General features: G+C 43.7%; 1 protein-coding gene across 1 annotated transcript; it reads left to right on the forward strand.

Annotated features, from left to right (window-relative positions):
• The first annotated feature begins 2,650 nt into the window (after positions 1 to 2,650).
• On the forward strand, positions 2,651 to 47,847 carry AP1S3 (adaptor related protein complex 1 subunit sigma 3). The gene is made up of 5 exons (XM_081142179.1): positions 2,651 to 2,784; positions 31,817 to 31,995; positions 33,699 to 33,807; positions 40,993 to 41,130; positions 45,597 to 47,847. The coding sequence occupies exons 1-5, from the start codon at positions 2,671 to 2,673 to the stop codon at positions 45,630 to 45,632; spliced, it is 576 nt and encodes a 191-aa protein (XP_080998305.1). The 5' UTR covers positions 2,651 to 2,670; the 3' UTR covers positions 45,633 to 47,847.
• Positions 47,848 to 72,089: the final 24,242 nt, after the last annotated feature.

The following is a 72,089-nucleotide window of genomic DNA, read 5'->3' on the forward strand; positions in this document are numbered from 1 at the left end:
CAAATAAACGCGTATTGCCTTTCACTTTGGCCTTTTAGTTTTAGGTTAACACTGAGACAGCAGGTTTTGAATACTAAGGCCTCATCAGAATTGGACCAGGGAACCCCCTCTTCGCAGTGAAACATCTGGAGTTACAGGGCCTGCGGGAGGGGCCCTCCGTGGGATTGGCCTCCTTAGACCTCATGCAGAGCCTGGAGTTTGAAAGGGAGCAAAGATGAGATAGGGGAGTCAAGACTCAAAAATGTGCTGAGATGGGCGAATGTTCTGAATAAACATTGCTCAACACCAGTGCTCTGTCCTGAGGGGTCTGCCAGGTGTGAGGCGCCGAGGGAATCAGCTTGAGCCCTGGGGCCTCGGTGCCAGGCTTAGCTCTGCCTCCGGTTGCTGTCTGCCTGCTTTGGCCTCACTGCCCGAGTCTCAGGCTCTTATCTGTACAGTGTTGAAAAAAATCAACAAAATTAAAAGGCAGTCTATAAAATGGGAGAAAGTATTTGCAAACCACGGATTGAATTACAGGTCATCTTGACGGCCAGGTAAGATAACCTATGTGAAGTGTCCAGCCCTGAGAGCTATTTGGGGCGTGACTTGAGAATCTGGAGGGAAGAGCTTCAGGGGGAGAAGCCCAGGAGAGCCTCTGTCCACGGCCTATCTCAGCAAGGTCGTGAGGGAAGGCAAGGAATACTAATAGTCTTTAAGTTATTAAAGTCTTAAAAGTTATTTAAGTTAAACTCCCCTCATTCTCCATCTAACTTTCCCTAACATGGACCACGCAGTCAGGGAACTTTGTCCTGCTTTAATTTTTACTTAATTGTCATGGCAAGAGCACTGAGGCTTCTTCAGCTTCAAAACTCACCTTTAGTCTTCCCATCACTTTCCACCAGCAAACAAAACCCTTAAAGCAGAGGCTCTAGGTACTTTACATAGATCAGCAAGGTGTGTGGGGTAGGGCTGAGCCCTGCCTTGAAATTAGGTAGAAAGAGGAGATCCAGATATAGCGAGGCCAAAAGGTCCGAGATGGTGAGAAAATGGACCCTGGGGGGAGAATTAGGAGTTTAGAAAGCAGCTCTCCTGAGTTTGCAGTCAGTGTGGACCATCTGTCAGGAGGCAAACTCACTCCATCACTGGGGGTTTGTTAAATAATTCTCTTTCAGAGCCAGCCCTCTGGCAGATGCCACACACCAGAAGCGGAGGCCATCAGGTGTGTAGCAACAGAAAATCGGGGACAGGGAGGCAGTGAGCTTTTTGAGAACTTTGAGGTTGGAGGCTGTTGCTGTCTTGGGGGCTTTTAGTGTATATGATGCCCTAATGTAGGAAAGACCCATTGCTTTCTGGCTCCCTCTGGCCTCTTGAAGCTCCTCTCACTTAATTCTAGCCACAGAGGCCTTGTTTGGGGTCTTTTGAAAAGGACAGCTAACTCTTTTTCTGTTTTTATTTTTTCCTGAGCACTGGCTTTTCATCTCCAGGCCTCACGTCACCTCCTTAGCTGGCAGCCTTCCCTGAACCCCCAGCGAAATAAATGTGGCTTCCCCTGTGCGGATCCCAGCAACCGGCACACGTCGTCTTTGTAATCTTCTCACCTTCTTAGCACGGCTCTTACTTTGTAATTACTTATTTACTTGTTGATTAGTTGTCCTATAAAAGACTCTCAGCCTCAGAAGAAAGAGGGTGGTTTGCTCCCCGCTGGCAGCCCCAGCTTCTCCTGCAGGGCTTGGCACGGGGTGCGCCGCGGCAGGTGCGGCCTCGGTGCGCTTGAGGACGGAGCGCCCTCACTTCCAGGTCACCCGAGAGGGCACACAGCCCGCGGAAGGCGCCCAGCAGACCCTGGGAAGAACTGTCACCAGTTTTGGCTTCCAGGGACCACCCAAGCAAAGGTTCACCACCTTGAAGGGCGTGGACCTCTTTAGGTATTTGATAAAACCAATCGACCCCCCCAAAAGAACATAAACGTGCACTGAGAGCTCTTCCAATTTGGGGGCTTGGGACTCCTAACGCCCCAGGTAAAAACTCTAGACTCAAGAAAAATCTAGGGGGGAGGAGAGAGACTGGAGACTCAGCGCCGGTTTTAGGAGACGCCTCTTAAAACCGGATGTTTAAAATGACCTGTATATTTTTTATTGCAGTTATATATATATAATATATAATGTATAATATATAACACACACATACATACATATATATATACACACACACACACACACACACACATATATATATATATGTGTATATATATATATATATATATGTATATATGCGGGCAAGAAGCCGATTCCAGCGCGGGCCCGCGCTCCCTGGACGCGCGCTTCGGGCGGCGCGCCGGCAGCTTCCGCAGGGGCGCGGGGACATCTCTCCGCGGGGTCTGACGCACGTTTGTCGAATGAATGAAGGAAGGACACTTTCGCGCGGCAGAATCAGGAAGGCCGCCCCCACCGGGGCTCCCCGCGCGGGGCTTTCCAGGGAGGACCCGGGGGCCCCTAGCCCCGCGCGGGCAGGCGAGGCGCGCAGCAGCCGAGCGCGCAGGTGGGTTGGCACCTGGGGCGCCAGCGCGGCGCGGGGCGGGGCGAGCTGCCCCCGGGGGGGCGGGGCGGGCGGGGCGCGGGAAGGGGGGCCCGGGGGAGGAGCCTGCAAACTTTCCGTCCGAGGCATTGTGGGAAACAGCGCGGTCCGCGGCGGATGCCTCACCTGTCAGGCGCGCCGGCCCCGCGCTCGCCCTCCCTCGCCCTCGCGCGCGCCGCGCTCGCCACTCCGCGCTCCGCGGGCCGGGGCGGCGGCGGCCGGGTCATCATGGTGAGTGCGGGCGATCGCGCGGCGGCGCGGCCCCGGGAGTGCGCGCTCCCGGGAGGCACCTGCGGAGCCCGGCCGGGCGCGCGGCTCCGCGGGGCGCTGCCCGGTCCCTCGGCCGCGGGGACGGTGCGGACGCGCCGGGGCACCGGGGACGCCAGCCCCGGACTCTCGCGGCCACCGGGCGCCGCTGCTTCATTCATTCGAGCAACGCTTGCCGAGCGCTCAGTCTGTGCCAGGCGTGGGGCTGAGCGCTGGGGATACCGGGGGGGGGGGACCCGGTGGAGACTTTGCAATCTGGGGTTCACGTTCTAGGAGGGAGGTGTGGCTGGAGGGAGACGCGTAATGCACCAGGAACATACAGACAGCCTCTGAGAGTAAGTGCTCCGCTGTCTCGGCACAGCGGCGTCCAGGCGTGGAGAGGTAGTCAGCGGCGGGGGCGCGCGGGAAAGGCCTCTTCCAGGAGGTGGTGACACCTGAGCTGTGGGGGGTCCTGGAGGAGCCCAATGGGTGGTGGGAGCAGGGGGAGCAAAGGCCAGAGAGAAGAAACCCTTGCTTGTAGCAAGAAAGGTGGGCCGGCCAAATGAGGCAGGGCCATAAACCAACTGAGGAGTTTGGTTTTTATTCCAACTGACTGGGGGATCCGTAGGAGCGTTTTCGCAGGGAAACTGAGCTTATCCCTTCTATACTTTTAAAAGATTTTTTTTGGATGTTGGTGGAGAGTAGACTGGGGTGTGTGTGTGTGTGTGTGTGTGTGTGTGTGTGTGGAGAGGTGTCAAAGTGAAAACAGGAAGGCCAGTTGCAGAGCTGCAGGTGTGACAAATCCCAGGGTCTGCACTGGGGTGGAAGCAACAGCTCCAGGCGCCTCTTGCTCTTGCCTCAGAGAGTTTTGAGAGTGCAGTGGCCTCAACTGCACTAGACTCACTTCCCCAGGTGAACTCACTTCCCAAATCCGAGGAGGAACAAAAGGGACCTACACGCCCCTGGTGCTCTCTGCTCAAGTGGCCCACTGCCGGCAGGACTGGAGGGCCATGTGGGTCCAGAAAGCTGGTGGACAAGGAGAGCAATGGAGAGCTGAGCCCCCGGACAGGAAGACCATAGTCCAGTTCCTAGGAGAGGTTCGGCTGCACAGACTAGAGACGCCGTTGTTGTCTGTTGAGGGTTCCTTGTAAATACAGCGTGATGCGAAAGGAGGCTGTAAATAATGGAGCAGCTCTCTTGGCTTGCTCAGGTTTCCCAAGGAACAGGGTGACAGTGAGCAGTGCAGGCCGCCAGCATCATTTGCCTAAGGGAGGGTGGAATGAGGCCCTGGAGTTTGAGTTGCAAAAGACTGCTTCCATCCCAGGGTCCATGCTCTAGACAGCACCTGCTGTGGAGATTTAATTTTTCTTGCTGGTGTCATATGATCAGTCGGTCAGAAATGTGCGAAGTTTCCCTGGCATTCCACCAGATTTTGCCTAACAGGAAATATTCACGTTCTAGAGCACTTGTGATAGGCCAAGAGGGATGAATAAACCTTTGCATTCAGGATCTCGATCCTCGCAACAACCAGATGAGGGTAACTATTATGCCCTTTTCCTTTTACCTGCTCTCACCTGTTCTAGCAGTGTGTCCTTGGATAAGCCCTTGGCCTCTCTGTGACAGCTTGCTCATGGAGATAATAATTGTTCCAAACTCATAAGGCAAGGATTCCCAAAGAGCGATCTGGGTACCCTTAGCAGTCCCTGAGACTTTTCAGAGAGCCACAAGGCCAAACTTTTTTCATGATAACATGATATTATCTGCCCTGTTCATGTTCATTCCCATGTGACTGTACATGGAGTTTTCTTGAGGCAAATATGACTGTGACCTGAGGTAGTGCAACGGATTGAGTGCAGAAGCAGCTAGGGGAGTTCCTGCTGTCTTCTCCCGAGCCAGAAATGTAACATATGTAACATATGGCTACAACCTACATAAACAAACATTTGGGGGGCTGTCTATTTTTAAGAGTGTAAAGGAATCAGATACAGGTTCTGTGAGTTAACGCAGATGAAAGTGCATAGAGCAGCTTTGCCTACTGTAAGTGCTCCGTGACTGATGTCTCTTGTTACTGCCACGTGGTAGGGAAGAAGGGGTGGCCTTCCCTGTTGCCCTGCAGCCGGGGCCACTTTGTAACCCCCTGTCTTTGTCCCGCTCCACTCCTGACTCTTGCCAACTCTTACTCTGGGAAACCAGAGGTGCTCATAGCATCCCACCTGGAATGTACACACAGGAAGTGGTTCTGGATTCCATTGTGCCAGTGACCCAGGTTCCTAGCACAGAGATTTCATACCTCATGCACCTTGGAGCTGTGTTTATATTTGAATCATATTGTATGAATCAGCTTCATACTTCTGCACCCTGCCTTTGTTTGAGAAATCTCTGCCTTGGTCAACAAAACAATGCTAGGGTTATTGTGTTTCAGGAGCTCAGAGCCCAGTGCACTTAAACACCTTACTGGGGAGAATTTGCTATTGAACGGTTGAAATGGCAGTGGAAGGATTTGTTCATTTGCTTCTTTATTTCTTCCCCCCGTAAGAAGATAGCAGTGAGGATTTACAGGGTAGAGCTTAAAAGGCTTTGGGGATACTGTTAATAAAAATGCAATATGACTTTGCTTTATGCAGGCCACATGCTTCTGAAAAGTTGAGGTGACTTTTAAAACCACATTGTGAACTAAAAGGGTGAACTACCGTGGAAAGAAACTTAAATGGAAAGCCCGTTTGAAATATTAGTAATCATCTTCTTGTGTTGCAGATCCAGTTCTCATAATGTATGTTATTTATCTAAACTGAGAGAGCCGGATGCTGAAGACCTCAAAGGTTACTTGGTCTGATTTGAAATCTTCTTTGGAGAGAGACCTTCCCAGGCTGAGCTGTGAAGCCATTTCTTGACCAGAATCTATGTTAGCTCGAAGCAGCATGAGCACCCCCTTCTCCTAACTCAGATAATTCCATTTCCCATGTTCATTGCAGTCTCTTTATATTACATAGACAGGAAAGGTGAAAAGGAATTGAGGGGGGGAGACCCCAGCTGTGAACCTGTAGATCCTGCCACGACCGCCCTCCCCACCCAGCACATTGAGATTGTTGTCTGAGGCATAGGTGAATGGTAATCAGTGTGTAGTTATTGGGGCAATTTAAACTCCAGTCTGAGGGTGAAGCAGTCTGTTACTGTAATGGGCGCTTTCCTCCCCTTATGGCCCGGGTCTGGGCTGCTGGCCAGCGGTTGGTTCGAGGGACAGGAGGTTGGGAATCGGGAGGGAAGTGACCCTTTGTGGTGCTCCGTTGTCCCAAGAGGGTTCACCCACTTCCCTTCCCACAGATGTCCCAATAACACCAGGGAAACTTGTGTTTGCCTCTCGCCGGAACTGTTACTTCCGAGTTCCCATTACTCTTTTTTGTGACAAATGCTGACAATAGCTTACAGTTTTTATGTGGTGTTTTACTAGCAACAGCTGGAAGGGAATGGTCAGCAGGCTGCGTGCTTGCCACACTGTATCGTCAACGCCTGTCCCTTCAGGTCCCATGAATAATTTCACTGTGGACAGACATAATAGATAAAGTTACCCCTCCCGTCTCACACAGACAAAGAAAATCCCTTTACGAGTTCCCCAAGATATGCATTTCTTGATAGCTCCATGAATCCTTCCTTCATTTAAAAAATTATAGCTGGCATACAATATTATTACTATTTTCAGGTGTACAACATAGTGTTTTGACACTTATATGCCTTGCTCAGTGATTACCACGGCCGGCCTGGTAGCCACCTGTCCCGGTACAAAGTTATGATATTGTTGGCTCTGTTTCCTGGGCTCTACGTTTCATCCTCGTGGCTTATTTATTTTATACCTGGACGTGTGTGCCTCTTAATCCCCTTCACCTTTTTCACCCTGTCCCCACCCCTTCTTCTCTGGTGGCCATCAGTTTGTTCTCTGTATCTATGAGATTCAGACAAAACAGAACAGAAACAAACCCCTTCCAATTTTCGGTGGTTGTTACTACAGCCAGAGATTGTCCCAGAGATCCGAGGCCTCGCTAAGGTTGCTTCCTCCCTGGCGCCTATCCTTGCCCCTGACCGTCTCCCTTCCTGGCACATCTTACACTTCTGATGGCATTCTTTGTTCCCCTGAAGTGTCCTAGCCATTTACCCAGGAGAAACTCCACAATCGTCACGTAGAGCCCCCGGGTCCTGGGCCGTGATGGAACAGGACGCGGGTGCCAGAGGCAGATGCCCCTCGCATTCTCAGTGTTGTACTGAACCGTCTCACCAGCACCCTAAGAAAACGCTTGTTGCGTGGCTGCTAATAGCCGAATAAATTAAGAATTTATACCGCAAACTGTTTAAGTTAGAAACGAAATGCCATTGACCCTTATGAGGAAGGTGGGCTCCAAAAAGTCTCCGATAAAGCCCCAGGCCTGAAAACTTCCCCACAGATGGGTCTGGGCCCTGGATAGCTCTCTCTAAAGAGTTTCCGAAACGACCCGGGGGAGATAATGCCATCGCTCATTAGCCGCTCAGGGCCATGGGGTGTAGGCCGAGTACATTCTGTCAAGGGTAAACACATTCAGGGTTCTCTGTTGAATGTCCTGTTTGGAGCTTGTCTAGCAGGCCTGTGGGGCTGATAAGAAATGATGGGCATGCAGTGAGCTTCAGTGCATGCTGAAATGCTCCCGGGTCCTTCCTTCTACCCCACCCGGGCCTGTTGGGAGGGGAACCAGGCTCATGGTCTGCAAACTGAGGTGCTCATGCCCTTTTTATACACATCCTTGCCACAGGTGTGGAGGGGACCTCAGGGGATGAACACTACTCATCCAGATCATTTTTAGATTAAAAAGTATGTATTTTTTATATTAAAACATGAATATATTTGGGTCCAAGATGTAAAATTCACATACACTTTAAAGATAAAAGCCTGCTTGGCCGTGCGTAGCTCAGTGGTTGAGCATCGACCTATGGTCCAGGAGATCAGATCTCGGTTGGATTCCTGGTCAGGGCACATGCCCAGGTTGCAGGCTCGATCCCCAGTAGGAGGTGTGCAGGAGGCAGCTGATCAGTGACTCATCATTGATGTTTCTCTCTCCCTCTCCCTTCCTCTCTCTGAAATCAATAAAGATATATTAAAAAAAAAAAAAAAGATAAAAGCCTAAGAAATAGCTTGTTTATGGCCAGTGGCTCAAGGCCAACAAGGCTTGGTCTCACAAGGCTACCTGCCTTTGCTGCTGTTACAGTTGTTTGGGTAGGAAAATTTAAGACAGTTCAAGTTCTACGGCAGGGGCCAGAACAATTTTTCTGCCGAGGGCTGGACTGTGAATGCTTTGGGCTTTGTGGGCTCTGTAGTCTCTGTCACCATTCACTCAACTCTTCTATTGTAGAGTGAGAGACATGGACAAAGGTGCAATGAGTGTGGATGCATTGTAATAAAACTTTATTTACCCAAACAAGGGAGGGCCAAGCAAGGGAGGGTCAGAATTGGCCTACAGGCTATAGTGTGTTGGCCCGTGTTCTAAGGCAACTTCCATGTACTCACTCATATGTATGTTGGACAAATACCTCGGACCCCTGCCCCGTGCTAGGCAGTGTTCCAGGCATGATCAGTTATGGGATTTGTGGCGCCCAATGCAAAATGAAAACGTAGGGGCCCTTGTTCGAAGTTTACTGAGAATTTACAGGCGATGACAGCAGAGCCATAAACCAGGTGTGGTGCTCTCTGAACCCAGGGCTCAGTGTCCACAGAAACCAGCCCTGGGTCTGGGCCCCAGAGACTGTGTCAGCGAGCCAGGAGCTCCGCTCTCTCCTGGATCTCCCGTTCTCGGCGGCAAGTTCTGTAAACTTTCTCAATATTTTGTATCAAGCACACAGAAGAGGATTATACTCTAACGCTAGGCTAATCCTCATTTCACTTTTACTTTATGGAAATTGTGACATTTCTGAGGTGGCGGTGTGGGGACCTTTTGAGGCCGGTGGACCCAGGAACAGTGCTGGCCTTGAGGGTACCTCAGGCGCTGACACCCCCTACCCTGCTTGGCCTGAGCTTGGCCATTCCTCCAGGGGGCTCGGCCTTTGCACGGTCACTTCCTGAACTGGTTCCGACTGGACACGGCTTTCAGAGCATCTCCCTGCACTTAGTCTCAGATTAATGGTCCTGCCGCAGGCATGCCTTGTTCCATGTCCCCAAGGAGCCCTGGGCCAGGACACCACGGCTCCCCAGCCCCTCCCACGCCTGCCTGTTCTTCCAGGTGTGGCGTAGCTTGTCCGCTTAGATCCTGCACATTCTTCCCCCATTTGTGTAAAATAAACACACAGATGCGCCTGTATATAAACTGAAAGCTTCCAGGAGGAACTCAAGAGGCAGCGATTGTCTCTGGGAAGGGCTGTAAGCATCTGGGGTGGCAAAACGGTCACTTTTTACCATCTGTCTATTATTAGACGCTTCAGTATTTTCTATTTGAATGTAATACCTTTTTTCAAAATTTGTTTTATTGTTGACAGTATTACAGATGGCCCCTGTTTCTCTCCCCTTCTTTGACCCCTTCCCCAAGGCCCCACCCCACCCCAGGCCCTCACTACTATTGTCTGTGTCCACGAGTTATGCACATATGCATATAAATTCTTTGGTTAATCCCTTCCCACCTTCTCCACCCCCTGCTCTCTGAGATTCCCCGGTCTGTCCCATGTCTCTGGACCTATTTGTTTGTCAGTTTATCTTTTAAATTATGTAACAATGACTTTATAAATATGTCATTTTTATTACTTCTCGAGCAAAACTGTTTTGTTTTTAACCTATGTTTTATAATTTCTTAAGCTTGGATGTGTTTGGAGTTGGGATGGTGGCAGAGGGAGTCCCCTTAAAATACACACACACGCACAGGACTTCTCTTTCTTTCTCGCTAACTTGGGCTTGGGCTCTTGGCTAGAGTTCAGAACTCCTCATTGTATTTTGTATTTTACTTTCATAAGAGAACGGAGAATAGCTGAGGGGAAAATATATGAGCCATCTTTCTCACTTCAGTGACTGAAACTTTTGGTAACAGAGGTAGAATAATATTTCTAGTTGCTTCCCAGGACTGAATCAGTAAAGCACAGAAATGTTTGTAGGTGATCTGGGTGGGCCTCCCTGCGTTTAGTGAATAGCTGAACATTCCAGCAAGTTGGGAACTCACATCCCTAAAATCCTCAGAAAAGACCCTTCAGATCTGGTACCAGATGCAGAATATCACTGAATTATTCTGCCCTCAGTTTCAGTGTCTGCTGCTTTCCTTGTTTTCCTTGAAAAAAGAAAAAAATCAGGGTAACAGTTTTTGATCCTGCAGCTGAAGCTATGAGGCCTGAAAAAAAATTAATGTTTCTTTGAAGCGAAGTGTAAAGATTTTATCAGGTGACAGGACATGCTGTCAGAAGACGCCTCTCCGTCCTGTGACACACGGAGCATTCGGCACAGGTTTTCACGAAGCCCATGCCTATCTCATCTAAAGGCGGGCATGGGACCCGGTGTGATGTGGAGGTGGGGCGACATGTGGCGAGGCGGACACCCCAGGCCCCGTGTGTAAGCTCCGTGACTTTGGGCACATGGCTCACACCTCTCCTAATCTGGCCACTTCCTCTGGTTACCTGGGGATTGAACGAGAGAATCCAGTTCAAGACTTTTGCACGGGGCCCTGAAATTCATTCCATAATGTGAGCTAGGCTATTTTCAAAGAAATAGGAAAAAGCTAAATAGGAAACACTTAAAAATGGTTCATAAGGTTTAATTTTTTTTCCTGAGGAATTCATTCCAATAGATGAAATAAAGAAACAAAATATCATAGAGTGCAAATACCAGGAAGGTGGGAGAGAGGACTATCCTAAGATCACATTTTTTCCAAATGTGATTCAAAACTCCATGTATGTCTAGAACGTTTTTCTTTTATCTCTTAAACAAGCATGTGCCTTCAGTTTCTTTACTAAGAAGTCGAGTCCTCAATTCTAAGTGTGAGTCCTACCTTTCAAAGTCCATTTGGCCTCATGGTTTTAATACCTTAAGAATTCAGATAATCTAGCCTATATCAGCAATCTTTTGGCCTCATGGTTTTACTACCTTAAGCATTCAGATAATGGAGTCTACATCAGCAATCTTGGGGAGGTTTGACCATATAACAAGGCAGGTCAGATTGAACCTGAACTTTGAAAGAATCTGATGGATGTGCCACCTCCCCCTCCTAACAAATTCTGTTCTTAACTGTAGGTATCATTATCAAGGCATAAAGGCCCTGGGGTCTGATTTTTAATGAGCTCGGTGTGGGCCGCAGTAGGAAGCAAATGAACACATTTCAGTGGTCATTAGCATGCAGGGTGTGAGCTTAGCATATTTAAGCCTCTTGAACAAAGTTGTTCCTGATCACACACAGAAATTCACATTAAGATCAAACACCCATCACTTTGAAAAATGAATTGGATCCCAAGTTATTAATGTTTGATTCAACTTCAAAGTCATGTTGAAAATGGCCTGGGACTTTTGCCCCCTATTTCCTGTATCTTTATTTTCCTCGAAAGATTTGAAACAGAACCAAAGGCCAGTCTGCCTCTCAAAAGACTCCAGGAGAAAAAATCTAATTAGAGGCATAGTTAACTATAAGACAAAATTAGCCAAGCAAGAGGTAGTGTTGATACAATCTAAGTGGATTAGTCTGTCCAGAGGAAATGTTAAATGGAGACACAGTGCATGAGTCGCTTTTCAGGTGGTCGTTTTTTCTACTTGCTAATCCTTGTGTTCTTAACTGGGGAGGCTATTAGAAAAGAAAAACCCACAAGTCTGAGATCTGTTTCCTGATGACAAGAAACAGTGCTGTTGGGAAGAAATTTCTCACATGCATAGCAAGCCGAGCACGGACGGGGGTGGGTAATGAAGCTCTGAGGCACGTTGTTTGGATTCTGGAATTGCTGCAGGGAACCCGTGCAGGAGGCCGTGGGAGGGGTTCAGGCCACCCTGCCTCCAGCTTTTCAGAAGAGAGCGTGGGTGCGTGTGTCAGGACAAGTGTGTGAGTGGGAGGGGTTAATCCGTAGACATACAGAAAGGTGGCTTGGAGGGAATGCACGTCCCGGAGGAGCACAGAAAAGTGGCTTGGAGGGAATGCATGTCCCGGGAGCCTCCTGAGCCTACCACCAGGACCCTCCCTTCTCTCCACCCCATGGTTTCTGAGATAACTTGTCCCCTTAGCAGCCAAGGCTCGATGTTGCTGAAGCGACAGGTGTACTTAGGGATGTGAGTGTGTGTGTATTTTGTCTCTGAGTGGATTAGTTTCCCTTCTTTATCTCTGGAAAACCATCTGCTGTTATCTCCCTCCACTACCCTGTATGTCTGCCCTTGAGCTTTCTCCCCCCAAAACATGAACATCTGTTTTGAGAGGGGAAGCTTATTTTGAAAAGCAGCCTAAGGCAAACATTACTAGAAAGACAGAGGAACATGGTGCTTGGAAGGATTGCTGGACTAGAAGGTGAGGGGATTCAGGTCCTTCACCCCACTATGTCGTGACCTTCACCAGGCCACCTAACTTTCCAGGACAGGTCCTCAGCTGTCACGCCAGGAGAGCTTGGGCCCGAGATACAATCTTAAAACTTCTTTTTGGCTCTCACGCCCTGTTATCAGCATCAAGAAAATCATGTGCCTCTCCAGTCATAACATACGTTAGTATCAGAGTGAGAAGCAGGGCCGACCTGGGGCTCAACGGTCAATCCACGTGTCCCTGTGTGACTGCGGATCAGGAGCTGGGCTCGCCCTGGGTGTAGCTCGCAGGTGGGGCCCTCACGTCCGAAGCTGGCACGAAGGGCCATGGCCACACCAGCAGAGAGCTCGTGTGACTGTGTGCGGAGCGTGGCTTTGCTCGCTCGTCTGCTTGTGCATGTGTCTGGGCACTGACTGTATTAAGGGCAGTTTTGGCTCCAATCAGGCTGAGCGCAGGCGTAGCACAGCACTGTAACCCTGCTGTGGGCACGCATTTGCCGAATGCCTGCTGGGATCCGCACCCGGGACCGGAGGGTATTAAGAGACATAAAGGAAGCAGAAGTGACTGTGCTTCTTCCTGTCTGCGGGGAGGGAAAAGGTATAAAGAGGGTGGCAGGTGCTCCCCCTCCAACTGTGGGCCTCTCGTGGACGTTGAGAATGAAGATGCAGCCAGGAAGGGTTAGGGTGCATGGGGGGGGGGGTCTGAAAGGCTGTTACACACCTGGCTGGGTGCGGGGCATCTTTCCCGCACGGGGAGGAGGGAGCTGGGGCTAGAGATGGGTTCTAGAAAGACACGTTTCAGGGTCAGCAAGTGGATTAGTGTGGCTGCACAGGGGAGCGAGTTCAGAAAATGCGATCTCTCTCTCTCTCTCTCTCTCACACACACACACACTCCCCAGAAATGTTGTTCCTGAGAAAGGGGAGTCATTTGGTGGGGAACGCTGACTGACAGAGGAGATCGTGTCCCTGTCATCTGTCGGGCCCGCTGGGACAGACACCCGAACTAAACCTCTGTTCTGTTGGTTTTTCCGGATGACAGGAGCAGAATGCACACGTGGAGATGGGATTGACGTGAAGTTTCAAAGTGAAATTTATAGTTTTATGTTAGTTTTCTTTTATATCAGATAAGTTAAACAATCACATCCGTATCTCAGCAGAACTTGAACCTGTCTTTGCTTATGGTCACTTTTTTTTACACCTTTTTTTTTTATTGAGATGAGCCTACTGATCATGAGCTTGGGACAATATCAAATTGCTGTAAAATTTTCTTTTTTCTTTATGGCGATTATTAGTTTCAGTTATATAGTGTAATGATTCAATGTGTGTATATACTGTGGTGTGAGCACCACAATAAGTCTAGTTAACATTCATGGTCATTTTCTAAGAAAATTCAGGCAATAAATAGTTCTTTGCTAAGCAGCTTAATGCCATTGCCTATTAAAATTCAAACCATTAAACTTATTTAAGAATCAAACATTTAAAAACATAATGGACCAAATGCAAAAACTTCAGTTAAGGTTTCTTGTGTAAAGCATTAGGAAAAAGGCGTTTATCCCATCTCAGTTGCAAGATAAATAATTTTCCATCTGAGAAAAAAACATTTTTAAAGCTGACTTCCTTTGAAATCATGGACTTGTCTGGTTAACTGATGTTTATCCATATTTATTAGTAAAATCAATATTGAAAGTGCCTCAGATCATAACAGAAAGAAATGAGCAACTAGCTTAGCAAAGATTGTGCTGATAAAATTTGCATTGTTGCAATCTCTGCTCCCCATAAGTCAGCAGCAGGGCCAAACACCGATATTTTAAAGACCACACTAAACCTTTCTAACAAGAGTTACATTAAGACTTAAAAACAAAACAAACAAACAAATAACGGCTTCTAAACCCCATATTCGTGCGTTCGTTTTTAGAGCCAGTGAATATAATCGTATTTTATCAGTAGGAGTTCAAAGAACAGAATACTTAAGGTAACTAACTTTGTATAATCATTATATTTTTAGCAAGTATTTACAACATGAGTGCTTCTATAATATACCTCTAATTTACAGCTATATTCTGTATGAGAGGCTTAACTATGGAAACTAAAAATTTTGGACTTTGATCAAAAGTGACCAAAAAAGACACACAAATCTTGTTTGTTAACTGTGAAATATGATAAGCACAGAGTAGGGCTTCCTTTTCTTTACAATGCATCTTTTTTCTTCTTCCAAGTTTTGTTGAGAAATAATTGACCAAAACACCTCGGGCTGATATTTTTATTTGTAGCACCTTTGAAAGATTTATAATTAAATATCAGCATTATTACCAACTGCCATAAGTGTTTATAGGTGATGATGACTACAGTTTATTCTGTAACTACACATTGCTACCATTAGGTTAGATTTCTGAATTTTAAAATAACTATTTAAAATGTTGGGCAAGGGAAAGAAGTGAGAAAGTAGAGTGTACTTTTCTTACATTGCCTGTTTCTCTACGGGATGAGGTAAAGAACAGTAATTGCCAGCAAAAGTGACCCCAAAATATCTGTTCCATTTTCCCTTAAAAAATGCATACTATTTGGCAGGTCTAATGAAAGAAAAAAGAAGTGTTCAAAATGGAAGACATGAAGTCCATCTTCAGCCCTGTCCACACATGGCTGATTGCTCTGTGCTAGGCATGGTCTGGGGCTGGCTCCCCTTGCAAGGAGCTGGAGGCCACCAGGCAGGGAAAAGATGCCCTCCGGCCAATGCACGTTTATTTCACTGCCCACCCTTAAGCATATCACATTTTAAGAGCAGGGAAAGGCCCAAAAAGGAAATCGTGTAGAGATTTGCAGGAGGTCAGGTTCACAATCAACTGTTTAGCCCTAGAGTTACTTTCATGGCAATTAGAATAGTATTAAACTATTTTCCCATGACTGAAGCTTAAATCCATGACAGTTAAATAATTTCATTTTCAAAGTAGCCAATGGTTCTTAGAGTTTTCTAGGATAAAGACCCCTTTGGGAATCTGCTAGGTTTTCTGGATCTTCTCCCTAAAGCAATGCTTAGAAATCCAAACTTTGGCATATACTTTCCGGAAGCCTACCAACACCCCTTTCTCTTCCAGGTTATCCTTAGGCCTTGGGCATTTCTTGAAAAACTGTAGAATTCTACCTGAATTCAACACCTAGCCCTGCCATCTATAGCTTGATGACACTGGGAATGTCTTCTAAATGCCAATAACGTTTTTTTTAAATCTTCAGTATTGGTACATCACCTAGATATGTGAATTAAACACGCTCAGCATTGTGCCTGCTAACTCTAGGTAAACTGTTAAGAGCAGATGTTCATAGGAGCCAGACAAAACACCTTTTCCCCTAGAGATGTGTTTACAAATTCTTCCAAATTGTCTTTTTCTTCAAAGATGCTAAGCAACCACTTTTGTTAATACCTCTTTCTTCAGATAGGCCACTGTAGGGTAGATCCTGGAGACATTTCTTGGTTGTCATTGTAGCCATATCATACTGTGACCATGTCATGGTCATGTTGATTGGTCCGTGTCTTTTACAGAGGGCTAATGTCACTGCTTGTGGGCTATTTTAATTCCCAAGTTGTGGGGATTACCTGTAGTCTTTTGTGAACAGCCTGCAGTATTGTTGACTCTATGTGTCTGTTTAACTCAGATTCAAAAGATTCATGTAGTGTAACCATCAGTCCCTTCTGCACTGTGTGCATATGAAGGCTGCCTTTGATTGGTGGGAAGACCTCAGGCTGTAGAGTCAGACAGGTCTGTGTTGGAATCCCTCTCTGCCATTTCCTAGCCTTTGAGCTCAGTCACTGACATGGGTGTTCTGGGACATCTCCATGGCCTCATGTGAATGTCCACTATCTGTTCCTTGCTGGTGGTTATGATCATGATGCCTGTGGCTACTCACATTTCCTGCTTCTCTTAGCAATATTGTGTCTTCACGGCCTGGAACACTGGCTTTGCTCAGAAAGGGCCATCTGATCTCTTGATATATTTTTGACAAGTGGCCAGTTGAAGTAGTTTTTTCCAAAAGCTTGAGAATGGAAGGAGTACTCACGCACTATCTTTCATAGATGTTTATCATTGAATATATTACATTACATTCCTACTTTAACCAATGAACCTAACTGATGACAAAATTCATTCTGGTAGTTCTGTGTGTTCCATGGAAAGTGGAGTAATGTATACATAAGAATGATTTATGTGCTTGCATTATGCTGTGAAATTTAAAAAAATTTAAATTTCTTAGGAAACTAGAACCCATTGCCTTCGTTTTTCTTACAAGGTTCACATGTTACGTTGGTTTTACATATTGTGTATCATGCATTTTAGGTCGGTTAGTACCACAGTCCATAGGCATCTGAAGTTGGTTTATAAACTTAGGAGGGAAAATTATTATTATCTGAGAGGTGGGTCAGACCCTAAAGAATCATTACTTGGGGCTGTCTAGAATTAATTAACTCAGTCCTTCTGCTTTCCTTGGATTGCATCCAAAATCAACCCTGCATGGTTTCTCTCAGAATTAGCTCCTCCAAACTCGTCCTCCCAAAGGAAATGTGTCACGTACACTGAGCCCATAACTAAAATTTACCAAGCAAGGAGAACCAATGACAGTCCTTAGTTTTATAGCAAAAGATAGTCAAAGGTTTTCCAGTGAGATTTATAGGACATTGATATTTACTTTCAGAATCAATGCTGTTGTTTTACTGACTCTATCCACCAGGAAACTAACGTCAAAAACTAAATTACATTCATTTGAAGTGAAGATTGGGTTTTTGTTATTATTGGCAGCCAGAGATCTCCTGTACAGCCTTGGAATGCTTGCATTTTGCTTTGGTCAAAAGACAACCGTATTTGAGATCCAGGTCCCCAGACTCTGGTCCTGACTCAACAGCTTACCAGCCATGTGTCTGTCTGTGGGCAAGTGGTGTTTTCTCTAGAACTGAGTTTTTATTATACCCACGATTCTACTTGGTTTTAGCATTCTGGGAACTCTCTGGTCTATCATATTGGGGTTTTTAGTGGGTACACAGATTTAAAACGTCGCTCTCCACTCTAGATCCGTATAGCTCTTTTCTAATTTCTAAACCAAAAAACGCCCCCCAAAAATACTGGCTTTGAGTGACATGCAGGAAACCCAGTGAACTAGTTAATAGTCCAGACTTGGGAAGAGTCAGGTCAAAGGTGTGAAGGCATCTTGATGTCCGACCGTGTTCTGTCACATCATTCTCAAGAATCACGCAGAGAAGCGCTGCTGTGGAAGCTGCTGGTGAGCTCTGGAAGCTGATGGATCAGTTGGTGACTCACTGTGGGGTTCTGCAGCTGGGGTTACTGCCGCTGTCCTGGCGCTCGGGTCACGCCTGGGAGGATCGTAAAGACGTCAGGAGATGGGCGGCAAGGGCTGGGACCCCCATTCTCAACCCCTTGGCTTGGAAATGAAAACTTCAGTTTTTCCAGGGGGAAAGTGCCATGGCTACCCCCAAAGAATGGTGTTAAGGAAGCTCCTACATTTGTACTTACCTACAGTTTCAGGTGCCTCAGAAGCTTGCTGTCTGCTTATTGTAAATTGGGAATTCTCTGGACTCAGGTGCGTTACACCCACAGCCCAGCCTCCTTCTGTGAGGTCAGAATATTCCCTTCGATTGCTACTTGTTTCCTGATTGCTTTTCTTCTCTGTCTTATTTTCTGGGAGGGGTGATGTCGAATGTATTGGAAGAACAGATGTTTGGTAGCCAGTTGAAAGGTTAAATGTTAATTTCCTCATTTTGAGTTCAGTTAAATGTTTAGTCCTCGTGGCAATTACTTCGTGATTGTTGGTCTCATCAATAAGTGGGCTAAGGGAGGTTTTCTTGGACGATGCTATGATGATGGATCCTTGCTGCTTCTTTTTTTACTATAACATTTATTGAAAAAATTTTCATAGTGTTCCCACGTCGCTCTTAATGTGTCGTCTTAGACTTATCCATCAAAGATTGACACCGAATATACTTGTATGCTAGTAGTATATCAACAGTTCCCAGAAGAGATTAATTTATCTTCTTTCCTACAAGCAAAGTTCTGCCATTAAAACGTGAGGCAATGATGGATTTAAAGATAATTTGAAACCCGTCAACATTATTCTAAACATTAATCTCCTCGATTCTCACAGTTCTCTTGTAAGTTAACGAAATAATTACATTTTACACATTTTCTTTTTTATATTATGAAACTGCCATTGGGTAAACCACTGCTTCGTCTTCTTCACGCAAGTGCTGATTTGCCACAGTAAGTCATTCACTCATTCACAGTGAATCGAGTGCCAGGCACTGTTCAGGAAGCTTGGGATACGTCAATGACCAGAAGGCAAAATCATTGCTTCATGGAGCATACATTGTAGAATGTGGAATAATGACAATTAAATAATAAATAAGTAAAACAGCAAGCCGTAAGTACTGTGAAAATAGTGGAGTGGGTCAGAGGATGAGGCGTGTGGCAGGGTAGTGATGGTGGTGCGTGTTACATGGGGGGCCCGGCTAGGCCCTGCTGGGAAGTGGATTTGTGAACAGACTCAATGGCGGTGAGGGAGTGGCCCATGCAGATATCTGGGGGAAGAGAGTGCTGAGCTGAGGACACAGCTGGTGCAAAGGCCCTGAGGTAGGGTGTGCCAGTGAGGCTGGGATGGGGTGAGTGAGGGCAGGAGTGGATGGTGTCAGAGGTAGAGAGGCGCCCTTTGAGTGAGGCCTTGCGGGTCGTGGTAAGGACTTGGCCCTTCCCTGGGGAGAAGATTTTGAGCAGGGATGACCTGCTCTAATGTACAGTAAACCTGGCTGCCTTATTAAAAACAACAGTAAGGGAGCAATGGATGAAGCAATTGTTCTGACCTTCCTCATGAGGTCTCCTAAAACTTCAGCAGCCTGGCCAAATTGAAGGAAAATTAAAATTAAAATTTATAAAGACAGTTAGTTGCATTGTTCTCTAGTGCATCAGTCTAGTGCAATTCAAGGTGATTTGCCATCACAGTATCAAAATTTAGGGGTCCGTTTAGGGTTTGCCTTAATGAAAAGATGAGGCATTTAAAGTTGGAAATTCTACATCTTTCAGCTTTCTGATGTAAAATGATTGTAAAAGAGCCCTTCCCCGTGTGGTGTCTATGGGGGATTCCCCCTGCTGCGTAGCATTAGACTAAACTCCCATGACTTAGGCTAGGATTGGAAACTTAGCCGGCGGAAGGGCGCTACACCGGGCAGAGCAGAAGCAGCACTCCCAGGCCAGGCTCCCCTGGCCCTCAGGGGTCATGCTGGCTCCCAGGTGACACCGGCAGAGCAAGGTGGGCTTTCAGACCCCTTGAAGCTCAGTCCAGCTATGTCACCTCCTGTGTTCTGGGGTCTTACTTTGCCACTGGGAGGAATTTGTGTTACCTATTTTCTCACCTCTGATTAAGAAAATGCTTACAAATACTGGGCTCTTTCTCGACCTCGTTCCAACATTGACAAAGCTGTATTTTCTTGGGCGGGGTGTGTTGGGGCACGGGGTGGGGGGTGCGACGGAGTCCCTGCTCCAGTGTCCCTGAGTAATGGCTCTGCCTCCAGCTGTCCAGCAAAAGGTCTGAAAAACATTGTAACTGAATTATGTATACTACTTGGGTAGCCAGAAAGCCTAGATTTCCCCTCCTGTGGTGGAGTATTCTCTATTTCCCTGGCAATCTTTACAATTTATAAAGCTATGATAATACACGATTATTATAGAAAATTTGAGAAAAACCCACCAGCAACGTCAATAAAGAGGAAAATAAAAACCTCCTAAAATGATGCTTCGAGAGAACCAATGCAGTGTTGTTTATACTATTACTTTTTTCTTCTAATGTAATAAAAAGTCGACACAAACGAGACCTCAAATTATTGGGGCTCAAAAAAGAATGTTTACAACCTTAATCACGTACATATAGAGAATTCACATGTACTCTCAATACCAAAAGTATAAAGTGGCCTTCTGAAAGTGAAAAGGGTAAAAGGCAGAACCTAAAGTGCTACCAGGTGATACGTAGTTAAAATGCTGTAAAACAGAGCTAGATGACATACAGTGACTTCAGAAGGATCAGATAAATCGTATAAAATATACAGCTAAAATGATATAAAATTAACCTTTCCTTCGTCTCAAATACTGACACATGACCATGAGTTTCGCAGGCATGCATTTCACAGTTACTGGCATGATTCCCACGAGGGGTTTGGCGGCATCAGTAACGAAAGCCTGTGGTCATTCGCTCGGTTGGAACCTGTCTGGTTTCTTTTTAACTTGGCAGGCATGCCTGCCAGAGAGTTATGCAGTTTCTCTAATGTTTGTGTTCAAGTCTGCCTTTATTTTTATTTTTCTAGGAGTTGAGAGTTTCATGTGCTCTGTCCCTCCCTGTCCCTCCCTGTCCCTCTCTCTCCCCCTTTCTCTCCCTCTTGCTCCCTCTCCCTCCCCCTCTCTCTCTCTCTGATTTGGAAAACTTTCATTTAGTACAGTCCCAACTCCTGTGTAACATGTGATTCTGTACTTGATCAATAAATGTTAGAAACAGAGGTTTCTGATATACTCCCTCTAGCGAAGGCACAGAAAGTATTCAAATGTCACCTCGGAATCATTATTTGCAAAAGTCCTGAAAAAAACGAAAACTAAATTACGTGTGCTACTTGGGTAAAATGAATAAAGCAGAAGGAGAGGGGAGGGGAACCTCAACTCACTGAAACCTCAAAGCAAAACAAGCTGCAGATCAGCCGGTAGGAAACCAAGATACATTTTTTATAAGAAGTTAGATATAGTTCTGAACCACAGCGAGGTATTAGCCTATATTTGTTCACTTAGAATGGCGTTGGATACATATCTAGAGTATCTCGTGAATCGTTCACCTCCCAGAATAAACCTTGAGGCTGAATTATTTTGTTTTGACATCAGAAGCATAGCACTGTGAAGCTTTCCCTGCAGTCTTCAGAAATACCTCCGGAAGCTGCCCATAAACCAAAATAAAGCGCAGGAGAGGCCGTTGCCTTCATCTCGGTCCCCTGACAGGCTTTCAAGGCTCCTGCTCCCTGCTGACCTCTTCTTGGCTGAGCAGTTCGGTGGCAGGTTCTTTCTGAGGTTGTTTCTTGCAGAATGTTTCTCACAGGTTCTCTCCATTTGACTAAATCTGTATCCGTAGGAGTTTCAAGCCTGTATCATTTCAGCTGTTAGTTTAAGGTGGTTTTCAACTAATTAGAACTGTACTGCCCATGTTGCAAAGTTAAGTCTTTTCTTAAAGTTTCATATTCAAGATGGAAATACCAACACAATATGCAGATTTCACTATTAATATCCTGACTTTAAAAACTCCCCCTCCTTTCATTTGATTCAGGAGATCCTGGTATTTTTTTTTATGCTCCCATAATTTGGAGTCAGTGACCTGGAAAAGTGGAAGAAAGGAAATTCGGGCCTTGGCAAGCACGGGTGTCCACTTGCGTGTGCATTGTGGAGTTAATTAGCTGTTACACCCCCGCGTAGGCAGTGTGGCTCTGCAGCCACTAATGTGGAGGGTTTGGGACATGTGCTCAGCCACTGCCTGATGGCTCTTCTGTCACATCGGAGCCATGGGATGGGCCTAAATTTAGGAGCGTGAACCCAGACATCAATTGGGAGGTTCTCCATGTCCAGCTCTACCTAGTTGTAATCACAGCTTTTTATTATTATTATTAATTATTATTATTATTATCACTATGACCATTAAAGGCCCATTGTTCGTCCTGTGGGAAAGAGCGACGCAGGGTAGGGTGGATCACGATTCAACATTCTACCTGAGTTTGAATAAAGACATTGACATCCAAATGTGGACCGAACAGCACGGATGTGGAAAGGTCAGGAAAACTGTACGCCTTCCCTTTCGGAGCCGAGCCTTCCATCTTTGTGGCTCCTCTCTCTTGTTGTGGTGACCTCAGATTCGCCACATTGCCCTCTAAAGTCAGGCTTGCGATTTTTACCAAGAGGTCACGAGCGGCCTGCCATCCTGGGACTTTTAAGAACAGTTATCTTTGAGAAGACACATGGCCCGACCCATCGCCTTCACCCTCGCGCTCGGTGCCATGCTGCTAGGGTGAGACCAAGTCATTGTCGCATGAAGTGAAAAGCCCTCACGTGTGGAATTCAGAGCAGTAACATCATTGACACTGGAAGTGCACTGTAAAACCGGGGCGTTATAAACCTTACTAACTGCATCCGAGTTTTCCCTTCTGTTTGGCTCCTTTTGACTCATCTTGGATATACATTTAAAAGTTAACTGGCTGCATTTGACTTGGAAGTGAATTTACCCCCAATGTGAGGATAGATCTTGGAGCTGGGGTGGATTGTCTTCACCGAGCGCCAATGATTTACAAGAAGAAAAACCAGTCTTTTCAAACACAAAAAAATGTGTTTGCTTGCGTTTGATAACATCGCTGCAGTTTCAAGTTGCTTTAAATGGGGTTCACGCAGTCACAGGAAAAGGTTGGTCTGTACTCTCAGCAGTACAGATATTTTGATTGATGGGAATATTCAGATTTTAAGACAATTGGACAATTACATAGATTATAGTAATGGGAAGACCATCCTTCTGTGGTTCTAGCATGTTCTGGTTTATATACCCATGAATGTGGCATGCTTATTTACTGTTGTTTCACCCACGTATTGTTTGTTCAGGAATATTCCTGAACTATAAGTTAGCAGTAAGATTTATTTTTTTGAGAAATGTGGATAGTGGAGTGGAATCAAAACTTCAGGGAAAATGCTCCTTATTGAAACCATTGATGAAACTGAATAATTTACTTCACACTGAAGTAGAATATGTCTTGGAGTAAATGCAGGAAAAGTACCCCATTAAAATGGCTTGCCTTTGCTCGTTTGGGATTTGTGAGGTTATTTGTTAAAATTGCTTAGGAGTCACTATGTCTTTAATACAGTCCACATATTGCCTAAGAATATAATTTAGAATTACGACGATTATTTTTTAATGGTAGGATCCATTACCAGGAATCCAGGAGGCAACAGACCATTAGTAATGTTACATTGCATTCTATGAGAAAATACTTTTATATGTCCTTATGTTGAAAAACCATCAAGTGTTTAAAACAACCTAGCAAATAATCACTATCAGTTTTTCTTACACTTAAAATAACATTAACTGGGACCTTTTATATAAACGTTGCTGATGACATGATTCATTATTGGAAAATACTGTGGTTGCCCCCAGTCTACACAGTATTACATATATTTTTCTGGGATATTTTGAAATGCTCTCTTTTAGTGAATTCCAAATGTAGACGAGCAACACAGGACACAACCTTTCTCGGCAAGCTGGACAGATTTGCTTTAGGGAGGTCATGGGGCGGGTAAGATGTTTGACTCCCCATGAGAAGCAGTGTCGGGTGGTGGACTGGGGGCTGGAGCCTGCATCCGATTTCACACACACCCCCCATGTGGTCTCAATGAGCCTCTGTGCCTCAGTGTTCTCATTTAAGAATAGGGGACCGAGCAGATGATTTAGGAGCGCCCTTCCAGCTTCACCAAGCCTCCACTGCAGGACAGACTCTACGTTCCAGAGGACCTCAAAGCTTGACCTGATAAAGTATTCAAGGCTATTGCCACCACCATGACTGTCCCCTTTCCTTTGGTTTATCTCCTAATCCTCCTGAGTTCGTCGGCTCAGAAAATTTGCCACCACACTTGGGAATTACCTTGGCCCTCTTCTCCTTCTCACACCCACAGCTCACCAAGTCCCATTGGTTCTGCTACTGAAATAGCTTAGAATCCTTCCACGTCTCTCTGTCCTCGTTGCTACATGCTGGTGGAAGCCACTGTGATCATCATTTACATGTGTCACTTCCTCCTTATGCTCCTTCGTTCCCATCACCCTGAGACCAAAGTCCAAACTCCTCACTGTAGTTTACAAGACCATCCTCATATTTGTGTCTGCCGTGTCTCTCCCCTCCCTCTCTCCGGCCAACTAGCCATATATACTGTTCCCAGTTCTTGGAAGACACCGTATCCTTTCTCTCCTGACTTCCTTACCTACAGTTCCTTCCACCTAATCTTTCTTACTTAGCCCTGTCCTCTCCTTTCTCTACCCATTTCCTTTTGGTTAATCCTCTTGACCTTTCAGGTCTTGTCTTGAAAGTTACCTCCTTGATATGTTTAGACAAGGTTATTTTATTTTCCCATAGCTGCCTGTGCTACTTCTGCTTGAACACTTGGATATAATACTTGGATATAATACATACTTGGATATAATTCTATGCTTCATTGTCCATCTCCCTCTGTTAGGATGTGTGTCCCATGAGGGTAGGAACTTGCCTGTCCTGTTCTTGATGGTGTCTTCATCTCTCGGCACAGTGCCTGGTACATGGCAGACATGCAGTAAATACTGGCCTAGTGGATACACGAAAGAAATAAGGAAAGAAAGGTCAAACTGGATGCATTTTTCAATAAGAAAGAAAGCCCAGCAGGCAGCAGCTGTACCCTCTCCTTTCTCGCCATACCTCTCCCTACCTCCCACTCCAGGGACTTTCCTACCAATTCAGGCCTGCTGAAGCTATTTTATACTCTCAAAGGAAGTACTGGCTCTTCCTCTCAATAGCATTACAGACCCTTAGTAGAGACACCCAACCAATTTTTTTTTTTTTAAGTTCAAGTTCTTCATTGCTCTTATTTGTATAACAAAAGATAAGGGCCCACATTTGATCTAGTTCAACTACATAGATGACTTCAGATTATTTTTTTCTGCTAGCAAAAAATGGCCAGTCCAATAAACTTTGCTTAAAGCTTTTTTCACCAATCTTGTTGTCGCTGCTGTGATACATTTAGTAGTAGTGACCCAGACTGATTCAATGCTAATGTCATTATTACCTTTAGTTGAATATTTATTTCTTCTATCTTAATCTCTATAAACACAAGCCTTTTGATTCTTTTTGTTCATTTAAAAAATTGGGACAGAAAATCTTGGTATTGGATAGGGCAAGGAAAGCTCCAAGAAATACCTTCTAGCCACTATGGAAAACAGTACAGAGGCTTCTCAAACAATTAAGAGTAGAGTCACCCTATGACCCAGCAAGCCCTCTTCTTGGTATCTATCAGAATAATTTGAAAAGATATACGCACCACCGTGTTCATTGTAGCATTAGTCACAGTGGGCAAGACATGGAAACAACCGAAGTGTCCTTTGCTGGATGATTGGATAAAGAAGATGTGGGACATGTATACGGTGGGACACTACTCAGCCGTAAGAAAAGAGGAAATCCTGCCATTTGCGACAACTTGGATGGATCTTGAGAATATCATGCTGAGCAAAATAAGTCACACAGAAAAAGTCAGGAGTCATGATTTCACTCATATGTGGGATATAGAACTGAAAGCAACAAATGAACAACCAAGAAACACAAACAGACAGCAGTATGGTTGGTGTTTAACGGAAGGAAAAGGCGGGTGGGGAGGGAGTGAAGGGTAAAGGGTGTGAAATATAAGGTGGCAGAAGGTTTCACTTTGGGTGGTGGGCCCGCAATGCAATAGACAGATGATACATCATCGAATTGTACACTTGAAACTTATATACTATAGTCTTGTTAACCAATGTCACTGGTTAATAAATTTAATAATAAATTTAATTTAAATAAAAAAGAAATACCTTCTAGTTGTAAAGATGGTTAAATATCATATTGACTTTAAAAGTGGGTGAAGCCAGCCTAGTTGGTGCCCAAGTCTGTGTCTCTGCTTCTCATCAAGGAGGCGATGTTGCAGAGCCAGTTAGAGTGGGCTCTAGAATCAAAAAACATAACTGGAACTTTCTAGTCGATTGTCCCGGAGCAAGGTACTTAACTGTTTTGGGCTCCAGTTTTCTTATCAGTCAATTGGGAGTAATAGTATTACCTACCTCTTACCTGCTTTAAGGAAGATTAAATGGGGTGCATGTAAAATGCTTAACATGGTGTCGGGAACATTCTCGACACAGGTCAACCATTATAAGTAGGCCTCTGGTGTTAGCATAAGACTTGCCTGCTTATAATTATTTGCATACATGGGAAAAAATGAAGAACAGTAGTAATTTTAGCTTTGCCAGAAAACAAAAAGTGGCATAAGGTGTCAAGTGCAAAGAGCCTTGGGCTGGGAGCCAGAAGATCGTGTTAAGTCTGCCGCTTGCTCACTACACGACCGACCGACCGGGGGTCCAGCCACCAGCTCTCCGCGTCTGCATGTACTTAACTTAAGAGGAGACAGTTTGCCCCAAATCAGCTCTGCTGTCCTTTCTAGTATTAGCATTTTATGAGTCCAGGTATGAGGGGTTATTTCATTTTAAATTCTTCACTGTGGTAGACACTGAATAAATATTGGCTAACTTGGATGGAATCTGCTGACTTTATCTCTGGAATGTTGAGGACCTGGTTTTATGATTTTGAATTGTAAACACAGAAAACAACGATGACAATGTTTGAGATTAAAAAAAAAAAGGCACAAAATTCAAAGCCAGAGGCAAGCTGTGCATTAAGGCTGCTGTAATAAAGTGCCATGAATGGAGTGGCTTAAACAACAGAAATTTGTCCCTTCACAGTTCTGGAGGTTGGATGTCCAAAACCAAGGTTTCCCCAGAGCTGCTTCCTTCCAGGGGCTCTGAGAACCTGGCCCGTGCTCCCCTCCCAGCTTCTGGGGCTTTGCGGGGTCCCCTTCGGCGTTCCTTGGCTGTGTCATCTTCACAGAGTGTTCTTAACGCGTGTGTCTCTATGTTCAAATTCCCCTTTTTAGTAATGATACCTGCCACATTGGATTAGGGGCCCAGCCCACTCTAGTTTGACTTTGTCTTAACATCTGGAATGACCAAGGTCACAGTCTAAGCTCCTGGGGGGAGGGGCTGGCTAGGACTTCAGCACATGAATTTTTAGGGGATGCAGCTCAACCCACAAAAGGCTGCAGATCCTCTCCTGCCAGTATAACTATCCATCTAGCCACCTGTTTATCCCCCTTCCTCCCAATAACCCTACGGTGCATAAGGTGGAAGATAACAGACAGCATCCTGAGGAATTTTCTTTGCAGGAGGCCCTTTAACGTTTTACATAAATGGCCGCTAGCTGATTCTCGTCTTGCACTCTGTGGGTTGCTCAGAACTTTTCCTCCCATCTCATTCTTTTTTCCACTGTACTGTCCCCTTTTCTGCGCTTCCTGACTCTTTCCTCCCCACCGTTCCCCCGCTTTTCCTTCTTGGCCGAGCATCTCACTTGCGATGAGCAAATAGTTCTGCCACCAGATGGTGTGCAAGGATTGGGAAAAGAATCGCAACACACTGGCTGACGAGGCTGCTTTTCAACATTTCATTTCGGGGAAAGGCCGACATGACAAGCCAGACAGGAGAGTGTGAGGTTGTGCAGATTTTACTTCTCCATATAAATGTTCTCTCCCTGTATTGTGGAAACGGAAACCTGAGCTGGGAGTCCTGGGGATAAGAAACCTATAAAATTTGTTGAAATAAGAATTACCAGGAGATTCTGATCTCAACATGAAGCTGAGATGTGGGAGCAAGGTTCTCGGGCCAAAGGTCCACTTCCTCAGACAGAAACCACTAAAAGGGGAAAGCTATTGAGTGCGATAAAGCTGCAGGATGACTTTAGTGACATAAGGGACCTCGGCTGTCATCTAACTCAGCAGCCTCCACTGAGGCCGCTCACAGACCCCCACCACGTACGATATGCTCTGTTCAGCTCGAACAGCATTGTGTTATTATTACTATTATTATTGGTTCCCAATGTTAAAACAATCCCAATAGTTTACATAATCATCCAGATTTCAGGCTTCTTTTGGGGAAAAAATTGTGAAGACCTGGCAATACTGGCTGATATTTTTTTCTTGGCAACACCTTATTATTGCTGAGCTGTGGCTGTCCCTTTAGTTGGAACTTGTGATTTACAGTTTGTCTCTTCCACCCGCCCCCTTGTATTACACTGAACCTTTACCTTCATTTAAAATGTTGCCTGCCTCTGCCTAGCCCACGAAAGGTATTTGACATGTGACCCTGCTGTCCCGTTTCACAGACACAGATGCGAAGCCCAGAGAGGGGAGCTGACAGCAGGCTCAGTGCCACACCCGCCCTGCAGTCCCCACCGGGCCTTGCTGCCTCAGGAGCAGGACCTGGTGGGGAGAGAGCGAGAGGGGCCCGCGGTGGAGTGATGCAGCTCAAGCAGAGTCAGGAGGGCAGGTGAACACTAAAGGAAAACAGTAACTGCCATCACCCAGTTATACAGACACCAGAACCACGCACCCCCATGAGTGAGAAAATGGGGAACCCTAAAGTAAACACCTTACGGGAAACTTGGAGGGAATTAATGAACGCTTGTTCTGAAGACCATCGGTTAGCAGTCAAAAGAAAGAGGAACTTCGGTGACCTCCCTGCAAGTTCAGGCTGCCTGTAAACTCATTCTGGAAGCGTCAGAAAGGGGATGGATGAGACCAGGTGATTAAGGAGACAAGGCGGCTAGAAATCCGGTGGTCTACACCCCAAAGAGTCAGCAGAGAGAGGGCAGGCGAGGAATTAGCAGAAATGATCATGGTTGCTGTGTTCAGATGGGGGAGCCCTAGCAATCATTTTTCTCTAATTTCAAAACGATCTCTAATTTCAGAGCAACCACCTATATTAAGGCCGTGCATTTTAAGAATCTTTTGTTTCCATTGCATGGGCTTCTGCTGGGCAGTGGTGCAGATGCACTTCTCGAGATTGGTTGTGGCTGAGAGGAGGAAGCGGGGAAGGGGAAAACCACGACAGGGACAATGAGGCTAGTGAAGAGGTCACCCTCAACAAGGTAAAACGCAGAAAACAAGTGTCCCAACACAAAGCCAGTCAGTAAGGAAATGTTAACAGACAAACAGCTTTTTATTTCACGTTAATAATTATAGTCAGAGAATGCTGAGTGCCAGGAAGAAGACAGTTCCTGTTCTGGGTCAAAATGAGAATTTTAGGCTGTGTCTAGTTAGGTCAGGTATTGTTCTAGAGGACTCTCTGAGGACAAGGAGTGCTTGGATTAATCTTACATGTTTGGATTTGAGGGACCCTCCTGGGCAGAGAGCTAGACCCCTCAAAAGGGCCGCTGACATAAGTGGTTCCTTCTGGTTCGGGGATGGGAGGTATTGGTGAAGCTGGGTGCCCACTTGAGGCCAGAGCGTTTCGGCCAAACGTAAGCAGTCAAGGCTGCTCAACAAACTGCATTGGATTTTCTGGTTATTTCTGGAGTTGGCATTTCCAGGTATTGCCAGTCTCTCCATTAGCCCTTTCTTCTGGGCAACATTATTGAAAGGAAATGTCCGGTGGTTGTTTTCTGAAGTCGGATGAAGTCTGTTGATGACGGCAACTTGAATTGAACTTGGCTCTCTGTAATTATTGAAGAAAAACCACCCAATTGCCTTTTTATCCCCCTGCTCTCAAGCTAATGCTAATCAAAAATGGTATTTGATTGACCTCTTGAAATATATTCAAATCTTCCTTGAAGGACTAGATTGATAAATTGGGTAAAATTAGTTACTCTTGTGAATCACTGTAATTCATTCTGCAGAGTCTCTCGGGCTGCCCTGTTCAATCTGGAGGAGACGTAAGGGACACCAGACACCAGAATTGAACCTGAGAGGCCCAAGTCTTTCAACACTGTCTTAAGCAATGTGATTATTGAATACACTTGAACCCGCTTGTTGCTTCTCTTGAATTTGGAATGCATTTCTATATTTTGTATGAGCTTTGTGGATACGTGTACTATGTCCCTGATTACCCTTTCTCTTTGAATTTGTTGTCGGAATGAAAAAGTGACTCCTTGTTTATTGCTCCCCATTGTGGATCCCTGATTAGAAAGGTAGGCACCGGGTCTTGAGCGGGGGTTGCTACAAGAGGAGCTAGAAAGTATTCTACGATTAAACTCAGCGATAGTCGCACTGGGACTTTGGCATTGATCTGAGTGACCCAAATGAAAAGTAACATAGAGCCTATGGGGAAATGTGGAAGAACTGCGACTACGATGATTTAATATCTGAAAATAGAACCAATAATGAGAAGACATGAAACCAGGGTAATTTCTTCTGGAAGGAAAAGATTCAGGCTACACTTAAAGGCCGTCTTCAAATACGCGACGTTAGCTCTTATTCCAAGGGCAGTGATACGGCTTTTTATATACTCTGTGCATAAAACCAAGGAAGACCGTTTTACATGGTAACAGAAGAGCTGTAGGTGAAATGGGAAGAAGAACGTTTTCTGTCAGGAAATGCAAAACGAACATTAAGAAAATGTGCGGATTTCACTTCCCTAGTAAAAGTCTGCTTGTTCACCAGGCATCAGATGGAATAGTCTTTCTTACCCATTGGTGATTATCCAAAAAAGGGCCTTGTTCTCAAGATCCTGAAGTTCTATTTTCCTGCGAGCGTTCGATTTTGTACTTTCAGAGGGTCACTTCTATGATAATACCTTCTTGGAAGCAAAAACGCCTTTCTCGATATGATTTTTAGAAAACTGTGTTCCATTATTGAATCATCTATATCTGCTTCGATAGTGAAATGAGTATTTTTTAAAAAGGCTGCGTTCTAAGCAAATATTTCAAACTCCAGGCTGAGGGTGATTTTTCTTGAAGCCGCTGGGTGCATGGGCTCTTTAACTTGCTTTCTCTGCATCTGCCACGCCTTGGTCTTCAGGTCCTTGTTATAACAGATGTTTCCTTTCCAAGGCAGGAGGTAATTTATTAAGGCTTCAAATTCTATAGGCTGGGGGTAGGGGCAGCTCTTCAGAAAGCCTGGTCTCTCTTGGCCCTCAGACATCGCCACGTCTTGCGTCTGTATGACTAAGGCCACGACGTTCAGAGCCAAACCTTTTCCACAAAAGGACTTGAATGTTGTATTTGTAAAAAGTTTTAAATATTAATTGTTTTAGTTCCCAGTATACATTGTTCCTCCCATGACACCACTAACCTCAACAATGAATTTTATTGTTAAAACAACAACAAAGAAAACCCACAAAAAAATAAAATTTGACTCTAGATGTGATCTCAAACGGTGGATGGAGAAAACGTAATCTCTCGTACGATAAAGACCAGACTGTCTCGCAGTTTCCCTCCTTGCTTCGTGCAAACTTTCTCTCCCTTACTTTTTTATTTCTCTAACATTATGCGTCTACAGTGCTGATATGGAACTAGGATGGAACTCTTCAAGCAAACTCTTCCACTGCTCTTAACAGTGGTTTTGGCTTGTGAAGGAAGAATTTAATGTGTTCTTAAAAGAGTTATAGACTTCCTTCGTATATTTTTCCCCCTATGATGCATTTGTGACTCATAAAAGGAATTTAAAAAAGAACTTATCGCTCCCCTATAATATAGATAAACTTCGTGGTGTACACGTTTATTTGTTTCTGGGATGGGTTGGAGGTCACTTCAGAGATGAGATGGATTTCAGGCTGGCCAGTCTCTTGTCCATCTGTTCAGAATTACAATACTTCGTAGCCCCTGCCACCGCGTGTTCCTGTCTCCATGGAGTGATTTCGTTGACCAAGCTCTGTTTTTCTGTCCCTCCCTCCTTGTAGATACATTTCATCCTGCTCTTCAGCCGACAAGGGAAGCTACGGCTGCAGAAATGGTACACGACTCTCCCTGACAAGGAGAGGAAAAAGATCACCCGGGAGATTGTTCAGATTGTCCTCTCTCGGGGTCAGAGGACGAGCAGTTTCGTCGACTGGAAGGAGCTGAAACTTGTTTATAAAAGGTGTGAGTAACTTTGTGAGAACTGAGTTTATTTCTTGTTACCGCTTTGGTTAGTTTAATCCTGAACATTTTAGATTTGCAGCACCAAATTCATCATTTACTGTAGTCTCTGAAGACTGGAGCCCAAAGAGACTAAGTAGGAAAGAGCTCGCATTTATTGAAAGGCCCTGGATGTGCCAGGATGGCTCCTAGATACTTAATCCACACGTTGACCGTGCACGCTTCCATCTGAGAAATACCTTACGAGCACCCACCGTGTTCCCAGCACTGTTGTTGTGGCTGTGGACACAGCAGTGAGCAGGACACAGGACATTCCTGATCTCACGGCACTTACTCATTTGTTAAGTAAACAAAATATTTTCAGTTAGTAATAAGTATTATGGGAAAAACTCAGATTAGTGTGCTGCAGCGATGGGAAGCTCTCTTTATTGTTATTATTACTCATATTTGCAGATGAAGAAACTGAAGGCACAGAGAGTTTAAGTGATGAGTCCCCAGTCGCAGTGATTGAGTGGTAATTGGCAGAGCCAGAATTCAAATTCAGATCTTTCTGGCTTTAGAGCCTGTATATTTTCTCTTTACTGTACCTGCTTGCATGGGAAGACCATACTGGAAAGAAACCTCAGTTTGTAGATGAGGAAACTGAGATCCCAAGAGATAAAGTCATTTTGTCCATAAAGACCCAGACAACTGATAACTGAGCCAAGATCACAACACAGCCAACCTGACCCTGCATCCAGCATCCTAGGGCAACTTCCAGAGGAAAACACACATTTGAAAGGCTCTTGCAAGGAGTGTTTATAAGACCTGAAGGGGAAAGACAGAGTAGCCTCTGCAGACTATACTTAATGGATTAAATTACCAGAACGTGGGCAGAGCTCCTTCTGCTGGATCCAAGGTAAAAATATTTAGTACTTGCCAATAAGAAGCTTGTCTGTTTTCTCTACCTGCTGGTTTTCTAAAGCTTTGGGTTCAATCGTATTTTAAATCATTATACAGAGAATGGGCTGCAGTGGTTCTCTCGACAGATATTACAGTGAACAAGGCAGACTCGGTACCTGCCTTTGGGAAGCCACTGATCTGGTGGGGGAGAGACAGGCCATGAAATGGACGACGAAGGGACTAGATGACCTGAGGGGGGAGGCACAGGGACACGTCGCAGGGCATCCAATTCAGTCAGAGGAGGGAGGTATTTCCTGGAGGAAATGACATCCAAGCTCAGAGCTACAGGACAAGTCAGAGTTAACCACACGAATGGGGTAAGGAAGAGTATTTTAGGTTGAAGAAACACACAGGAGAAATACATAGAAGAAACACCCAGGACTCCGCAATCCTGGGCCAGAGACGTACAGAATGGCTGAGTGTGAGTGAGCGGGTGGGCAGCGTGGGCCCCTGGGACCCTCAGCCAGGTGTTTACAAAGGACAGCTCCCAAGCCAGGCACCCTGATTACCATGGACCAGAGGTGAACTTTTGTTGAGGGCCTTTCTCAAAATTAACAGAAGTAGTCCAATCACCGCCATGTTTTTATATATTCTATTTTACATTTTGGGATATGGAATGTGGACAATAACGATTTCATTCCTGGACTTGGATGGGGAGACGCTCTGGAGAGCAGGAGGTAACTGCGTCTTTATCGGGGAAAAACCATCTCCAGGTTGTTCGATGGATCATCATATTTCACTTTATTCTTTTTTGTTTTCAAGGTATGCTAGCTTATACTTTTGCTGTGCAGTAGAAAGTCAGGACAATGAGCTCTTGACACTAGAGATTGTGCATCGTTATGTGGAGTTGCTGGACAAGTACTTTGGAAATGTAAGTGTTGTTCTGGTCTGTTAGACCAGCGGGCCTCTGTCTCAGCTCTTACCTCGGTCTGTCTTCTGTCACATTCCTTCTCTCTTTCAAGAGTAAAATATGACCTGTACCGAGGGTCAGAACACAAGGCTCTGCCCGCTTCCTGTAATTCTTAGATGGTAAATTTCAAGTTTTCAAGAGGCAGGTGGTGGCCCTACCTTCAGACCACAGCACTAGAGACCTTGTTTAATGCACTGGAATGTAATCGTGAAGGGTTCCTTCTTTGTCATGGGCTGTCATCTCTCTTCTAGTTTGACATGTTAGCGCCCCTCTGGCTTCTAAGTTACACATGTTCTTTAATATTATTTATACATAAGAAAAACAACAACAGAATAAACAAGAAACGTAAGAAAAACAACAACAAAGTAAACCAAAATAATACCCTTTTCCTTCACATTGCTGTTTTACGTCCCTGCCCTTACTGCTAAGTAATGTCTTACACGAGGTGGCCCAGCCCTCTGACGGCTCGGGCTCCACCTTTGCTGCTCCAAGGAAATCAGACAGTTACCACTGGCGCCGCCCTAGTGGCCGACACGAGTGACTCTTAAATATTCACCTGCTTAACTTCCTGCACCACTGGACCCTGGCTCACCACCGTTCTTTCTTTAAATGTGCTCCTTTTTATTTCGCCATGACCCTGGATTCTGCTGACCGCTAGGTTTCTGAAGGCCCTGCTGGTTTCCTCCCCTGAGCTCCCTCGTTCCGCCTGCTTCCAGATGCCCTGCTGCTCCTCCTACTCTCTTGTGTGTCTACTTGATTTTCTCTCCTGGAAATCTGCTACCAGGCAACTCTTTCTTGCTTTGCTGCAAATGCTCTTTGCTGGGCTTCTCACAGTCATCTTAGTCTTTAATGCGACAGGAACCAAACCCACCTTCTGCTCTGTCCTGTGATTGAATTTGTTGTGTCCCAGGATCCTTTCTTTTTCTCCAGCCTTTACTGCCATCTGCCTCTGTCTATTCAAATTGGACTAAAACTCCTCTCCTTTCCCGTCACCAGCCTAGGTTTACTGGGGATCACACTTTCGCTTCGCCTTGATACCTCATCTCTGGCCCTCGCCTGGCCTGTTGGTTCCCGTCTTCCTCACCAAGCACAAGCCAAGGCACAGTCCCCCTCAGTCACTCTCCATCTGTGACAAATACAATGCAGACTCCTGAGCCTGGTACTTGAGCTTTCTAAACATTGGTCCCAGACCACTTCTCCCTGACACGCCCAGTGTTCCAGGGACGCGGACCAGCTCGGTGTTATCCTCGACTCCAACAGGAATTGCTTGGCCACCGAACTGCAAGTCTCTCAAGATCATGACCTAAGACTTTATTTGTTTATTTCTTCAACACTTGTATCCAGCTCTGGACCAGATTTTAGCAAATGTTCCAGAAACAATTAATTTAGTTCACACTCTGAGTAAAAAAAAAAGAAAATCCCTGGGTTTGGAAAATGATTTGGGAAATGATTTCTTGCTCGCTGAAGATTTTTATTTTGTGCTGTTAGGAGACGTTACTTCCGGAAGAGCTTTCCTGTTCCATTTAGTGGAATGGGCAGCACGCACTGTGGGTTGGGGTTTTATCGGATGTGTTGCAACTCTTTTTATAGGATGAGCGCGTGAAAGGTTTCGGAAAGAACTTTCCTGCTGTCCCTGCTTCTCTCTCTTTTATTTTCTTTGGTAAATTATGATAAGACCCAAATGTTGCTTCAGGGACTTCAGGTTGTTGGTCAGCATATAGAGGTAACAGGACAGCCAGCTCACTTTCCTTCCTCTTTCCCCTGGTTCACTAAGTTTATTTTCATTTTTAAAAGAGAGTTTTGCAGACATAATAGCCTGTTTTTATAGCTGAGATTATTTCATGTTGTGCTTTCTGTCATTCAGATGAATTGTGACATTTCTGACTTCCTTTTGAAATAAACTCCAGATTCGGTCCTTTGCAAAGGCCTGAGGGAGTTTTCCTGAGGCCCAGGCTTTCCCTGGACCTGCCTTCTCCCCCTCATTTCTGCACTCTGGTCTGACCTGCTGTGTTTTTCTGGATTAATCCAGCTCTGAGCATGTGAACTGGGGCTGAATGTGGATCTCGATCTTATCTGATCGTATTTCGGGTATTTCAGAGCACGGGGCTTTGTTAAGAGAATGTGAATCACCTCCACTAATGCGAGCGAGGCTCATTTAAAGTACAGGAGGGTCAGGATGAATTCCTATTTCCCTAACATCAATTTTTCATCCTGTTTTGGCATACCTTTAGAAGGAACCAAAATTTAATTCACTAAAAAATTCAATGAATGTTTCATTAAGCTAAGAGCAGCTAAGAGCAATTCAAGGCTATCTGCCCAGTAGGTGTTCAATTCTTATTAATTAACAGCGATGAGCAAAGCATACCTGTTCTCACTGACATCGTCTCAGGAACATTGCTCTTTGGTTTATTTCTCCTCTTACGTTAATATTGAAGGTTTCCTTGAATTCTGCCCTTCTATCATCTAAGGGAAAACTGTGTCCTGAGCGTCTCTTATATAGCACTGGGAAAATATTACCTTCTGATGACAGATAAATCAAAATCTCTGGCCAGTGATTTAAGTTATGTACTTTTTTTTTTTTTTTTTTTTTTTAGCATTTTTCAATTCCAAGGAGATTTATGAGGATTAACTAGTTAATCTTTCAATCTGCAGTAAGTAGCATTAACCCCAATTTATAGAGGCTAAGAGGAAAAATGCCTCTGGGTCTCCCAGTAGATAAGGGTCTGCTCCAGGAGTTAGAGACCTGCCATATTTCCCCTTCTCAGACTGTTGGCAAGTTTTCACTGATGTCCTTGGAAAGTGTGGCCCTTGCTGTCTCAGAGAACTTATATCTTGATGCGGGGTGGGGGTGGGAGGATTTTCTTGTTGTAGGAATGGGAGCACTCTGGGTCCTGCTGGTCCTGGTGTCAGCTCGCTCACTAATCAGACCCAAAACTTGGCCCATGACATCTATTTTACAGATAAGAAAAATGACACTTGAAAAGGTTAATAGAAATATTTACTTTGCTAACCCCATGGGGCTATTGTGAGGATGAACAGAACAGTGCAGTTAACGATACTTTGTAAACTGCTCATGGCTATTTAGCTATACCTTCATTAGGATTATTTTATATATAGTTTTATACATTTCTTGTTTATAACTTGATAATTTTTGTATTTCCTTTAGAACAGAATTCAGCAAGGGAAGGTCCTTCTCAGACTCTATCTAAAAGGACTTAGTTATTGAAATACCAGAAATAGTTCTACTGCATCACATTTTCTAGTAAAGCACAAGGCTTGAAGATCAAAGACAAAGTTAAATCATCACTGTCTCTGCCTTTTATAAGCTTTCTGCCAGAATATAGATCCACGAGAAAATGGTTTTTTTAAAACAGAGGCTCACGTGCTGATTAACACAGAAGCCATGTGTTTTTGCATAGTTAGGTGGAATGAATTTATCTGGGCATCTGATGTAATGGGACGGAGTGCGTAAGGTGGAATTTGAAGTATTTGAGTAATTAGGCATTTAGACTAAGGTTCCCCAAAAGGTTTTCTCTTCTTACTCTGCGATACCTAACCCCTTGGGGTTAGACTCAAGGAGTAGCCACAGAGTAGTAGCATTTTGGAGCTGCTGAACATGAAGTCACTGGTCATTGGTAACATCCTCCAAGATGCTCATAGAACTCGTGCACCCATTTCCCTTATGACCTAGAGATAGTAGCTGTATGTCCAAGTTACGTGTATATGTGCATGTGTATTTTGTGCGTCTGTGTATTTTGTGTGTACTTGGCTTTGTACACACTTTACCTTACCCCTATCCCTTGAACTGAGGTGCAGTCAATTAATTGCCCCACGGCTGCTGGGCAGCCCTACAGGCCAGAGGAGGGGTGGCCGCTCTGAGAGGGGGGTATGAGCAGTTCTCAGAGATCTTGCCTTAGTCTCAGGTTCACTTTGCAGAATTCTGGTTGCTGGTTTCTCCTAATGAGGCTCCCGTCTGTCTTGGACTCCTGGTCTACGCCTGCCTTGACCTCTGAGGCTCCCCAGCTCTTGCTACTGTAACTCCTGGCTTCCTGCTGCTTCTGACTTCTGGTAACCGCTTCCTTCTCCTACCTTCTTTCATGTGCATGACGTCTGATCTCCTGTGCTTTCTTTTCATCTAGAGTGTTTAAAATGGCAAAGTAATGCATATTCTTCCTATACTTCTAGACGTATACTTTTTAAAATAAAAATGGAATGGTATTATATATTATTCTGCAACTTTCTCTTTCCTCTTACATGTATGTATGTATGTATGTATATATGTGTGGGGAGGGCGAGAAAGAGCTTCTTGGGTAAGTAGAGAGGTAGATGGAGATACACGATATATGCACTTACTGATTTGGTGCTTTTTTTCAATGTATGAAGAAACCATAACCTTTGCAGATGGGTTAGATGAATTTTTCTTTTTCTTTTTTAAAAAATTCTCATCCGAGAATATGTTTTTATTGATTTGAGAGAGAGAGGAAGAGGGAGAGAGAGAAACCTTGATGTGTGAGGGAAACATCCGTTGGTTGCCTCAGGTATGAGCCCCGCCCGGGACTGAACCTGCAGCCTCGGCATGTGCCCTGCCTGGGAATCCAACCCACAGCGTTTCGGTGCGTGGGACCAAACCGCCTGAGCCACCCGGCTCAGAGTTTTCTGAGTCACCACTTATTACATTAATGGTCTTACACTGATTTGTCGTTATGCTTCTAGATTCAATTGGAGCTGTCAACATAGACCATTTTCCTTGTGGAGTCTGCAAGGTTATTGAACTAAATCCTGAATATATGGAACACTTTGCTAAAATATTGGCATCCGTTTTATGTGAAGTCACAACATTCAATAGTATCAGAAATTGTTATCTCAGAAGCCATTGATCCCCAGCATCATAGAACCTAGGCCTATGTGTTGGCTGAGTCGTTCATTTATTGTGCATATATTGTGTCCTACCATGTGCCAGATGCCAGGATGTAAAGGTGACCCGGACAAGGTCTGTGCCTGAGCTCACAGCAGTGGGGGAATGATTGACAAGTAAGCCTGCACCAGTGCACACAGTGAGCGAGAGGAAAGGGGACTTGGGGGAAACACTGTGCTTCTGACTTTCGAATTTGGCCTTGAAAAATGAGCTTGATTTTTCCAGAAGAATAAAAGAAAGGACACTTAGAGAACATTCCAGGAATTGCGGGAATGCAAAGGGCCAAGTGTGAGTGGCTATAGCAAGGAGGGGGCCTGTCACAGGAAGCTGGAGAGCAGGCCTGGGCTGGGTTCTGAAGACTCCTGTGTGCCGTGCCGAGGAAATAAAACTTTGTCTTAAATAGAAACCCTTCCACAGAAGACGAACAACATCAGAGTTTTAGGAAGGTGTTGGCGGTCATTAGCCTCAAGCGGGCACAGACGCCACCCAGAAGGTCACTGCAGCGGCCTACATGTGGCAGGCCTGAGCAGCGGCAGTGAGAATGGAGAAAACAGGAAGGGTTAGGATTTATTTACATCATGGAATCAATAAGAATTGGTGACCCATTTGAAAGGCGTGAGGCCAAGGGAGGGAGAGGAATGAAAGGGAGTGGGAAGATGGAAGGCATTAGAGTGAGCTACTATATAGAGGGGGCCCCTAAGAGAGAAAATAGGGGCGAGAGGAAAAAAATGTGCTTAGTTGCCTTTGGGCCACGGTGACTTAGGCTGAGCAATACCCAGGCAGAGGTGTCCAGGTGGCAGGTGAATACTTTGGACTAGGCATCTGGGTTTGCTAAGCCCCCTGCACGCTAGACACAGCTGTAGAGAGTCCATGAGGTTGTCTCGGACGATACATGTACTGCAAGGGGAATATAGGCCCAGGAGAATATATGTGTATGTGTTCTTATGAGAAGCACCCATATTCAAGACGAAGGGGATCGCTGGAATGTAGGCAACATGGAGCAGCGGTGTTTGCTTTGCTGATTGATGTGTCCCAAGTGCTCCATAAATACTCCTTTTTAAAAATAAAATTAATTTATTTTCCAGTTCCAGTTGACATACACTATTGTGTTAGTTTCAGGCATACAACATAGTGATTAGACATTTATATGCCTTCTGAGGTGATCCCCCTGATAAGTCTAGTACTCATCTGAAATATTCTTAAAGAAATGTAGGGGTGGGGGGGAGAAACCATCCAAGGAGCCTGAAGAAGAATCACCAGAGCTGGAGGAACAGGATAGGCCTTGGATGGGACTGCCAAAGTCAGGGAGCAGGATAGGAGGTTTTCACAGAAGAGAGTGAAGAGCTCCCAGTGCTCCAGTGCTGCTGAGAGGGGAGGTGGGGAGGGCTGAAAGCGTGTGGTTGGCAGGCCTTAGGAGGGTAAGGGAACTGGGAGGGAGGTGCCAGCGAGCCGAGGGCTTCGTGGGAAGGAAACAGCAAGGAGGGTGCCTGAGTGGCTGTCTGCCTAAAGAATTGGAAATGAGCTTTATTTGGATTATGGGGAGGAGTCTTGCTACTTGCTTTACTGGACCAAAACTATCAGACTGTGCTCTGGTCTATGACAGTGACAGTGGTTCCCGACATGTCCAGCATCATCAGTGTCACCTGGGAACCTGTTCGAAGTTCAAACTCTCCGGCCTCTCCCAGGCACACTGAGTCGGAAACTCCAGCGGTGTGTGTTTTAATGAGGCTTCTGGGTGATTTAGACGCATTCTGAAGTTTGAGAGCCACTGGCCGGTGCCATGATTTTGAGAAAAAAATAGCACAGTTGAGCTCTGAAATGTGTTTCTGAGGGTCCTAAAGCTGGGAGCCCGGACTCACAGACCAGAGAGTGGGAGGGAGGAAGGAAGTGCTCCCCTTGTGCCTGGAATGTAGCGGAGGCTCAGCTTTCATCTCTGCAGACCGAAAAATGAGCCGGGGTCATTCCTCTCCTGCGTCTCGGATTTCTCTTGGGACATTAAACATTACCTAAGGACATGCTCTGCTTTACTAGAATGTGATTTTACTACTCTTCTTAAAGGCCTACAGCTCTCTAGTTCTATTTTTCTGTCCTCAACATGCTGTCTGATATTTTTGTCCTTGGTATGCCACATGCGTGTAACTTGAAAAAGCTCGAGACACTGGCAGGTGTTTTCCCTGATACCACTGCAGGTTAATAAAAACATTTGTTGTTGTTGTTTTTTGTCCTACCAGGTCTGTGAGCTGGATATTATCTTTAATTTTGAAAAGGCTTATTTTATCCTGGATGAATTTATAATCGGTGGAGAAATTCAGGAAACATCCAAGAAAACTGCTGTCAAAGCCATTGAAGATTCTGATATGTTACAGGAGGTCAGTACTCAGCTTCTCATGTGATGGGAAAAGATGATGATAATGATAATGGTGATCGTGGTGGTGGTGGTGGTGATGTTTGTGATGTGGTGGTGGTTGTGGTGGTGGAGGTGGTGATAGTGGAGGTGGTGGTGAGGTTTGTGATGTGGTGGTGGTGGTGATGATGGTGGTGGTGGTGGTGGTGGTGATGGTGGTGATGGTGGTGGTGGTGGTGGTGGTGATGGTGGTGGTGATGGTGGTGATGATGGTGATGATGGTGGTGATGATGGTGATGGTGGTGGTGGTGGTGGTGGTGATGGTGGAGGTGGTGGTGGTGGTGACAGTGTGGTGGTGATGATGATGGTGGTGGTGATGGTAATGGTGGCAGTGATGCTGTTGATGGAAGTAATTATATATTAGCCGACACTTATTAAGTGCTTACTCTGTGCAAGGTGCTTACATGTATTAATTTATTTATCACAGCAACTCAAAGAGGTAGGTAGTATTGTTACCCTCATTTTAATGATGAGGCACAGAGAGGTTAAATGACCTGCTCAATGTCACACAGCTAGTAGTTGTGGAATAGAGATTTGAACCCAGGTAGTTGGGCTCCAGAGCCTTTGCTGTTTATGTTTGAGCTTTTTTTTAGTGAGGATACCTCGCTAATCAAAAAGCTATCGAATACTTGGTGATATTCTTTTTAAGAATAATTTTATGAGGGGCATAAAAAGACTTCCATTAAACTATCTGTGTGCCTTGGGAAAGGAGAATTGCAGCACATCATTGTTTCATTTGCCAGGGCTATTAGAGCTTTATTATTGACGATGGCATTAATCATTTTAATTAAAATTTCTTACACCTCCTCAGGAGGCTGTATGTGTGCTCCGATTTGCATAAATAAATTGGGAATACTGCAGCTTGCTTGCCAAGGTATAAATGGGCCCTGAAGCAGCACTCGTTCGCCCTGCTGACTCTCTTATACCCATATAGGGTAGAGTGGGGCTTTTCTTTTAGGTGTAGTCCAGATTGGCACTGTACCTAGTACAGGAACTTCCCTACGTTAGTCCCTTCAGTTTGCCCAGGGACACTGAAAAACAGCTCAGCACCCCACTGACCTTTGCCCTCCTAGATGAGATGACCCCACCCGGCTCTGCCACCTCGAGGTCCTTCTTCCCACAGCATCCTTGGGTTTTGCCATCTTTCTGTTTCCCTAACAGCAGGTCAAGAGATTCCAGAGTGTTGTAAAGTATCTTTGAGGAATTGCACTAAAACCATTCTTCCTGCTGTTTGGAAGTAACAGACTAAGTTAATAAAACCACATGACGTGTGCTTTCCCAGCAGCCGTGTTGGCACATCTTTGAGCTGATCACTCGTGCCTGCCCATCTAGGGAGCCAGTCCTCGGACACTGAGAAAGACGCCTGCTTGAGTGGGTACCCGTCAGCCTCTGCCTGTGCCTGCTAGGAGGCCGATGCATTTATTACTAGAGGTGTTCTTGTCTCAAAAAAATGCACTTACACTTTCTGATGTTTACTTGACACTCTCCAAATGCTGCCGGAGGTACTTGAGAAGTCAGTGGTTTGGTGATTCCACAGAACAACCTTTCTTAAACTATGCCAGGAGGTCATTTATAATTCTATTCCTAGGCCCCTTACTGTGGAATCTCCTTATAGGAGAAACAGACTTTAAACAGGGTCTTTTGGCACTTCAGTAATTAAAATTTCTTGAATTGAGGTCTAGACATACCTAGGTTATTTTGAACCCCCCCACCTTAGGAAAGTTTTAAAGAGCTTGCAGTGTATCCAGATTTCTGGTTCCATTTAAATCCGGGAAGCAGGTATTTTCAGAGAGAGCCCTTTCACAATTAAACACTAGTTGGTAGTTCATGTCCCTGGTGATTGAGTGGGAGGTCCTGATGACTAGGTCTCAGGGGACACTCCATTTAGCCCCTTCGTCCCCATAGTGAGCAGGCAATGCCATGGCTGCCCGAGAAATCTCGTTGAATTAACTGCACCTGCCAAATCGAAACAGTGTTAGCAGTGCTCTGTTACAGGCCTCTGGTACTTAAGCCAAATCGATGAACATTTGGGGAGCTGGTTGAGAAACTGACTTTGAATATCTGGTTTGCTTTATATGTCCAGTCAGAGAAGTTTAGAATGAATGAGTACGCGTAATAATATTGCATAAAGAAAAAAAATTAATTCCCCCCCCCCCCCCCCCCCCCGTCCTTGGGACCTAAGCACATATTTGTAGTGACTAAAGGTTAAGGGAGGCCTTTGTAACATTGCTTTCACTCTGAGCCCAACTGAAAACCTGCAAGTAGCCCCTGGGCCTTCCCTTGACCTCTTAATAAAAGGCTATCTCCTCATATTTAGTAAGAAAATACATAGTCTTATATCTCCAAATGCTGAAAGCTTATTCTGAGTGTCCTGGGGCCGGATGCTGATGGAATGGAAATAAACAAACAGTTTATTTAATGGCTTGGGGATGACTTTAGGTGGTAGCTTACTTTGAAGGTAGCAGCTAAGAACTGGGGAGACAAGTGCAAAGTGATTAGGAGGAAGAAGAAACTCTGGAAGAAGATAGTGACCTTGGATTGTAGAGGTCGCCATTCCCGAGATTAGCGATAGCGGCAACAAACATGTTTTGACCACAGAATTAGAAAGCAAGCTTAGGAGGGAGGGTCACGGGGCACCTCCTTATACCTGGCATGTATATGTGTAGATTCATGAGAAGGGCTAGGGGCTCCCCAACACTGTCACCCTTAAAGCAAGACCATGGTAACAGCCCAGCCAAGAAACACTGCGGCGCTGGATGGGTGACAGGAGGGACCCCAGGATAGAGACTGTGGTCCTCCTGCCACCTTCAAAGACTGTTCCCACCGTTACCGTAGCAAGCTCAAGACAGCACCAGCCTCATACATTATTTGAGTGACAGCACAGCTCAGGTAGGGAGGCCCGTGCATCCCTTAGCAGAGTGAGTTCGCCAGTGCTGGGAAGCAGTGCCAGTGACGAGGGGCCGAGGAACTGTGAAGTCAGTGAGGCCACAGCTCCAGGGCCTTTTGCTGGCCGAGGCCCCTTCCAAGGCTGCAGGCTCATATGGTCAAATTCCCATAGGTAAAGAGTAACTGTAAAGAGTAAGTAGCCAGACAATAAATATAAGATATTATAGAGGTGTGTCAGGCACTTAATGATTGAAAACCGTAGGCTATTGCTCTGGATTTTGCAAAATTTATAATTTTTTAAAAATTCATAACCCACTGTCATTTTTTTCCCCCTCTCATTTTAAATTAACTTTATGCCCAATTTTGTATTTGCAACTTTGTATTACTTTTTAAGTAGTATAAACTTTAGGTGCCACCACAGGCATGGGCCCCTGGCCAATGTGATACACTTGCTAAGTTTAAAGCCATGGGCAGCATCTGTAAAAGGAGATCCAGGGCAGAGCTCTTGGGGTGTGGGCTCTTCGTGGCCAGTGCTCATCTAGGTTTGGAGCTGGTTCGGGAAGCGTGGATGACCGGCCACAGTATTTCCAGCAGAGGCCCGCTGGCATGCTGAGCAGAGCCGGTGGACACAGTTGAACACCTGATTTGTAACCCTAGCACCCTCTGAACAATCGGGCTTGGCCTTGGTCTTGGCTGTTTGGCCCATGCTGGCTGATTGTCATCCTGGCAGGTGCCAGTGAATCACGGGTCCTGGGCTTCATCGAGCATCACAGATTGAGCTGCCAGTGGCAGGGGTGTCACCTAAGGCTCCCTTCTTGATCTCCTTTATTGATTTAACCCAGAGGCCACTGTGTTACACACACAGACATTATAGGAAAGACTGCAAGAGAAAAGTCCACCAACATACATGGTAAAGGACTTGCCATATCACTGTCACTTTGAGCTCTGCCTGTCATTGGGAACCTACCCGAACATTGAAAAATAGTGCTGGAAAAAAATCACGGCCTCGTGGCCTCTTAGCAAACTTGGCAACTGCTGAGGAAGAGGAAGGGACATAATTTGTGTACCTCGGAGGGAAGCCTCTTCAAAATACACGGCAGAAAAATCTTAAGAATTACGGTGTTTACCCATTATATCTTGGCAGTGAGTGTAAGAAAGATGCTCTGTACAGTATCTGGAGTAATAAATGTGCTGTGCAAACAGAATCCGGACTTGTCTCCCGCGTGTGCCTGGCCGTGGGCCGCAGGGCCGCTTAGCAGACACACTTATCTGAAGTCGGCAGTGACATGTTGCAGCCGTGGCCGGAGCGCTGCTCTCGCCAGACGCTCCCTCTGTGACCCAGCTTGGTTTCCCCTCCGCTGCACGTGAGTTAGGCACAGCCCTGTGGATGCGTGGACGAGTTACACGCAGGCCCCGGGCCACGTTCTTGAGCAGAATGCAGAGATCTGTGTCCACGCAGGGAATAAATAGAAGCACAGGAGAGATCTGACCGTGTGCTGGAGGGTGTGGCCCACGGTAAAGCTGCTCTGATGTCCTCTCTTGCAGACCCTGGAGGAGTACATGAACAAGCCCACCTTCTAACCGCGCCCCGTCTCGGAGACCCTGCGGCCGCGCCCTGGGCCGGTGAAGAGCCGCGCCTCGTGCCCGGCTATGGGACAGAGCCTCCGGCACCACGCCAAAGACCGCTTCAAAGGGATTTTTTGTTAACTAGCAAAAATTACAGTTGTCTAACATAATATATTTATCATTATTACATGTCTGTATTGTGCTGTATACGATCACGTATTGTAGCTCTGGGTGTTCACACGAGGCTTCGTGCCTCAGCCGACTGAGCATTTGTCTGCAATGCATTGACTCCACGGCATGTTTTCAGCTGACTGAAATACGTTTGTTGTAGTACGTTTTTTTACGTTTTTTGCTGCATCTGGTCCTCTACTGACAGGCTGAACACTGTGTTGTACGAATCTGTGATTTCGAATGTGAAGTTGCAATACTTTCCCTAAATGTTTAGCTTTTAAAATGGTCTGATAGGTAATTCAAAATTATGTTAATTGTTCAGAGTTCCTATGTAAGCAAGACATCTTTTATTAAAAAAAATATGTTTTTATTGATTTTAGAGAGAGAGGAAGGAAGAGGGAGAGAGAGAGAGAGAGAAACATCAGTGTGAGAAAGAAACATCGACTGGCTGCCTCCTGCACGCCCCTGACCAGGGACCCAGCCTGCAGCCGGGGCAGGTGCCCTGGCTGGGAATAGAAGCCGCAGCCTTTCGGTGCCCAGGACAGTGCCCGACCAACTGCGACACACTGGCCGGGGCGATGCTAGACATTTTCAATACACTTATAATAATGTGATTTCAGTCCAGGTATAATGTATCTGCTTTTCATGTCCTGAGTTTATTTATTTTTCAGTGTTGGAATGACAGAAAATAACCAAAGATAGTATAGGAGTTAAGCGTTTTTGAGGCCTTGGAGGCTGCTCTCTTGGCTGAGGTTTTAATTTTACCTTTTAATTGAACGTAAGGGACAGCACAGTAAGGTCAGGTTTTTCTACAAACTCTATAACTGATTAAGGTTTTTAGACATCTGGAGATACAGTGCCTATGACTTCCTTCCCTTATTATATAAATAGTATAATAGAGATTAATAACAACAGCAATAATTATTATTATTACTACCACTTTAATAATCTTGTATGTCCTAAGCACTCTTCGTTGCTTGAGAGATTTTGTTTCAACTATGTTTTTATGTATATCTAAGATATTTGAAGACTTACTGTTTATTAGGCTTACTCAGAGCATTTAATACAGGGTGGGGAAAATAGGTTTACAGTTGTGTGCATGGAAAATGATACGGTTATTTATAAATAATAATACGAGAATAAACTCACACCTGGAGCCCTACTTTTGCCCCGCCCTGTATTATTGCCGTAGGGCAGGGGCCTTTTCTCCTTTATTCTTTCCTTGCCCCCAAGGAAAATACTTGCTGCTGACCACTATTGTTGTGACTGTACATCGTGTCAACGTTTCATCTAAGTGCCCACTTCTGACGCCTCCCCCGCGCGTTTTCGACGTCAGTGCTGAGGTCTGGTGTCATACCTCTCCCAGGGGGCAGGGACCCTCGCGTGCTTTTCTGAGAGGGTGCTCGCTCCTGGGTCCTCCAGCAGGTCCCGGGGGGGGGCCTTCCGTGGACGTGAGGGGACAGTGCCCTCGTTGACTGATCTTGCCGCAGGTACTTAGGGAAGACTGCGAGGCAGGAGCAGGACCGAGGGGACATCGGCCGGTTCCTCAGGACCGCCGCCACTAAGTGGAAGTCACCCAGATTCAGAGGGGAAGTGATCGTTGGGCTGTCACTACCGACCGTTTCCTCAGTTAATCGTGTAGTTAGTGGTCGCATCCGACTGAAGTTTAACTCTCATTTTTCATTACTTTGTTTACATCATGCCTTCAGTTTGTGGTTTCGTTTTTTGTTGTTATATTTTTAAAAATAGTTTTGTAAAGATGGGTTTTCTATGTACTACATATTTATGTACTACATGTGCTGGAGTCTCCAGATTGGACACTGTCTAGCTCTAGGCAGGGCTTCTCAGGATCATGTCAGCATCGCGTATAGAAAATGAGCATTACAGTGTGTCGCACTGGGGTAAATTTGGGGGTTTGGGGGACGCCTTACTTGGGCTTTGGTGAAAATAATCATTATGTTTTCTTTATGTTATATAGTTATAATGAAACTACCAAGTGGAGGAAAAGATAATAAATATTAAATTTTATAAAACTCCAAAATAAAATGTTTTTAAATTTTTAAGTGAGGAACGTGAGTGTGCTTTCATGAATGCATTTTTTAAAAATCGGATTTCATGCTTGACGTTGCTACCCATAATTCCTGGTAAGGTCCCTTTGATATGACTTCTTCGTTTTCTAGGTGCTTATCATCAAGGAGACGCTCCCAAGGAGGCGACAGCAAATGAGGGAAGGGTGTTGCTTGGTTCCTGTTGACTCCTCACCACTCTCCCATATTTTGATAAACTAACCTCTACCCGTAGTTAATGACGCAATCATTCTTTAAAACTAGTAACTCCCTTTCTTTCATTAACTTACGTAAAGCTGGAATTTATTGTGATAAAGCAAATGAACTTTTAAATTATTCAAACTTTTCCCCCCATACCAAATTTCCTAAAATAATGATAAAGCTTTTCTTCAAACATGCACAGGTGCACTTCTGAACTTAATAATTCTTCTTTAGGATTCACATTCTAATTCCCGTGAAACATCACTGGTGAACTGTGTTCAATTTTACTTTTTGGAAAAGGTTAATACATTTTTTTTTTCCACATGGTCCCCACAATTTTGAATTAAGTTCCATCAGATACTCTGGAATATAAGTAAAGCAAGCCCATGACTATTTTTCAATAACTTGCAAAAAGGAGGGACATTTAAAATTTTTTTTCAATTCTTCTTTAAATCTTGACCAACTTGAAAAAACTCTACAGTGTACTTTGGAATTAAACAATGATAATCTATTTTATCAGGTAATGCAAAAAACAGAAGGGACTGCGTAACAGTAGGGCTGTATTAGATCCGCCTTTTGATAGTACTACTGTTACCAGTGGAAGTGGAGTTCTTGGGGTGCCATGAGGAAAAGAATTTCCTGAGGCCCCCACAGAAGGATGGGGTTTCGTGGAAAGTGTTATTGATGATGTCATATTAAGGGGGTTCCCCTCCAAGTTTCCATCTCTGTCCATCTTGCAGTGGAAAAAGTCCAGTCTTGTCTTCGGCAGGGCCAGAATTAGGGTTCCTTTCCAGAATTTCTGTTCCATGTTAAAGTACCGTAAGGTGCAGCATCCTGCATGTGGAGTCAGCACGGCCATGGGCCATGAGGCTGCTAAGGCCCCATGGCTATGGAGGGAGAGCAGGCGAGTGCATGGATGAGTGTGGGTCATGCAGCAAGAGAGAGCAAGAGCGAAAAGGGGAATGAGGGAGCAAGACTCCTTTGTCTGGGGATTTCAACCAGGAGCTTCTTCAAACTAACCAATAAACTCTTCAGGATTTCTCATGCTTCCGATGGGGTCCACCCCCCAGCCAATCCATTGTTCCCCGAACCAGACGAATAGGCAAGCGCCTTCCCCATGTCACCCCGACTTCACTGCGTGTCTGTCCATTCCCCCTTTGTTCGATCCCTTCCCCCAGTGCTCTGCAGGGAATGGACCAGTGGTTCCTGGGGGAGTGTGAAGCTGTAGCTCCCTGGTGAAGCTGCCCAGATGACGATGCTTATAATGTCTGGCCTCCCCTTTGCTCTCTTTCCTTTATTAATATTAACTAGCTAATTATGATAATAACATTACTTAGTGGAATTTCGGCCTACAGATGAACTTTTACTATTGTTAAGTTCTTTGTGAATAATCTCAGATATTAAGTAAATCTCAAGGTTTTCACCTTGCATTTGTGCCATCGGGACTAACTTAGGTAGTGTTTCCATCATAACTTAATTGTTTCAAAGTGTTAATGTACTATTTTCTTAACTAGTTTGTTTTGCTACTTTGCAGAATAAATAATATTCTAAGCATTTCTCCTTAGCACAGTTGATAACAAGGGTAGATTAATCTGAGATGATATAGTTATGATTTAACCGTCTTCTAGATTAGAATTATTTTCATGTTGTTGACATGTCACTAACAGTATTATTCATGTTGTTGACTGTTCACTAGTAGTATTATTCAAGTGGCACTTTTTCTCTTTCCTTTGGAACTGTTGAGAGTTTCTGTGGAGGCTGTAAAATGAGCGATTCTGCAATCATGTGACTTGTGTGGGCCTTTGAGCTACATATAATAGCTGTATGAACTACACCCAGTATTGTTATATAACTTATAAGAGAACTTGGCTTCATATTTTATACTCGCAGATGTTTAAAATGTCCAATTAATCCTGTGTGTAAAATGAATGTCTAGTGGAAAGATGTCAGCATAATTTACTTGATAATATTTTGAGGTAAATAAAACATTTAGGCCAAAGAAATGGAAGAATTATGAGAACACTTGGTTCCAAATGCAAGATAAGTCTCATACTGCTTCAATGGTGACTTAAGGTTTTAAAAATATATATTTTGGAGGGAAGACATCTTTTGAATTTGTAAAGCCTCCAGTTTTAATAAAATGTTTCTATTATGGTAGGAAATCATTTGTAAAATTTAAGGCTACATAAATGTGAAGAATAAAGAACTAACGTGGTTGTAGGGGTTTGTGGTTAGAAAATTGTTTCAAAAATAATTTAGGTCATTTGAAATTTTTAGAATGTTAAAAAATAAATATAATAAAAGATAATTTTGAAAAGTAATGCAGTCCAAAATGGAAAGTATGAAAATACATATTAATTTTTATTTACTAAAATAAACATATAAAGTCAGAATATAAATATTAATTTCACTTATGTAGAATTAAATAATTTTGGGGAATCTAATGAATTCATTAAATTATTACATTTTCCTGTTTTAATAAATATGCATCTTTTAAATTCTGGAAACAAATTTTTATGATATTTTATCAAGAGTTAGACTTTGGCTAATTATAATATTAAAAGCCAAACTGAAATGGTGGATGGACAAATAAATAAACCAAGGCACATAATAAAAAAATGAATAAAGTCAATTATGTTCTACTTACAATACCTAATCCCATATGATAACAGTAATAGTTGTAAAGAAAACTATTTGTACATACTTTATTAGTTGAAACCTTTATTTAAAATATAAAAGTGTAGAGCAAATTAAGTTGAAAAAAAATTTAAATCCTTTGCATACCTACAAAGGATGTCAAGAATGATGAATCGTAAGTAAAAATCAGACTAACTCATTATTTTAGGAAGTGGTCCACGTGTAGATATTTTCATTCAAGTCCTCTCTGCTCTCTGTGCGTTCTATATTCAAAATCTTATGAGACAAAATGCGTAATTAGTACATTTAGGCATTTTTCTGAGGTACTCAAATATAATATGAACTTGTGAATTTTTGACTCGATGGGAAATAGTGGCTTAATTTTCTTTTTCTAAATAGATACGATTTTTAGGCGTCAGTTTCTCAGAGCAAGCAAGTGGGCCATAACCCCCTGGTTGGGGTGGTCTGAGCCATAAGACTAAATGTCACATTTACGTTTAAACGTCAAAATGGATAGGAATTGGGCATCTTCATGCTGGCCCTGGATGTCCCACCAGCAACGTTCATGGACTTGCTCTTTGGAATGAAAGGAATGTCGGAGTCAGATGGGAACATGGAAGTGAGCTAGTCTGAACCACTCCTTCTGCATAAGAGAGTGTAATTAGCACATTCCCATTTATACTTTGAGCAGGTCCCAGCCTAACCTTTTGCTTAATTAAACCTTGTCTTGATCAAAGTGTTCCCTCAAGAAAGCATTTGATGAGCCTGTATACTGGTATAAAATACACTCCTAATGACATTCAAGCATGTTTTTCACCCTTTTAAATGATCAAGTAAAGTACCCTTTTTAAATGAAGGGCACCATTATAGGAGGGTGCAGAGGCGCTGCTCCCGGAATGTAGATAAAGGGTGAATTACCAAGTTTGTTCTATTTAATTTTGGAGATGGAGTTTCTTACGTGTTTCAGAAGGACAAATACTTTTCTAAAAAATCTCGAGTGTTGCATAAAAGGGACTAATAATCTGGCAGGGGGGAGAAATCATTGAATTCTGTGACTATTTGCTGCATTTAGCTAAGGCTTGTCAACTTTGCTTGAACCTACCTATGAAATAAGACCTTCACATTTGTTTCTGAGCCGGGAGCCAGTGCTGACTGAAACCAAACACTACTTGAAAAATGAGGCAGATACCAGCTGTTTATTTACCCAATCATTTGCTGTTTCCTCTGGGGCATACAGCTAGACCATTTTCCAGACTCTTTTGAAGTTTGGTTTCTCCATGGCGGAGTTTCTGCCGGTGGAATGTGGGTTGAAATTACATAGGCCCAACTGCAGGTCGGACTCATAAACACCCTCCCACATGTCACCCTCCATTCTCTCTCTTTTCCTGTTTACAGCTGAAGGGACATACTCCAGGATCTGGAGGAGGCAGAGCCATGAGAGGGAAGAAACCTAAAAATGGTAGTCAAGAAAGCCAACCAAGTAGAAATAGCTACACTGGACTGAAATGTGTGTCAGAAGTAAACTTCCTTTGTGCTAAACCACTGCACTCCTGGGGTTGTTTGTTACAGCAGTGAGCCTGCCCTGATACATGAAACAATTATGGGATATACATGTAATCAAGTTTATTTTCAGAGAATGAAAAAATATAGCACCCTTTAAAGTTAATACAAGCAACTAATTGCGGGTCATGAGCACCCATACCAGTGCCTGACAAACAGTAAAATATCAATAAATATTTGCTGAATGAAAGTTGGATGATGAAAGACTAAATCCAACATGGCAATTATTTGATTGCAGGTGCTCCTTTTTGTGTTTTTAATGGTGTCACATGAATTATGACTCTACTATATGATTATTATAGGACATGTCTTCATATTAGAATGGAAACTCTCTTTTTTATTACTATTTTTTAACTCATGAAGTAGAAAGCAGTAATGTGCCCATTCCTGTCTGCCTCAGCCCTCCCTTTTCCCTCTGCTACAAAATCTGTCAACTTGCTCTTTTTATACAACATGAGATTTGTACAAATGCACGTGATATAAAAACAAATCACATGCATTTGTAATCAGAAATGGAAAAATCCCTTTTAAAGAAGCTCACTCTAGCAGCTGGTGGTATTTGCCATGGAAATGATTGACTACCAATTGCATTTCACACTATACCTAATTAAGATATTGCTCTAAGGAACAAGAAAGGCAGTTTCTATTTATTAAAAATTTTCTTGGAACAGATGCATAGGGAAGGACAGATAGCAGTAAAGAAGAAAATTGTATTTCACGTTGGTAAGTGTAAAGATTCTCCATATATCTGATTCTTCCATTTCATGCTGCTGTTTGTAGGTGAAAAAGCAGTAAAATAAGAATTTAGTATGTACTGCAATTGTAAAGGAGGTCTGAGAGCCAAAGTGGATTAATTCCATGAGTGCCATGATGGAAAAAGATTGGAAAGCTCTGCCATTAATTACTTGGTAACAACAAGCCTTACCAACTTGGCCTGATAGAGAAGACTTAGAAAAGTAACCTTATTGATATGACAGCTCAGAATCCCCAAAGACACTGAGCTCTCCTGTCGCTAATGCAGGTGCTGAGCCCTTGGCCTGAAATATCCTACCTTTTTCTTTCCTACCTTGAGAGTGTTCTTCTGCCTGTCGTACTGGGTCACCACCAAGGCCTCAGTTCGGATGTCAGCTCCTGTGAAAGTGCCCCCATCACCCCCTTCCCCAGTATCAGTGGGTTTGCATTGTGCGCTACAGGAACAGAGAGCATGTATGTGGCTTGTTGGTATGTGATCATACATTGACGGCAGGGTGCGCCTCTTCCTCAAGACCGTGACTTCTTCAGGACAGAGGCTTCGAGCTTCGTATTGTTATGGCTACTTAATGTTTGCCGCATAAATAAATATATCACACTTTCAAACTTTAGAGTTAAAACCATGGCCATGGGGTTCCCACCCACCATATCCTCCTGGACACAGCTGACCACAGAGTGGAGTCCCGCTGACCCTTTTTATGCCCTAATATTGTTGATAGAAGAGGAGATATATCCATTCGAGGAGATACATCATTTTCTCTGATTGTAGTTTGTGCAGGAAAGCGTTAACTCAGCAGGTCTGGTTTGCTCAAATCCTGCATATTCCAAATAAAACCTGCCTTCAGAGCTGGCTGGCTCTTGGTAGATAACCTCTGAGCCCTTGAAATGTTTTCCAGATAAGAGTGTTTCCGCATGCCTGAGGGCTGGGCCAGGCCGCACCATTATTATCCTAACAGTGTGATTTATGGTGAACACTGTTTTTTGCTCTGAATTGGGGGCTGGAGACTGAGTAGCTGAGATTATGGGCCTCAGAGGCCTACGTGACTGACTCCCCCTCACCCCCTGCCCCTAAAAAAAAAAAGCACCCTGGATACCAAGTCTCGATGAGCTTCCCTGTCTGGCAGCACTTTGCATGTGTTGCTTTTGGCTGCTGAGAGAATTCAGCATAGCTCTGTGTGACAGCTCTGAGCAGGGACCCTAGAAGCTTGTGTCTCCTGGACTTGTCCCAGGTGCCTTCTACCTTTGCTGATTCTATTCCATACCCTTTTCCTGCAATAAACCGTAATTGTAGCTAGAACAAGCTTTCTGAGCCCTGTGAGTCTTAATGAGTCATCAAGCCTGAATGTGGTCTTAGGGACCTCCTCCCCCCAATCGGATGCTGTGACTCCGAGGTATGGTATGTAAAAGCAAATAACTAGGGAGACCAGGAAGAGGAGAGTCTGGGAAGGTGTTTTGGGTGTGAAGTACAATGGGTGCTTTAAGAAGGGTGGGTCTTTTTACTTTACTAGGATTGTGTGGTTGGACTCAGAATTGGCAGGGCCAGGGTAAGAAAATCTTGCTTCTTCTGACACAAAAGGTATCTCTAGGTTCCCAAGAAAAGGGGATGAAGGGAACAGTAAATATATATAACTGGCAGTTTTTCAGATTTCGGGGCTCTAACTCTGCTCAGGGCAGCCTGTCCTCAGCCTTGCTGAGATGGTTCCTCTGGACAGCAGGAAAGGTAGACCTGCATGGGAGCAAGGGGAGAGGTGGCCTTTGTCAACCTTGCTGGCTGCGTCAGCCCTCTAAGACCAGGGGAATCTCTTTACCTATCCCATTTGATAAACTCTTGCAACTAGCACTTAGAATCTCTGATTAGTAAGGTGGGTTTTGGACCTGGAATTTCAGGGCTCATATCCTGAGGCTGCTCCTTGCCTGCAGTGACTTTGGGCAGGTAGCTTCTGCCTGCCTCAGTTTCCTCGTCTCCCTCTGGACAGGGTTTGAAACCTATCACATGCTCAATAAATGCCAGCTGCTGCTGTCGGTTTCTATTCTGGGTCCATCTGATGAGCAGCAGAAGAGCTAGCCTAACTCTCTTGTTGCCAAGAAGGTTTATGCTGCCAAAAATAGCTCAATGGAGCTGAAACAAAGAAAAAAGATGGAACTGGGTCAGCACCTTGCGAGTGGATGACAGAAACTGTGCTTAAATACCGTTTCTGACACACTCTGTTCGAGAAAGAGGACTTCTTTAAGGCGAAGAGGGTGGGGTGTGCCCCCGGGGGATTTTCTTCTGCCCGCCCCCTGCATCTTCTCCTGACTCCCGCTGGGCCTGGTGAGCTGCCCAGGACGAATTTCTCGCCTCATTGGGCAAAGCAAGCCTGAGGCTCATGTCTCCCCTGAGGCCAAGAGGGCAGATCCGACAAAATAGGAACTTTAATCTCGGACACACTCTAGGTTTAAAATAGTCTCTTCCTTTGACACATTCAGGATAATCCCCAAATGATAAAGCTTATTGTTACACAGATTTGAAAGGCCACAGGCAGGTCCTGCTCCCCAGAAACAGAATGTGTTCAGTATGTTGAGGGACCTTAGAAGACACAACTAGGCTGCCCTTCCAGGGTACAATGGGGAAAAAAAAAAAGCCATAAGGGGGCATTTTATTTCTCTGGGGCCAGGGCTCCATTTCCAACCTCAAAAGTCATAGCAAGATTGACATGTTTAAAAAAATAAATAAGAATTCTTAGCAACATTTCTTCGTCTTTAATAAAAATTCAAATTATGTTTAGCAAAACTAAAAAAAAATGACACTCAATGTTGGATGACACAGGTAAACAGCACACATTTCTGAAGAACTTGTTAGTGGGTATAAATAACATTAGAGTGCTCATATGCTTTGCCCCAGGAATTCTGATACTTGAACTCAGGCGTTGGCAAGCCGGCCTGCCCATGGGCCAAGTTCAACCTGTGGTCCGTTTCTGTATGGCCCCCGAGGTGAGGTGGGTCCTTACAGTTTTAAAGGGTTTATTAAAAGAGGAAAAGTAAGAGGAGGAAGGAGGTGAGGAGGGCAGAGGGAGAGCAGGGAAAGGAGGGGAGAAGACGGGCAGGAGGAGACACACTGCTCTACGAAGCCTAAACTTTTGCTCTCTGGCCCATTTCCACAAGTTTGCCTACTCCTGATCTCATCGAAGAAATAATCCCAAACATGAAAAGCCTACATGAGCAAGGATGATCTTCACAGTAGTTTTCTAGTTGTTCAAACGATTGGGAACAATCAAAGAGCCCAAGATAGGAGACTGGTTAGGTAACAGTTTGGCAACCCACAGGGGAGGATATTTTACCACCAGTAAGGTGATGGCTAGTGAGGGTCATGGGTCTATGATTATGAGTCTTGTCCATCTTAGGGACACTTTACCGACCACCATGGCTCACAGACATTGTCCTACTTCTTAGGGCTCAGTGAAGATGCTGGGTAAGCCACACATTTAAAAATTTGATAATATTCTGCCTTAAACATGAAGATCTTGATTTAAGAAGTGGACCCTAATAGCTCCTGATACTTGTGCTCATAGCAGGGAGGTGACACCCAGGGTCGCAAAGTCTACTTGGGGAGATGTCCTAGCCCAGGGTACTCTTTTCTCTTGGGGAAGCTTCTTCTTCTGCTGACAGCCAGCAGGTTCCTTCTTCCACATTCTACAGAGTCTGCTGTGGGTGGGTGGGTGTCTTATGTTCTTCAGTTGATTTATATGTCTTTTCAAAACTGGACACAGTAAGGCACATTACATATATCTCACTACATAGGATGTTTGTCATAATTTCTATAAAAGACTGGCTAAAGAGCCATGACCAGGACTATAAGCAGGGTCACATTTTTGTTTTATTGAAAAACATCTTATCTCTGTCTTAACTTGATACAAAAAGAAAAACCCTAGAAATCATGTGAATGCATAATACCTCTGGCTATATTTTCATTGCTATTCAGCTCTTTCCCCCATTAAGGGTATTTGCAGTGTCAAGGAAAATGTAGTTCTTGAAATAGTTTCAAAGGGTTCATTTCATGTTTCCATTAGATAAGATTGAATTCAGGCCACACACCTCACATACAAAGAAACAGAAGCTAATCGGAGTCATGGCTGCATAGTTGTCATAAGATAATGTTGGGGTAGACATTGTTCAAAGGTTGGGGGTTTAAGATACCTGGAAGATGGGAAGATTGTTCAGTCAGTCATTGTTTTATGCATTCGTCCACTTTCCCATTCATACATCCCTTATTCAGTAACACCTCCATTGAACACAAAAATAACTTGGAGTGAATTATGCTCTTGGGCAAGAATCAATGAGTTTGTAATAGAGCAGCTAGCTTGGGATGGGAGAGGTTCACAGGGGCTCAATTTCAGGTGGAAAAGGATCCTGAAGAAACAACCAAGTCTAAGGCTGTGGAGTTGGACTTGGGTTTGGATCCCTGCTCTGTCACTTGTTCTCTGTGGGACCTTGGGTTTTGCCCAACTTCTCAATTTTTCCCCCCTAAAACTGGTGGTGGTGGGGGGAATCCTCTTTTCTTTTAAGGTTGTTGTGGGAATTAACTAAAGTAAAACTTGTAAGAACTTGGTTCAGTGCCTGACAATTAGAAAATGCTTAATAAATGTTAGCTAAATCCAGTTATGGGTACTTGAATGAATAGAACTGAGCTGTTGTGGTAACAGTCAGCCATGCTTCTGAAACATCCATACCATAGTCATAAAATAAATTGATTTGGAATTCACTAAACAGTAGCAATAATAACAACAAGGCAATAATAGCAACTAGCCCCTGTTGAGCACTCCCTGTGTGCCAGGCACTATGCTAACCATTTCAATAGATTGTGTCATCTGCTCTTCCAAGCCAGGAGTAACTAATGAAGATGAAATTTTAATTTCAACTATTCTGGCTGTCCACACTCACAGTCTTACATTAGAAAAGTGGCAAGTGTGCACAGGTATGAATAATTCATTAGTCAATTAGCTACTCATGTCTACAATTCTTTTGGGTTCTTCTACTTAGAAAACAATGGCACAGACGACATTCTCACATCATGAGCTTGGACCTTTTCCCCAAATCGGAGGCCTTGCTTTTTCTGTTTGCCCTTTGGGATAGGAATTGAGTTCAGCATTGACCTCAGATTGCAATCTCACTGTCAAGTGATCTAATTACTGACTGGGCCCTATTTCCACTAATTTAATGAGGCTCCAGTTGAAGGAGGGAAGGAAGGAAGGAAGGAAGGAAGGAAGGAAGGAAGGAAGGAAGGAAGGAAGGAAGGAAGGAAGGGAGGGAGGGAGGGAGGGAGGGAGGGAGGGAGGGAGGGAGGGAGGGAGGGAGGGAGGGAGGGAGGGAGGGAAATAACAAACCCTAACAGCCAAAAAGCCCTGTTTTGAGCCCTGTTGTGTTCTGCACTGTAAGTCACAGGTGGGGGTGCTTTTCAAACTTACATAAGGATATCTTTAGTAAAATGTCCCTTCCTCCTTCCTGGTTTATCCAGATAAAATGAGATAAGCCAATACAAGAGGGACAGATTCAAATGGGTGCCTGATGGAAAACATAAGATAAACTCTTGGCCATGGCTCCTATAAATTGCCTGGGGCTCTTGATGCTATATTTAGTCTTCTAAATTCAAGTCCACATCATAAATACAATAACTTAGAGGAGCCCGATGTAAGTGATATACAGGCCACTGAGTCTCCTTGAGGAGTATAAGTTACACATCAACAACAGCTATTCTTGGGTGTGTTTTTTTTGCGTCACTCCCTCTTTGGGAAATTTTAAATCATCTGTGGGTAGACAGTTCAGCCAACTAAAAGTAAAATCTTCAATTTTCATACAATATCAAACTAATGAGGGCTAGTTTTCCACATCAACAGCATATATGTAAATATATTAAGGGATCCTGAAAGCCCTTTCTAATCCAAAAGGATCTTTCCCACCTACCTGCTGTAATATCTGAAAGGCTACTGTTAGATTTATGCCATTAGACCATGGTTCCTGAAGTTACCATCGTGTAAATTCAGCTCATCCCCACAAACTCTTACTCGGTTGACCTTTAGTGCAAAGCACTGTGATGTGTGCTCTGACTAAAAGAACAACAACAACCAAATAGGACTATGACAAAGTAAGCTTACCTCTCTCAAGAGCCACAAAACAAATAGTAAGATACAATAAAAACTTATTATATTAAAAAATACTCAAAGGAATAATAAAGACTTATTGCAATAAAAATTCCAAGAACTAAGTGATCAGTGGGTGCTGGAGTGACCAGAGAGATGACTTGAACTGGGATTTCAGAGGAAGACCAAGTAACCCATTAGTAGCCATCAACAATTAAGGCTTAATCTGCTAATAGCTGTTCAGTCACCTTAAGAAGAAGAATTTAGAATGGACCTGAGGGCATTGCCCAGGGGACTAAACCAAGAGAGAAGCTGGGCAAGGAGGCCCTGGGACAAATGCCTAGGAGGCTGAACTCTGACGTAACCCCGCATAACCCCGAAGTTTGCAAGGGCACATTTGTTTCACTATTGGCAGAGAGATGCCAGAGCGCGGTCGAATTGTGAGCTGGGGGTTACATGGTACCCTTGAACCTCTGCTTGAATGAGTATCGGAGCGCATAAGGGAATGGCTGGTGCATAGCCTGGTAAAGTCCTTGGAAATCATGAAGTAAAAGGCCACCTGCAAACGTTCGCTGTTAGATGTAAGCAAATTTTTATGCGCCACATGTTTTTGTTCCCCCCAAATTCATATGTTGACACCCTAATGGGATGATATTTGGAGGTGGAGCGTTTGCAGGGTAATTCGGGTTAAAAGAGGTTATGTTGGTAGAGCCCCCACAATGAGATTAGTTTCCTTATAAGAAGACAAAGAGACTAGAGCTCCCTCTTTCTCGGCACCATGTTGAGGACACAGCAAGAAGCCAGCAGTCTGCATACCAGGAGCGGGCCCTCACCAGGCCCTGAAGCCGCCTGCACCTTGATCTTGGACTTTCCAGCCTCCAGAACTGCGAGAAATAAATGTTTGTTCTTTAAGCCACGCAGCCTATGGTATTTGTTACAACAGCCCGGACTGACACACGAATCAATACAAAGCGTGCTGTGAACGGAATTGCATTCTTCCAGCATTTTCCAAAGGAGAAGAGCTCACAACATAAATTTGGTATTGCTTGCAGGAAGAGAAATTCCTGCTTCTAGTTTTCTAGTCAACTTGACTATGAAATTGGAGTTTTCACAGTTTAAACTTTCTTTGGGTTGAAATCATCATTACCAGTCAGGGTAGGAGGAAGCTGTTAAGACCCACGCGGGACTCAGGAGGGCATCTGGGTCATTCCACCCAGACATTAGCAGACGCTTCCGATTCTCCAAGAGGAACAGGCTTTGACGTCAGGTGCGGATGAGTCATCTTTCCTCTCAGGGCCTCTGGCTGGGATTTGCAGGCTACCTTTGCAGCTGCTATTCTGTTAGTCATTCATAAGAAGGGGGGGGAAGCTTATTTCGAAAGCTGAAGGGAAATGTTTGGGTGAATGACTGATTACATTTCTGTTTTCAAGGCAGAGAACTTGCTTGCTCACAAAAGCAGCCCATCCAGTACCAGGTGCCCTAAGGTTCTCAGCAAATTCTTGCCGATCGACTGACAAAAGGATCTGCTGGGTCCTGGTCAATCTTGGTGTCAAAGCTGAATTTTCAGATATGGTTATGTGACTGGTATACAGAAGTTTGTGCTTATTTATTTCCCCGTGGTGTGGGATGTCAGCTCAGAGTCATTGGGTTTACATAGAAAGGTTAGTAGCATTGCCGGCCTCACTATCATCAACACTCTGAGAGGAAAATAAATAAGGCCCTTTCTGGAGCTCTATCTGCATGGGCACATGTGGGATTCAGTGGAAGGAAAGTTGAATGGGAATCTAAGAATCGTTCTTTGTTTTGCTCCAGGAAGCCCTAACCAAGCTGTCAACCCATTTGACAAAGTGCTGGGGAAAACAATTCCCCTTCCTTGCCTGCAAAGCAGAGGAGCCACCGAGAATGAGGGAAAGGAGGGTGTTAGTCCTAGATTCCTCCAGCCTGAGACAGGGTGTATCATTGCTGCGTTGCTCTCATTTAACTGATAGAGATTCGGAGACCCAAAGAAGGGCGGTGAATTAGCCAGTGATGTCTAGAAACTATGGCCTAAACCTCTCTTCTTCGCCCTTTTAGGTGACCTCCATGGCTTTACATACCATCTACACTCGATGACTCTTAAATTCCTACCTCTAGCCCTAAGCTCCAACTGCACGTGTACAACTTTGTACTTGACACTTTCGCATGAAGGTCCAATAAGTATTCAAACGTCACATTCAAGCTGGAACTCAGGACTTTGCCCCCAAACTTGCTCTTCCTTTGTCTCTCTTTGGAGGGCCCAGCATTTGTAGTTATCTAAGACAAAAAGTCCAGGAGTCGTCCTCGATTCCTCTGTTCTCATTCCCTACACCCAAGTCATGAGCAAGACTTTACATTTCCATCTCTGGTCCCGTCTCTCCACGACCAACGTCGATACCCTAGTATAAGTCATGACCACGTTTTACTCGGGTGTCAGCAGTAGCTCTAAGCTGGTCTTCCTCCTTTCACTCTTGACTTCTGTAATCTAGCCTCCAGTATGAAAGTTAATATTCTAAAAATATTAATCAGGTATTTTTTACTTTGGTTCTTGCTTTAAAACGTCCACTGGCTTCTGGTCCTTCGGATGAACTCAAACCTACCACAGTGGCAGCAGGTCTTACACGGTCTGCTTGGTCTCTTCCCACTTTCTCTCCTTGCCCCGGCCTCTCCCTGTGTCCCCCATTGATGAGAAAAAAGGTCCTACTTTAAGACCTTTGCTCTTTCTCTTTCCTCTGCTGGAAATCTTCTCGCTGCCCTTCACAAAGCTGCCTCTTTCTCATCTTTTAGATCTGTTCTAAGGATCCTCCCCCCCAAAAGCTATTTCTGAATACTTTTTCTAAGTGTTGCCTGATCACACCCAGTCCCTGTGCATCCCATCACTCAGTTTAAGTCCTTTGTAAAATTAATCACAAATGGCAATTGTCCAGCTTATTGATTTACATTTTTATTGAATTTCCACCACCTCCCTGTCCCTTTCCAAGTAGGTTGGAAGCATTACGTGAGCAAGAGCCTTGTGTGTCTTTAAACAGGTAGTTTGGAGCAGTGGTTAGGCTCTCACACTCTAGAGAGATTTCTTGGATTCAAAGCCCAGCTTTGGCACTTATTACCTATACGTCCCTGGAAAACTGTCTGACCTCCTGGACTCATTGGTAAAATGAAGGTGGTAAAAGAACCTGATGCATAAACTTGCTGTTAAGAGATCACTACTCATGTGACATCCTGGGCACAATTGTACGGACTCAGCAAGCACTGGCTGTCACTATGATTAACCACATATCTGCTTAGCACACATTTGCTGAATGACCAAGACATTAATTGTATGTATTCAAGGAAGGCTTCTGCTATGTCACGGAACAGATTCTAGAATGCACACTGAAAGGGTCCCTTCGGGGGCTGACCAGCTGAGTCTTTCTCAGAAACTGTTGGGAAGGGGCTGAGAGCGCTGCAGCTGGGGAGAAAGGTGGGGTGCAGGGTGTTGGAATGGAAAATGGAAGCAACAGAGTTTATGTAGTACTTACGTAGTGATAAGTACTGAGACCCATTTTTAAATGTTTCCCCCTCAAAGTTACTGATGCGTTGCTCTGAAGTTACATTATGAAGCACTTCTTGCAGTTCCTAGTTATGCCCCCAAGCTGTGCCCGGTCCTCTCCCTGCCTGAATACTCTTCTCATCCTGTACCCTGCCTAGTGACCACTCACCCATCTTCAGCGCTCAGCTACAACGCCCTTTCCTCGAGAAGCTTCGGCTGACTTCGATGGGCCATTCCGGGTCTTCCTGTGTTATGTACTCATGATGCCACCTACCTTTCTTGTCTTGCATGTACCATAGCTTATATTGATTTATATGTTTATTTTAGTCTGTCTTCCTGACTAGATTCTATACTTTGTGGGGCCAGTTTTCTGTCTTGTTTTTCTCACTAGTGTATCCCTAGAGCCCAGCAACGCTACCCCCCAAAGGTTGGCATTCAGGAAATACTTACTGAATAAGTAAGTGGGCATCAATACTTCAGCTGAATGAGTCTCTCCCAAACCTAGCTGTGACTCAGCTTGAATGGAAAAATGCAAAAGGCAGTTTTACTTGAATTAACTTTTTGTGCTTATCAACCCCCATGTTTCTTACTTCCTTCCCAACTGAATTTAACCCAAGATAATGATGAAAAACAAAATTTGTCTTAAGCTCTAGAAGAAAAGTCACAGACAGAAAGAAACTGAAGAGAGATAGCAGTGGGAAAGATAAAACCAGAACACTTTCTAGCATCTGTCAGTTTTTATTCTATTGAGAATATTTAGGAAAAAATCATAAATAACCATATTTTTCTCTTTGAAACTAAACAGACACAGTCTCACCTGACTCTTGTATAGTTTGTGCATTCATTGCAACTCCACCGGAAGAAAAGTTTGATTTAAAAAAAAAATTAAGTGGCAGTGGAGACAATTTCTACTGCTAGCATCAAATTATAGATGAAAATAATAGTTCTGGTCCGAGTAACATTATTTCTTAAGAGTCTGGCTCAAGAAAACCCAAGAAAATTCAAGAGAAAAGAATCACAGAATTGTAAATTTTAAATTATCACTTGACCACAAAGGTCATTCCTATCAAAATAAGAATGACTTACAACTTTTGATCATTCATGCCAGTGATTTCCATTCGGGCTCATTAGGAAACTAGCTGGAAGGCTGATGAAATTCAGAGGAAAAAAATAAACTATCACAATGATGGTAGTGTTATCAGAGATGGCAAAAGTGGGGAAATTACCAAAAGAAGCTAGTGTTTACTCACTTGATTGATGGTTTATGAAAAGAGAAATGCTTCTGAAGGGAGAGATCAGAAAAAAACATGACAGGTGTAAATTTAAAGATAATTCATTAAGACATTTATCAAGTCTGATTGTGAAAAGACTTGTAAACCCAAGTCTCTTGTGTGGAACTTGACTTCCTCCTAGCTGTTAGCAAATTAACATTTTATGCAGGGATAACATTTTTCAGAGGGATGTAGGAAAGGTATATTTACCCTTTGGGCTTGTGTGTAAGATCCAGAAACTGAAATTCCATTACTGGTGAAGTTACTGAAGACCTATATAAGGAAGCCCTAGAGCTTGAAGGTGCCACTCACAGAGCCGTGTTAACCCTAAAGGAAAACTCTGAAGGGCGAAGGACAGAAGATAACACAGAAGTTGGGATCTGCAAAGAAGCCGGATTGAGAAGGTGACTCCAACTGAAGTTAGGGATTACTTGGCTGCGATAATAATGAAGTGATGGAAAGATCTGGAATTGCAGGCAATCTACCCACTGAAACATCCTTAAAGTATGTTTTATTCTGCAAACTTTTTGCATACTTACTTCTACCTCGTTTAACGGGGCTCTAAAAAGGACACGTAAAGTCATAATAAACCGATATGAAACATGCGCTACAACCCTTTATGTGTCTGTTCTTTTCTCTGCGTTCCTCCCACTGACTGGAGAACACCTCTGCCATTCTGTGTAACTCCTACTTTTCATTCAAAACTCAGCTCTGAAAGCAACTCATTTGTGATTTTTTCCCCTGAGTCCGCCCCTGACCCCCCACCAGGCTGATTTAGGTACCCAGCCCTTCCCCATATTAAAAGCTTCCCAGTAAATCTAGTCACCAATTATTTTGCAGATTCATTTCTCACAAGTTTATGGGCGGGTTTGCATAGTGGTTACAAGACAGGGCCCCGATATCGGAGTTCTAGAACTGAAACCCAGGTGCTGCTGTTTCTAATTGTGTGACCTCGAACACATTTCCAAACTCTGAGCTCATTTCTTTGAGGGCAATATGGAGATTTTAATATCACCAACCTCCAGATAAAATCAGGTGACATGATAACACGAGGTAATCCGCTTAGTAAATTGCCCCCCTTTTACTATGCACTCTCTACATATTAGCTATTATTGTTAGTAATAGTTAGTAATAGTGTGTCTCATGCTGGAATTGCTTGGCTTTTCTAAAGTCTGATTGACATTGGAAGCCCCAAACCAGTAAGTACAAGAACTTTTTAATATGTTTAGAGCTCAACCTAGAGATAAATATATAGAAAGAAGGAAGTCAAGATATGTATAGTTAGATAGGGGAGAAGGCAGTGAACTTACCTGTGAAAAAATTTCAAAAACGGGTTAGAACTTATAAAGAAAGTGCTTTATAAGTCTTATTTAATAGTGGAGAGCTCAGTCTGGCCAGAAGAGACATTTGATTCAACACTGGAATAGTATAGATCAGAACTTTACAGAAAGAGCTATTTTGAGGTATCTTTCAAGGAGACTTTGAATTAGAGTATATTGAGATCTATTTTGAGGGACTAAAAATATAAAAATTTTTTGATTATTTTATTTTAAAGCAAATTATAGATATTATTTAGTACATAAATTTTATGTTTCAACGGCAAAAAACATAAGGTAATTCACCTGTTCTGATGCATTTTCTTTCTCCCTCTGCCAAGCATTTATAAAATGAAATGTTTAGATGGGCCTATCACTAAGGCAGATTATGGTCTTTTAAGATTACCTCTACCTCTGACATTTTAAGAAATTCTGTTTTCCTAGGAAGGTTTCTGTGGTGGAGAGGGAATAGTAATGTAGCAACAGCCTTCTTAATGAGCTTTCCTCAATGGAAGGTCATTCAGAGTTTAATGGGATTAATTCGGCTGACTTGTTCAATTTTAAAAGGGATCTGTTCTTATGCCAGCCAGCAGAATTTTGACAGGCAAAAAGCTCAGATCCTGCCAGCTTCGCCCAGCCCCTGAAGCCCATGGTTCTGGCTGAAGGCCGCTCGGCTGGCAGGCGCTGGTGGCCGAGATGATGAACAGAGTGGGACGACATGTCCCTGGGCTCCCATGGAGCACGTCCTTCTTGTCCTCAGGGCCATTCCGGCCTGTCTCTGGGACCCGCTTCCCAGCCTGTGCTCCAGGGCAATCAGATTAGAGGGGACCCGTGTTCCTCCACCTCGGGCTTCACGCACAATTGGAGATGCATTTTGTGCTAAGAAGGCTCATTCCAAAAGGCCAAGCAAAAGCTTCCGTCACTGAGGCAGCCTCGGCAGCCCCATATCTTCCCCTCTCCCTCCTGGGCCCTTCCCTTTCTGCATCTTCAGACTCTGCAAGGAATGGCTTTCAGTTGGTGATGCCAGCATTTGCAACAGCAACTGCTCTTTTATCTTTCTCCCATGCTGGCGGGGCCATTGCTCTTAAACTCCAGCTGCTTTAAAATTTTTTATTTTATTTTATGATTCTTCCTATGGATCGGGATGGCCTTGGTGACTGAGGGCAGGGAAATTATAAATTATTAGGACCAACCCAACACTGGCTGAACCCACTGTGCTTCCGAACAGATTTTCCCTTTACACAAGGATTTCCAATTAGCTAGATAGATTCCATTTTTATCTTTCCCCTAAAGCTGTGGGTGAGGGATCATACCAGAACAGACAGGCATTGACTGATGAGACGCATTTCTGTGGCCACCACATTTCTGCACATTGAACTTAAAAGAAGACTTGCCCTGGAGTAAATGCGTGGCGATGCCATCCAACTACCCTGTGGCCTTAGTATCCGGCCCTGGAGGCAGTACCTGGACTGAGGATTTATACGTTGGACTCACACAGGCTCGGCTGCAGCCTCAGACCCACCTCTTGCTGCACTTAAATGTGTTCATTGGCCAAGTTACTTGGTACCTCTTTATATCAGTCTTCCCTCTACGCTAGGGTAGCAATAGCTTCTCCTCCACAGAGTTGCAGTGAGGTTAGGTGAATTAATTTAAATGCTTAATACACACCAGCTAAGACGAAGGCCTGGGCAGCATTTTCCTTACCTCTGTTCTTTATCCCCGAATCCGTGGTTCTTGGCCCCAAGTTAAGTATTTTATAGCCCGCACTACACTGGAGGTAGGGGCAAGGAAAAGGAGAGGTCAGCTCAGAGACGCAGCAAGGAAAACCAAGACGAGGTCGATGCTTTCATGAGAGAGAAAGGTGAAACCGGGAATCCTTTTTAGGTTTGGAACGTCAGAGACAAAGAAGACGGCGACACTAAGGAAAGGGAAGTTAGGAAAGAAAAATGTTTTGATACAGAAAATGAGAAGTTTGACTGCTGATATATAGGTGTTGAGACATTGATAGAGTATCCAGAACAAATGTCCAGCAGGCAAGTACGGGAATGGGGAAAGTAATTTTTTTGTTTGCTTTGAGAAACTATGAAAAGATTCTGAACATAGTGTTATTCTGATGGCTTATTTTGGATATTTTTGCTTGATATTGTGAATAGTACATAATTTTCTCCTTCTGTTCATCAACATTTGAATGCATTTTTAACTTAATTTTTAAATACACTGTTCTTTTTGGAGGAACTTTACATTATAATTTGTGTGCGGGTCAGGGAGGGGAAAATTTAATTTTACTTTTTTAAAATAATTTTATCCTTATGTGAAAGTATTTTGCTCTTTATTTGAACTTAAATGTCCGCAGAGTTAATGAACAAAGTACACTTCCTGGAACCCAGGGGTTATAACTACACAGGAGCGTGTTCATTACTTACTGCCTCACTGATTAGCAAACTCGAAGTCTCTCAGAACGGAACTCCATTAGGAAAAGGTCTTTTTAAAAGAGAGGTTCCGAGAATAATCCTATTAGGCTAGAAACTTGCTAAGCTTATCAACTCTAGACACATTTCTCTTCTAAAGAGAGAAAAAAAAAATCCACATAGAATGAATGTAACAAGTAAAGGTTGATAGAAAAATATATATATTTAACTTCAGAAAATAACATATTACATCCAAATGTCAGTTCCAAATGTTATATCCAAATGTTCAGTTTCATGACAGAAAAAACTTGATGACCTTTTATGATCTAAGCTTGATAACATTTAGATACAAAATGGAAAAAATCAGTCTATCTTCAAATATTTGGGTCAATGTGATTCTTTATATAGTCATATGGATTTTAAAAAATTAAGAGAAAAAATAGTCTTTTGCATACTTACATATATTTACCAATTCTAATGCTCTTTGTTATTTTTGGAAGATTTATGTTTCTATCCCCTTCAGTCTAAAAAATCTCCTTTAGCATTTCTGAAGTCCAGGTCTGAAGGTTATGAACTTTTAGCTTTCTCTTATCCAAACATGCCTTTATTTGATCTTGATTTTTGAAGGGTAGTTTTGCCGGAGATTAAATTATGCATTCACTATTTTAAAAAGTTATTTTAGTACTTTAAAGATTATTGTTCTGATGAGACGTGACTGATTCTCGTTTCTTTATGTGCAATGTGTTATTTTTCTTTGTCTGCTCTTAAGATTTTCTCTTTGGCTTTCGACAGATTGACTATGATGTACCGAGGTTTAGTTCTCTCAGTATTAATTATGCTTGGTGTTCACTGTAAATTTATTACATTCACCAAATTTGGAAAAAATTTATCCATTATTAAAAAAAATTGTTTTTCTACCCCATACTTTCTCTCCTCTCATTCTGGGACTCCAATTACACATCGTGGACTCCGTTTCTGTCTGGCCCCACACATCCCTGAGCTCTCTCTGTTCTTTTTTTAGTTTTCAATCTTTTCTATTCTTCTTTCAATTGAGTCATTTCTATTTATCTATTTTTAAGTAGGCTGATTTTGTTTTTGGCCTTCTCCACTCCAATGTTAAGCTCACCTAGTAATATTTTCATTTCACATGTAGCATTTTCTAGGTGTAAAAGTTACATTTGATTCCTTTTTACAGTTTATATTTTTCTGATGATACAGCCTAATTTTCACATAGTGTGAGAATATTTTCCTTTGCACCCTTGCGCATAATTAGAATAGCTGCTTTAAAACCCTAGTCGGATGATGTCAGCATCTGGGTCATCTCTGGACTGGTCTCTATTGCCTTTCACTTGAGAACAGGCCATGTTTTCCCCTTTATTTGTATGAGCAATTTTGTATCGCATCTTGGACATTGTGAAGAATGCTATAGAAACTCTTGATTCTGTGATGTTTCTTTGAAGAATATTGATTTTTAGAAAAACCAGACTGGTAATTTGGCTGAACTGAAATTTAAAAATTTTTTATGTCTCCCACAGTAGGTGGCAGGTCAAATTTTAATTCAGTTCTTTCATCCTTGAGACTGCCTTCAATCAGAAAGCTATAAAAACGGGAGTTTTACCCACTGCCACTCTCTCTTTACAAATATTCACTCCACTCCATCTTTTTCAATCTCAAGTACCGTCAGTTGGTTGCTTTTTATACCTGTTCAGGGTTTACAGTTATTATTTACTGGAGGGTTGGTCTGATAGGAGCCACTCAATCATCCTGGAAGTTAAACGGCACCTGCTCTTTCCCCATTGCCCAGAAAGTGGAACGGCTGTGGCACTGAATTCACTGTCTTGAGCTTTCTCTCCGTCACCTCTCGTCTACTGTTCTTTTCTTCTTCCCCCAATGCCTTCCAGAAAGTAAACAGTGGTCTTTGACGAGTGAAGGGTGAAATGCTTGAGCACATGGTAAGAAAGCATCCACTCTTCAGCCTGTTCTCGCCACGTTATTACAGTGCAGGGAACCTGCCTCCGCTTCTGGGCAGGCCACACCTCGAGAGGGAGAGCATTTAGTATATTATGTAGATAGAAATAAAAGGCACTGTGAGCCTGAATTACAGAGATTTATTTGAAATCTGCTGTTTTTCTACTTAATGAGAAGGTTAATATTAACTCTTTGAATAGAAAACCACAGGTAATTAGTATAAAAAATGAATTTACAAAAATTATTAAGTTAAATATACTACTTTAATTATTATTATCTTTTATAGCATTTCCGAAATTTTGTTGAGATGAACATGTACCCCAGCACATTTCTTGGGAAAAGGGCTATCTGATTTGAAAAACATGAAAATAACTATGGGGAATAGGAGCATGGTTTATTACCTCCCACCAGTTACAGATTTACCAAGATCGCGAGTACAGCAAAATCCTCTTAGCTTTGGTTCACTGTGCTGAACGTGGCTGGTGTCTTCTCGGGTGATTCAGAAAGTACAGTGAGATCTTTCCTTGCCTGCTACCTCTTACCTTGCCTCCTCGGTAACTTCGCCCATTCTCATAGCTTTAAATGCCATCTATGAACGGATGACTCCCAAGTTTATTTTTTTGGTCAGTCTTCTTCTCTGAATACAGTAAGTAGCCTATCTGGCAGTTTTTCTTTGATGTGTCACAGACGTTTCAAAATTAACATTTCAATCCCCAAATATATTCCTACATAGTATTTCTCATTTCAATGAGTGGCATCACTCTACTCATGCTGAAAAGTTGGGAAGACTATTCAGTTCAGCCCATTAGTGAGTCCTGTTTGTTGTTGGTTCACCTCAAAAATGTACCTTGAGCCCGTTGACTAGTTTGAGACATTACTAACAGTTAAATGTGGAGGGGAAAAAATGATTATCATATTATTTTCTGAGAAATTAAAATATTCTGGATTATTCTCATGCCTAAAATTTATTGTTTCATGTTTTTAACATCTTCATTACTACTTAATTAATGAAGAGGGGGGAATGTAAGAGTCCCTGTGATCATTTGGATCAGGGGTTGGTCAGAAAACTACGGCTATGGGCCATATCTTGTCTGCCTCATGTTTTTGTAAATAAAGTTTTATTGGAACAAAGCAAAGTCTATTTTTTTAAATATGCTATGTGGTTGCTTTTGTGTTACATGAGCAGAGCTGAGTTGTTGTGACAGAAGCTGTATGACCCACTGGACATAAGATATTTACTATCTGATCTCTTATAAAAAAGACCTGATTTAAGTAAATGCTGGAATACTTTCAAGATAGTGACTATCTAGTTTTAAAATTAGTGAATATTTGGGTAATTATCATTTTTTTCTGCACCGGAGTAGGTTACATTTCTTAGGGATTGTCAAGGAATGAAAATCACTAATGAAAACAAAACCTCGAGCATCTAATTTTCTATCAAAAGTAATTTGCACATCCTGCCAACACCTTAAAATGATGATAATTGAGCAACCATTTTAAATAAATGGGAATATAATCAATGTTTGATATTGTATGTTGGAGGAGCCAAGAAAACAAATAACAAGACAAGAATAATAACAAGATGGAGATAGTAAGTCCCTATCTATCAATAATCACTTTAAATATAAATGGATTGTTTATTCAATCAAAATACATAGAACGGCTGAATAGATTTTTAAAAAGCCAACACTGATATACTGCCTGAAAGAGACTCACTTCATCTATAAGGACATGCATAGGCAAAGAGTGAAGTAATGGAAAAGTATATTCCATGTAAGTGGGAGCCAAAAAGAGAGTAGGGATAGCTCTACCGGTATCAGAAAAATATACTTTAAGTCAAAATTGTAACAAAAGACAGAGAAGGTCATTATATAATGCTAAGAAAGTCAATTTATCATACATACATATATATATATGTATGTATATATGTATATATGCACCTAACATCAGAACGCCCAACTATATTAAGCAAATACTAACAGGCCAGTAGGGAGAAATAGACAGCTTTGCAATATTTGCAATAATAGTAGGGAGTTTAACACCCAACCATCAACAATGAATAGGCCATCTACACAGAAAATCAGTACGGAAACACTGGTCTCAAATGACATTTTAGACCAAAGAGACTTAGCAAAGGTTACAGAACATTCCATCCAAACAGTAGCAGAACACACATCCTTCTTGAGTGCACATGGGACATTCTCCAGAATACATCATGTGAGAGGTCACAAAACAAGTCTTAGCAAATTTAAGAAGATTAAAATATCAAGCATCTTTTCTGATCACAGTGGTATGACACTAGGAATCAGTAAACAGGGGGGAAACTGGAAAATTCACAAAAACGTGGAAACTAAACAACACACTTCCAAGTGGTCAAATAAAAAAATCAAAGAGAAAGTATTTTGAAACAAACAAAAATGGAAAAGAGCATACCAAAACTTAAGGTGCAGCAAAAGCAGTTCTAAGA

Source organism: Miniopterus schreibersii (assembly GCF_964146895.1).
Source record: "Miniopterus schreibersii genome assembly, chromosome: 7".
NCBI classification, from domain to species: domain Eukaryota; kingdom Metazoa; phylum Chordata; class Mammalia; order Chiroptera; family Miniopteridae; genus Miniopterus; species Miniopterus schreibersii.

What these genes read in the sequence shown, in the direction of transcription:
- AP1S3 (XM_081142179.1), top strand. Translation starts at nt 2,671, where the DNA reads ATGCCTCACCTGTCAGGCGCGCCGGCCCCGCGCTCGCCCTCCCTCGCC. An exon ending in TGGACAAGTACTTTGGAAAT is followed by an intron (nt 33,808 to 40,992) that starts GTAAGTGTTGTT and finishes TTGTCCTACCAG; the next exon opens with GTCTGTGAGCTGGATATTAT. An exon ending in ATTCTGATATGTTACAGGAG is followed by an intron (nt 41,131 to 45,596) that starts GTCAGTACTCAG and finishes CCTCTCTTGCAG; the next exon opens with ACCCTGGAGGAGTACATGAA.